Source organism: Homo sapiens, chromosome 2 (assembly GCF_000001405.40).
Source record: "Homo sapiens chromosome 2, GRCh38.p14 Primary Assembly".
Taxonomy (NCBI): Eukaryota; Metazoa; Chordata; class Mammalia; order Primates; family Hominidae; genus Homo; species Homo sapiens.
This window is the reverse complement of record NC_000002.12, coordinates 102,916,763-102,988,851: the sequence shown is the minus strand read 5'-3', so window position 1 is coordinate 102,988,851 and position 72,089 is coordinate 102,916,763. Positions and strand designations below refer to the sequence as shown.

Here is a 72,089-nt window from a genome sequence, read left to right as displayed (position 1 = left end):
GCTGTTAGCATTTTCTACGGATCTTTGAGAGGGGGCAAAAATCAACATACTCTTTTCCCAGGCTGCAATGTGCCTCCTGATGTATGGGGCACCATCAGGACCTAGTTTACAAATCTTCATCACCTGGGCATATGCTCAGAGCTTCTGCTGCTTGCCAGCCCTGGGTCTAGGGTTGGCTCCAATAAGAACCACTTTCCATTAAAAGTGCTGGCCGTCCCCTCAAACTCAGGAGACAACCTGACTTTCTTCAGGACGGATTAGAGTGTCCACAAAAGAGTTCATTTAATGCAAAATGTTTATAATTTATTGGGATCATTAGAGCATCAAAAATCAGATAAAACATTTCAGCAATGGGATAGTCCAAAATCACAGAAAGTAGTTCATTAGGAAAATAAAATATGCCATTGTGCTTAAATTAGAGAATATTTTTTCGTTAGTAAAATAGGGTAATGCAAGATATCTGAGAAGGAATGAGGGAGAGCTTGCTACCCTTGAGGACACAACAATTCATCTTGACACTATTTCTTATACAGATAAGTGATTCTCGTGCTTCAGCCTCCTGTGATGCTTGCTGATGCTTTCTTGAAGAGTGATTCTGCCCAGGGACACAAGACAGCTGCCCACGGGAGATGATATGAGGCTCCCAGAAGGCTTTGCAGCTGGCAAGGGGAGATAGAGGAATGTTCTTCCAGCCACTGATGGGAGCCTGAAATTTCACTTATAGTGAATAATGAGTTTTTTTTACTTAAAGATTTGGGCTCTGGTAAAATACGAATGTCCCCAAGAGGAAAGAGTCTTCTGACCTACCATTGTCTGCACATATGTCAGAGTGAAATATTTTTCAAAATGTTTCTTGGGAGTGGGCTTTGATAGGGCAAGGGATGTGTTAAGGAGAAAGCCTTTAGATAGCATTGGTTTAAGAAGATGGGGAAAGGTACTAACCACTGAATACACTGTGGAAAATTATGTATTCAGTTGTTCGCACCTTTCCCCTTTAGCAACTGAATGCACTGGAGGCAAAAGGAAGAATGGGAAGATAAAAAACTAGCACTTTTGTCTTGAGTCATCTCGGCCCTTGTTACTATATCCAGAGTTGAGTTCCCTGTTAGTGGAGGTGCTCCAGAATAAAATGAACAAGGGTTTGGCTGGCAAGAGGGCCATAGACAAGATCTAAATATCATATGCATGGCTGGACTCAATCCATGTAATCATTAATTTTGCAGGCACCTACTGTGTACCTTCTACCAGACACTGTGACAGGATGCATATGGCATTGTTGTAGCTTCAAGGAGCTCACTACGTCAAAGGTAAATCCCACCAGCTCTGCTTGCCAGCCTAATGCCTCTTCTTTGTGAACTCTGCAGAGGGTAATAAAATTTTTACTTGAGCAATAATATTAACCAAAGGCTTTGCCCAACTGTGGTTTTTTTCTTTTTTAAGCCAGTTAAGTGGCACACTGATTGAGCTTCTCACCCTGTGGCGGCTGCCAATAGAGCAGTTCATCATTTCTTAAGAGAACTGCCTGAGCGGAGAGCCTACAGGACTCTGTGTAAAGAGATCTGATTAGGGATTGCAGCATATGACTAATAAAGGAACGTGGAATCTTAGATGTTCAAAGCATTCCTTCTAAACAGAATTCCGAAGAGCTGTTTCTTAAGAACTATTTAAATAAATAATTTGCTGAACAGGAAAGACAAATATTCACTAGAAGTAATTGGTTTTTAAAAAGTAACTGATTCAAGGGAAAAATCAAAGTCAAACCAGCCTCTTTCATTTTTGTTTACAATATCATTGAGGGGCTCCCAAATCACCAGTGTCCGTGTTCTTGGCTGCCTCCCAGAGCCCACCCACAGGGAATAGGGGATAGCTCAACTCAAGTGCATGAGAGCAGCAGTTTGATCTGAGTACAACCAATGAATTGTACTTACTTGTCTTTTTTTTTTTCTTTTATAAGAATTTTTCTTTTTCCCATTTCAGTGTTTGAGGCCAGGAACTTGTATAAGTACTTCTCTTTCTATGCAGGATCTGAATGTGACCATATGAGTAAAACAGCCATGATCATCTTCCCAGTGGAAAGGCCACCAGTAGTTAACAGTTTTGAATCAACAATACACCTGCAAATGAGGACTGAAACAGTACACAGATCTCAGCAGTGGAATCATTTCTTCAAAACTAAATATTATGTAGTTATGATATAAGGATTGTGGTAATCATAAAAAGGTAACCAGAAATTCATCTTGACACTATTTCTTTCTTTCTTTTTTTTTTTTTTTTTTTTTTGAGACAGAGTCTTGCTTTGTCTTCCAGGCTGGAGTGCAGTGGCGTGATCTCAGGTCACTGCTACCTCCGCCTCCCAGGTCAAGCCTCAGCCTCCCAAGTATCTGGGATTACAGGCACCCGCCATGGCTAATTTTTGTATTTTTAGTAGAGATGGGGTTTCACTATATTGGCCAAGCTGGTCTTGAACTCCTGACCTCATGGTCCATCTGCCTCGGCCTCTCAAAGTGCTGGGATTACAGGCATGAGCCACTGTGTCCGGCGACATTATTTCTTATAAAGATAAAATTCCCTGTAATAACAATACTTTCCAAAGCATTTCCACATACATTATTGAATTCAGTCCTCAAGAATAAAAGTAAGTAGATATATTACCTGTATTTTTAAAATGAGCAAACTGACAATAAAAAGGTTAAATTCTACTCCAAAATTAACAGATGAGTAGGAGAAAGACCTGATATTTGAACCAAAGCCTTAATACTTTAAGGTCAGGATTCCTTTAGTTGAAATGTACATTCTCTAACATACTGTCTTTTTGACAGTCTCCACGATTTTTAGCTATGCAAAGATAGAAAGTGCTTTCTTTATTCTGTAACTCAATCAATCTATCTATTAACAGATATTGTGCATCAGGGCTGACACGTGGAAGATACAGGGAAATCTCAGAGGTGATCTCTACCTTCAAAGGAGTCAAGTCTCAAACAAAGAAAAATATAATGCATACTTAAGGAAAATAATAAGAAGCAAAATATCAATGATGATTGTAATAATTAAGGGAGGCTGGGGGAGTAGATTGGAGTTGATAAGTAGTTTGTGAAAAAGCTTCAAAGGAAGGATAGAGTGGATATGGATATGTATAGGAGGGGGTAGGTGATGTCTGCAGTCAAGTGGGCTTGTAGAATGTCATACACTTCTAGAATATCAGTCTGAAGGATAAAAGGGGTTGTGTCCTGGGTGGAGACTGTCCAGTAAGTTCCAGACCCACATAAACTGAATTTTGAGATAAGGATACAGTAACAGTAAGGATCTCAGGGACTTGAACAGGGCAAACCAAAGAAGTGACCACTGCCCACTGTGCAATGGCTTTGTAGGCACCAAGAATAACCCAAGTGTAAATGTTCAGTCTACAGCTTGGTCAATATCCTGCCAGTGGCTGCTGGCTCTGAACCCACTGAGATAGTGTGTTTTCTCAAGCTTGGCTCAAAAATGCAGATACTCCTTGACATACAATGGGGTTACAATCCAACAAACTGGTCATAAACTGAAAAATTCTAAGCTAAATCATGGAAGGTCAGGGACCATCTGTACAGGTTAGATGAGATTGTCACTCAGTGTCAAAAGTGGAACAGGGTGCAGAAGTCAGACTGTGGCTAATAGATGAAGAACTAAAAAGTTAAGGACAACAACAGTCAGTGATGGTGGAAAATGCATATAACTCCATTGAGAGGGAACTGGGAACCTACAATAAATATGGCACCATTAATTTAGAAAGCAGAATGTGTGGATAACTTCCATGTCATCAGAAGATCTCTATCTTGCAATATAGTTGATGAAAGGGCTGTAATGCGTAAGAATCAACAATAATTACTAGAATTGCAATATCAACAGTATTATTAACAACACATAACAGCTAATATATATGGAGTATTGACTCTGTGAAGGACTTGGCTAAGCACGGCACACACAGTCTTCCAGTTAACTGGCAATGATACTGAATGACATGCACACTGTCCACTCACTCTATACATGTGAAAACTGAGTCTGTGACTTTCCCAAAGACTCTTCACTAAGGAGTAGCAAACTCAGTGTTCTTACCCAACTCTGTCTGATGCAGAAACCAAGTTATAACCATTATGCACTAAAGGTGTCCTTTGCATGAAAGATTAACTTGTAGATACCAAATTATTCAGGGAGAAGAATTCCACCATGCATTTATGAAATAAGCAAATAGCCATGTATGGTCCAATGAGGAACACCAGGTCAGAAAAATCCAGAGAACAAATGAGAATATGTCCAATGCCCTTTTGCTAAAGTTTGTATTTCTCTAGGTTAAGGAGAAAGAACCCCTTCTTGAAACCCTGCCTTGTGTCCTAATGTCATGAGTCTTCTCAGCCCCCTTTGGGGATGTCCTCAAGATCATGGAGGGAATTCTTCTCCCATCTTGTGGTTGAATATGCTGAGACAGAGGATATTGTCCTACTTTCCACCTCATTCAAGAAGTAAGTCTCTTGCACTCCCCATCCCCAGCCCCAGGACCTTATCCCAACCACAAGTCCATGGGATTTTAATTAAGAATATGAAAGCCTAAACCCTTATGCAGAATTTTCTTTTAAAAATTTCTTCTCAACCTGGCATTTGTGGTAGAGAAATGAAACAATTCATTCTGACAAGTTGCACTAAACTGAGGCCTGAAGCATACTGTGAGAACCTCTCTGTGGATCCCATAAAGTACTCAGGAAATATGCACTTGACATCTGGTTTGCTGGATTCCTGCTGAGAAATGGAGGATTTGGTGTGAGGCTGTCGGTCCGGACTGGCAGATTGGCTGTGCATATAACTGTGCATGAATCCACACAAAGGGGTCATGTTCAGGCAATACTTGGGCATGTTCCAACAGAATCTCAAGAAGGCATATGAGCAGAGATTGAACAGTTGGATTCTTGTACAGAAAAGGCAGTGGTAACTTATGGATGGGAGTGTTAGGCATGCACCTCTAAGAAATAGGGAATGTGAGGTGCGTGCTGCAGAATATGATTCAAATACCAAGATACTTTAAAGTACATATACTTGGAGGAAAGGGGGAAAAATAATAAGACCTTGGTAATTGTTAGCAGAATTGTAAAACTGCACTTCTCAGTGCTTTTTGGGTAGATCACAATAAAATACTTTTAAATATTTTAAATTTTGATGTGAGTTTCAATGTATATCCACAAAATAGAAATGAAACGTGTGAAGAATAGCTTACCATACTTAAAGTACAGTGGCAAAAAGACTGTTAAATAACAAATCTAATTGAATTTTTTACAACTTTTTATGATACATGGTAGCACCTTATTGAGCAGCATAGCATAACGGTGAAACATGCAAGACTTAGGGTTAGGTTGCAGGGTTCAAGGGTGAAATCTACCACTTCCCAATAGTAGCCTTGGGTAAATTAGTTACTGAAATGCTTTGTGCCAAGTTTTCCTCATCTGTAGAATAAGGACATTAATATATTCTTCATGGCATTGTTGTGAGTTTTAAAGAAGAAGAATAATAAAAGCACCTTGAAGCTTCTCCACATAGATGTCTCTATGGACTGCTTGGGCTTCCTGACAGCATGGTGGTGGGGTTCCAAAACCCAGTTTTCCAAGACACAGGAAGAGGAAGCTACCATTCTCTTTTGGCTTTGAGCTGGAAACTGACACAACTTTATTAACACTGTGTTCAATTGGTCAAGGCAGTCACAGAATCTATTCAGGTTCAAGGGGAAGGAACCTAAACTCACTTCTCAGTGGGAGATCTGTCAATGAATTTGTGCCATCCTTAATCTGTCACATGAGGTCACAGAATCTTTTGCAAACTTGGTGAAATCGATGGGCCCTCTTTCCAAAAATGCAGGTATGCAAATATACTGGGTTCAACATTGGCTCAAGGCTTTATGAGAAACTAACATAATCATGGCTAAAACAAGATAGATGGGTTAATTATCTTTTACAGAAAAGTCTGGGATGATGGGGTACAGCTTTAGCTACAGAAGATCATTCAGGGACCCAGGTTCCCTCTGATTTAATGGTCTGTCAATTTCTGGAGTATTGCATTTCTTAAACAAAACTGTTCAACATCATCATATTCATGCTCCATTCCAAGAAAAGAGAGGAATAGGAAATGGAGGACAGGTACATGGTTATAAAAAATATGCCCACATCACTTTGGCTCACACTCCTTCAGTCACTTGCTTACTCAAAACATTGTCACTTTGCCACATCCAACTTCACAGAAGACTGGAAAATACACCTGTCTTAGTGACCATGCAATCAATTAAATCTTTAAATGTTCTATTACTAAAGTAGAAGAGACTGGATATTATTTATCAATTCATAGGCTCTTCTACGGCAAGTAACAACAACAATAAAACCTTGAACACAATTTCACATGGTTCACAGAAAATCTAAGCATACATTCTGGGATCTTAACCAAGGATCTAAAACTAAGAATCACCTTGTTTAGAATTTTAGAAGAAAGCATTTCAGGTTATAATATTTTTAGAGCTGGCAGTACCTTTTTTTATCATCTAATCCTGTTCTCTGATTTTAGAGATAAGAAAGCACAAACCTAGAGAAGCAATTTCTTGCCCAAGGTCATACACCTAATTACCAGGACCAGCCTAGTTTTCCTCAAGGTTAATCAGTGTTCTTTCCACTATGCAGTGACCCACTCTCTTTCAGTTCACCAACTAAATAAGTGCAAAACAATGGGGGCAGATAGCTATGAGGAGGTGTATAATCTCTTTGGAAATTTTAAGCTATTCATTCTTTCTTGTATTTATCAAAAACATGTGCCAAGCACCGAGTCAGGTGCTGACAATATGGTTTGCATCATAACAATAAACAAAAAAATCATGCCTTTCGGGAGCTCACAGTCTAGTTTTGGAGGGAGAAGTAAATAAGTATTTATTATGCAAAGTGATAAAAGTGTTCCACTAGAATAAGGGGAAATATGAAATCACAGAGAAAGGAATGACAACTTGAGTAAGTCATGACAGGCATCCCAAAGACAGCAATGCTTGAGTAGGAATGCAGTAGGAGGAAACAGAAGGAAGCAGAGGACACATGGTGAGAGGGAGAGAGGAATGGCAGGCTCATGGTATGGTTAATGGCGATGCGCCTAGAAAAGAGGCATTTGCCACTCCCTAAGTGAGAAGCAACCATTTAAGCAAGGGCAATCATGGAGAAGCTGAGAAGATATATTCAAGGGAGCTCAGGAAATCATAAGATTTGTCAATGAAGTTGCTCTCAGGTATCAGAAAGAGTTGGAACCTAGGATAGTTCCTCTGTATTTGGATCAGACAACTGTGTGGGTGGCAAAGAAAGGAATAGTGGAGGCATTCTGTTTGAATATACCATAATTAAGATAACTTTGTTTGTCTAGGTGAAAATATAGAGTAAGAAGTCAATGGCATGGTCTTAATGTAGGAAGAGTAATCAGGCCTGAAGATATAAACAGGAGACTTTGTTGTTTACAAGGTATAAAGCAGACGAAATGGTGTACAGAGAGAGTGTAGCATGAAAAGACATTTAAGGGGAGTATTTGTGACTCCCAATATTTAGTGGTGGTATGAGAAACTGTAGCCAATAAAGGAAATTAAGGAGTATCAGAGAGGAAAAAGGAAAACCATGGGACCTTAGTGTCTTAAAAGCAAAAAGAGGAGTTGTGAAATTCAAAAGGACAGTAGCTAGCAATGCCAAATATTGCAAAGCTATCAGGTGAGCAGGCGGATTGGAAATTGTTCCCCGGATCCTGCATCTGGAAATGATTGGCATTAGAAAGAGCAGTCCCAGAGGAGTGCAAGGATAGAAAGCAGATTTCAGCAGATTAAAGAAGTGAGATAGTAGCCACTGCTGGTGTCAACTTCTTGCTTAAGCAGGCTGGCTATGAAGGGCAGGAGAGGAATAGGGCAAAGGCTGCAAGAAGGTACAATATGAATAAGACTTTTACTGATGGGAGATATTTGAGCATGTTTCTATGCTGATAAAAATTGGGTAGCAGAAAAGAGGAAGTTAAAAAACCTTTATAAAGAGAAGAGAAAATCGATAGAGAAAAGTGTGAAAGGAGGCAAAAATTGACTCTCAAGAAGAGATGGAGTTAGGCTGGAAGTTAGATGAGGAAGAGAATAGAAAGCAGTTTTTCTCTGTTTATTTGGAGATAAAAGGAGGATGGAAAGAAAGGTAGGACAGAAGGGAAGAAAGAACAAAGGAGAGAGGGAGAGGAAACTTACTGAGGGAAGAGTTGAGGAAAACCTACATAAATACGTTGGTAGGTATGTGGGTGTGTGGTTGAGAAAACTCAAGCCTGAGCATTCTCTTCTGGAACCAGAGACAAGCTCAGAATCTGCTGGGAATAAGCATGGAGATGAGGAAAATAAGTCTAAGGAGAAACAAAGAGGCTTGGAATGGACCAGGGGCATGTGGGAATACAAATGGTACGTGCTTTTGTTCAGAGTTGCTCAGCAGCTCTAGGAGGATTTGGTCTGGCATCGGGTGGGGGGTACATTCAGTCGGAAAGGGAGAACAGCAAGGACATTAAGGCTATATGGAGATGCAGATGAAGTGGTCCAAGGGACTAGGCTGGATACAAAGGTAGAAAAGCTAAAAAGAGAAGTCAGAGAGCCTGGGATATGAGGAAAATAGCCTGGGGATTGAAGATGCCTAAAGGCATGAGATAGAAATGACTACAGATAATGAAAGGCGCAGAGTGAGAAATGCTTAAATAGTCCAAGTAAATCCCTATGTGGGTGGCAAAATAAAGGATTTTTGAGAGTTCAGTGGAAAATTGATTGATTACCCAAAGAGTAATGGTCAGAGTAGGAGTGGAGAGGGGGATGGCTGCTTCCATTCTGCTAGTCCGCAAGAAACAGTCACTATCTCCTCTAACTAGGGGAAACCTTCTATGGTGTATGCACCAGATGGCTTTACATGTTCTTGGCTGGTGCAAGGACCCGGACCTTTCAAGGGGTTTGTTTACAATGTAATCATGTTATATAGTTTACGAATTAATCATAACACATCTACTGCCTTTCTCCTCAGGCTATCAACAGCCATGTATGAGAGGAAAATGCAGACTAGATGAAAATATAATATAACTAGCTATAGAATGACCACTGGGCAAAGTTCAAGAGTCATTCTTTTCTCTGAGATTATCAGATCACAAAGGGCACAGTTATAAATTTGGCTTCGCCCATGGAAACAGGCCTGCAGGTGCAGGGTTATATAATGTCCTGCTCCATTTACCAATGCTCTGATGTCATGGATAACAGCATTCTCTGTATCTGACTGTGGAAAACAGTGGTAATACTTTAGTGTTTTCACTAAAACAAACAAACGAACAAAAACGATTCTGTGTGTGACAATGGGGTTTAAGTCCTGTTTCTGACTTTGGTACAATCCCCAGAATTGCACAACTATCATTTAGTCCTATGGCCACAGTAAGGAAGGATGGAGGAAGAGAAAGAAGGAAGGAGTGAAGGACATCAGTAGGAAACATCTAAGCAACAAGTTAACAGAATTTGTGAAGCACCGGAAATTTCTTAAATACATTTAAAAATGCATTGCAACAAAAATGGGCTAACTCCTCTATTACATTTCTTGGCTGTTTTTTGAGCCAGAGAACCATAATGAAGCCCATTTGCCTACCTTCTGTATTTCACTTTTCCCAGATTCCTCCACATGCCCGCGTGGCAAAATATGCCCTGTAATGGGTGAAGGTTAAATACATCCGAACCTCAAAACCCATTCATATGGCAAAAAAATGTACTCACTATCTATCCCCTTCATTCACCCTAGGCATTCTTGTAACAGGCTTCTCAATTGTTCTCAGATTTGCAAATTGTCTCCCATTCAATTCACTTGAGCAGATGTTTATTGAAAACTCCCTAGATGCTCGGCATAAGAGAGCATGGACTCTGGAGCCAAGATCTGTAGGTTAAAATTTACTTTGCCAGTTTAACAAGCTAGCTTTAAAAATCTCTTCTTCAATTTCCTTGCCAAAAAAAATGTAGAAAGTAGTAATACTCTAAATCATAAGATTATCATCAGTATGAAATGGCATAACAGGTGGAAAGAGCTTAGCACATTGCCTATGGGACAGTAAGTACTCAACCGATGTTTGCTATTATCATTAGATGCTATTGAGTTTATTTAAAAAAGTAGTGTATGATGTAATTCTTGCTCTCAGTCTTGTTTGTGGTAAAAAGAGAAATGATACAGGATCAGTGGAAGAGAAAAAAAAACATATCTAATGTATACCAAAATGTGTAAATACTCTAAATGAGAAACAACCAGTATTAGCAGAGGTTTCATTAAAAATGCCTACATAATATGAACTTACAAGAAGTGGAGGAGCTTTGCTAAATTAAAAGGGAAAAGGAGACATTGCAGAATAGGATTTAAAAAATAGACTAGGAAGCTATAAAGGTAGGAATGATTGTATGAGACAGAGGGTAAGAAGGAGAACCATATGCCCTCTGAGCAACGTGCTGAAATGCAGGGAAATTGGATGGAAAGATTGGCATTCCAAAGCAATACTGCAAGAACACCAAAATGTGATAACTGTGTCTTGAAGAGTGCAAGACACACACTCTGGCATATTGGGAGAGAGAAGTCTGGTGCTGTGATTCCTTCTATGAATTTGTTCCAGTTTTCCCGCCACACCAAGAACTCCTGAGATAGACCATACCGTATTCACCATCAAAACCACAGCTTCTTTCTGTGACTGACACAAAAGAAGTGTTGAATAATTTGTGCAATTAAAAGAAAAGAGGAAGATGAGAAGGAATAAAGGGAAAGAGTAAGGGAGGGAGGGAGGGAAGGAAGGAAAGGAGGGAGGGAGGGAGGGAGGGAGGGAGGGAAGGAAGGAAGGAAACAATTTGCAATGTCAGAGCAGGATGATGTAATGTCTAGCTCCAGGAATGGGGGGGTATGTATTTGACTGTGCAGACTATGCCAGTCTAATGCCCATGCTTGTTCACTAGGAGGAGACTGTTTCAACTAACTGTTTTTGCTGGTGATGGAGTTTGGGCTGCAAATTAAACTGTTTTCTCCTCTTTCATTTTTGATGACTATCCCAAGGCATTTCATCCAGGGTCAGCCCCAGTAATAAGAAGGCGGATCTGTATACCAGGCAGAATAGTAAGCATGCTAATTTAAAGGTCATCAAGCAGTCATGTGATAAAAGACAAGCTAAAATAAGGGTGCCACTGAGCACTGAGATGAAAGCTGAGTAACTTCCTGATAGAAAACAAATGTAGCAGAACAGACTTCTCTCTCTTTTCCTTTTTCTCTAAATATGAAATTTACTAACACTTTAACTTTCCTCAGAGAGCTGCATACGGCTTGAAATATATATATAGTTTGTGTGAGTTCATCAAGGATTGAGGAGACTAGGTGATACATAGTAGGGGTTAATCACAAATTCCCTCAATAGGGATCATAGGCAATCTTGACTGGTTTCACTGAGAAAGAATGGATGCATCTTGGAAAGAGAAAAACTCTGACACGACATTCCAAGAGTAACACAGAGTGTGAGGAGACAGCAGATAGCATCCCAGTGGAACCCCTTCTGCCCTTTAGTGAAGATTAACCAGCACCTTCGCCTTTGTGAAAATAAAGGATGGAGAAACATTTATGCAACTTGCAATCACCTGAGCTTTGCATGCTTCCTATTTCAGGAGATTTTCCATCCTTTTAAAAATTCCACACACAAATCACCAGGGCTCCTGAAACAACAGAGCAGAGAAATTTTTAAGGAGTCCCTCAAAGGGGGAGGGGATGGGCAACACCAAATCTTTAGCCTCATCTGTTTGGTTTTTGTTGTTGTTTCTAAAATAAAGCTGCAATTGGCCCGGTGTAATCTGATAAGTGTCTTATTATAAACTTGAACATCAACGGAGGGTAAAAAAAAAAATGATGAAACTTGCAACTTAAAAAAAAAAGAAAAAGAAAAAAGAAAGAAAGAAAGGGTCTAAATGACTGGCAGTTCCCATTTCTTTACAAGTGTTACATTTCAGTCCTCTGCCACTACCACATGTTTCCTGTTCACAGATAATTTGTACAACATATTTTATCATTCAGTTTTAGACACAGTTGAAAGGCTTTTGCCTAAGGCTTGGAACACTTTGAAAATTGTATACCATTTGCAAGGCTTTCTTCTGCTTCACTGTGCAATTAGGTGACTGTCTTTCTACAGACATCGAATTTATCATTTATGGGAGTGTGTGTGTGTATGTGTGTGTGCGTGTGTGTAAAACCAAGGTGAACTAGAATGAATGAGAGTAGCTTTCAATAACCTATAGATGAGGGATTAAGAAGCAAAACAGTGATTTCAGCTCCTTGAAGGACTACACTTCTTAAACAGCAAGTGGGTTTTCTCCATTAAAGAAGTTAGGTTCTGGAAGATTTTAGTTCCAAATACTGTTTCCATCTTTACTCCACTCTACATTCCCTACTGGTAGTTAAATCACAGTGTAATAATCCTAAAGAAACCCAGTCTCATTAGTTTCTACAAAAGCGATTTCAGGACTTTTTGTTAGCTTCCCCTGCTGCCTTCTTTGCCCTGTCTTGCCTGAATTTCGCAGTTTGCCTGTGAAGCACTGGTGTGCTCAGAGCTTCCCCTGGTGGAAGTTGCTGGCAAAAGGTGTTCTAGCCAGGAAGGGCGAATCTGAGACTTGCTCCCAGGCATGGACTCAGCGGAGTGTTCAGTTGCCCAAGAACAGAGAGTACACAATGTGACTGGAGGTTCTGATTGAATTTCCTATGCGTTTCTGTGTTTTACATAACCTGAATTTTAAAGTCAGATTTGATAAAAGATAACTTATTCCCATCATTATGCCACTTTGTATTTTTCCACTGAATAATGCAAACGAAAAGACAGAGCAAGGAAGCCTGATTCAACCCTCCCAGGAAGAGCTTGACTTTCCTCTGAGGTTGAATTCAGCATCCATCATTATGCAGGCAATGTGGTTCTTCTCCTGTATTTTAAAAATGTGCCAATAAAATGGTTGTGGAAAAGTCTAAACAGCATTGACCCTTTTGAAGAGAGAAGCTATTTAGGCCTGCATATGCCCTTTAAAGCATTGTTGTCTTTTCTTCTTCAAAGGTAAAATTCCCATGTTAATTTCACTTATATCATGTCTCTATAATATTTGTTAGCCTACAAATCCTGAATATAGCTTTGTGTATGTTTTAAGTCATAAAGCCTGTCAAGGCAGGTTTTAGGGGTGTGGGTGGGGTTGGAAACTAAAAACCATAGTCAATTAATAAATGTGAGCACTGTTAATTATAGTGACAAGGATGATAGGTTTGTAATCCATGCCAATGGTGAGGAAGAAATAACAGAATTTGAAATCTATTTAGAACAATCTTTAAAAGCTCCTAACAAAACTTAGCTTTAACTAATGGGGGAAAGAGGGAGGGAAGAGAAATGTTTCATTTGTTATTTTCTTTCAGGAGACATTATCAACCTAACAACAGCAACTTTTTGAAACAACAAATCATTAGATTTAAATAATTTTATAGTCCATATCACTCTGAATGTTAAACAGGCTAGAAACACCAGAAACATGTTATGATGTAAATCTATTTAAATAATTGCCTGAGTAATACACTTTCTATGATTATATATTTATTAGAGACAGATTTTAAAAAACCCACACAATTATATTCAAAGATGAAGTCCACCTATCGACGACCCTGTCTATTCAGAAATAGAAGCCGGACCACAGAGGGTTCGTAGGTCTCCAACTCAACACAGGCACGTTTGACTCCTTTGCTTCTTTGACAAAACACTGAGGATAATGTAAAATAAAGCCACTTAGAAATGCTATCCTCTGTAAGTACGAGGAAAGGACGATTAGAGCTGTACAGACATTTGTTAGATTTACACATGTGCACAGAGCCAAGACCAAGGGGTTTGGGTCAGGGGGAATGTCATTATAATAATAATTTATGCAGCCGGAAGCAGCAAAGACACCCACGCTGAAAGAGCCATCCTAAATAAAGTGGAACGTACTTTCTTTTTGAAATCCATCCAGACTCTTTGCAATGACATAGACTTTTGGACCCCAGAAATCAGGGCAGCTTAAGCAATCGTTTTTCAGAGGCCTGCTGCCCCTAGGCAGACCTGCAGGTGGACGTGGACGTATGAGACTCAACACAGCAGCTTTTCATCAAGGCTTGCCCACTGCCCCTTTCAGTTTCCAGAAAGCAAGGACACAATTCCTGACGATTTGCCTGAACACCTTTCACCTAATCAGCTCAGTTCTTCAGCCCTTTATGAGGAACTTTCTTGTACACTGAAGAGGCTACATAAGAGGCTATGCTATTCTTTACTGGCCAAGTGAGGATGGGAAAGTATGAGTGGGTGGGGGAAGGAGGGCTCTCTTTTTAAACTGTTGCTTCCTTAACATATGGCCCAAGTGAGAGCAAATCCTGAGAGATGAGAGAACAGCATCTGCTCTGGTTTGAATGTGTCCCCCAGAAAGCATGTGTTGGAAACTTAATCCCAAATGCAACAGTGTTGGGAGGTGGACCCTAACGGGAGGTGTTTAGGTCATGAGGGCTCCACCTTCATGAATGGATTAATGCCCATTATAATAGGGCTGGAGGCTGTGAGTATCATATCTTGCTCTCTCACACTCACTGGCCCATCAGCCTGCCACCACGGGCTGACACAGCACAGAGGTCTTCACCAGATGCCAGCACCTTGATATTGGACTTCCCAACCTCAGAACTGTGAGAAATAAATTTATTTTCTTTACAAATTACCCAGTCTGTGGTATTCTGTTATGGAGACACAAAACAGACTAAAGCAGCATCTTACAACAATCTGATCACCTTATGGATATGGACTTGGGAAAATTCTTAACTGTGCAGTTCAAAAATACCCCACATCTAAGAGGCAACTTCCTATATACTGAGTTCGTGGGTGAACACACAATGAGAATACATCTTCCAGGGCAGGGCATGCAAGCAGCCAAATTCACATGCAGGAATTGTTCAAGAAATTGAACCACTGTGGGCTGCTTTTTAAAAACTATGACTTTCAGGATTCTGAGTTGAGCCTATTCTTGCCATTGACTTTCTATATGACCTTGGGCAAATCATTTAACCTGTAGTGCCTCAGCCACAAGAGCAGTATGATTCTTGGTCTAAGATGCAATTTCAAAACAGAAACCCCATCTTATTTTCCTTCCTTTTCCACTGCTTGATCTCTTCATTGCAATGCAGAGAGCTGCTCTTAAGGTGCTTTCTGATTGACCTGCCTGCCCGTGGCATTTGAAAGCCTCATTCCTTCTCCTGGGCTGACTCACAATGTGTACCTAGCTGGAAGGGGGCTCTCTTGGTAAGGAGACACACACATCTGGCTCACCTGTACAATGTGCAGATGTGCAGACTCGAGCTCCTCTATAGACTAGACTATGCTCCACCCCCAGATCGCAATCAGAGACTCAACATGAACTGAAGGCCTTCGTGTCGCCTCCTAATCCTACTGTATTCTGTGCCTCAGCACTTCATGCACTGTAGACGCACACAGAAGCCACAGAAATTATGCCTCCCATGTGCAAGGGGGCAGTAAAGCTCAAGCGTTAAAAGGTCAGCTTTGGTGGGAACTAGGTCTGGGTTCAAGGAGTAGGGCTTTCAGTTCCCTCTCACAGATAGAAAAGTCCCTGGCTGATAGTATTGCTGCCTGTTGGAGGACCACATTTTCATTTTGAGATCCACTGGCCCAGGGCTTTAATAGGGGTGATGAAGAACAAGTCAGGCTACATAGGAGAGCACTTGTGTCTTCCAAAGGTAGGGAAGTTAGGAAGCTCATTGCTTCTTCTCTTCATATCCCCTATTCTATCAGGAACCAGATGTCTCAAGCTTTCTTCTCCCAGCTGAAGGAAAGGATGGAAATTCTCATCTAGGAATGCTGCTCCAGGGGTCAAAAGCTTGGCATGGCCTCCTTGGTATGCCATGAGGATCCTTCAGTCATTTCTTCGCTCTTGGGGGCACCACAGAATGCAGGCACTTGTTCATAAATGTTTTTTTTTTTTTTTTTTTTTTTTTTTTTTAGACAGAGTCTCGCTCTGTAGCCCAGGCTGGAGTGCAGTGGTGCGATCTCGGCTCACTGCAAGCTCCGCTTCCCGGGTTCACGCCATTCTCCTGCCTCAGCCTCCCGAGTAGCTGGGACTACAGGCGCCCGCCACCGCGCCCGGCTATTTTTTTTTTTTGTATTTTTAGTAGAGACGGGGTTTCACCTTGTTAGCCAGGATGGTCTCGATCTCCTGACCTCATGATCCACCCGCCTCGCCTCCCAAAGTGCTGGGATTACAGGTGTGAGCCACCGCGCCCGGCCGTTCATAAATCTTAATAAGGAGCACCTGAACTAACAGCACACATTTGTCTCGGCTTGTAACTGAGCAAGTGGAGATATTTCCTGATCCACTTCGGGAACTGGCAAGTTGGTGCCACTTCACACTAAGGACTGGTACACTGCCTGCTGCCAGGGAAACCACCTAACCCCTCGTCTCAAGCACTTAGTTGAATTGAACTCAAAAACATTTAAAAATCCTTCTAAGAACATTCATAAAAAACTGACTCTACTAATCTTATCACCTTCTACTTCAGACTCCCATTTAAGCTAGTTCACCTATTTCCCCTACATATCCTGCAACTAATAATTCATCTAATACTACTCAATTTGTGGGACTATTATGTTTGGAAAGGACTTCATACATTCAGTACTTGTTTACATTAAATTCTATTTTTTTCTTTTCTAAATCCAAATTTTCCTAGTTAATAGGACTTGGAGGAGCTAAGAATATTAATAGTTCTTTTAGACGTAAGTTTTAATTCCGCATCACCCTATTTGTCAATTCTCATTGGCTGCATGACAAAAGTCGTCCAAACTTTCCTTTCCTTGAATGTTTCTTTTATTATTGTGCTTCGGCTTGACAAAAAGTGATGAATACAGTGACTTTTCTCCCACGAGAAATGCAATGACTCATACTGCACTGTACAGAAAAACAAAGTAGAGAAATAAAAGCAACAAACAACCTAATGCTGTAATAAAAGTAGAACCCCGTGGCCCTTATGTTCTTTTGACTGCTTCCAAAATCTCCAAAGTTCATTGGAGGTCATGTCCAGTGGATTGTAGTTTGTAGTGCTATACCCCATGTATCTTGAAATTCAGACTTCATACATTCTACGTATTTTAGGCTAAAGGTAAATTCAAATTGCACATTTCCTCACACATTTTCTTGCTATAATCATAAATGTGATCTTGCAGGGAGTACCATTTACCTTTTGATTGAGAGATCAACATTAACTGAATAATCATAAAGAAATGCTTCCTGAGAATTCTCTTGAAAACATACAAAGCCTAGAAGGGAGGCAGAGTGCAAAAGCTTAAGTGCTCTTCTAGCTCATGAATCTCAGGCCCATGTCTTATGTTTTTCAATATTACATTTTGTCCTGGACATTCCCCCCATGTGTAGGGAAGGATTGATGCAATTTCAGGCAATAATGAGATACCTGTAGTATTAGAGGACAATGAGTGGGGTCCTGTGGGGGAGGAAAAGCACTAAGCATTAGTCCTGCCTCTAAGCGTGACATCACCGTTACCAGCTGGGTGGTTCACAGGCACCCCAAACTCTCGGAGCCAGAGTCCGGCAGCTCCAAAATGGAAATCGCATGAAAGCCAACCTCACAGAATACTATGTTGCTACGGAGAAAATGTTTTAAAAGTAAAGCAAATTATAAATGTAACAGGCAGTCAGACGTGCCCAGGGTGTTGATCCTATGTATAGATCCAACACACAGACATTGATGTTTTTGTTGTTGGGCCAGGAAGAAAATGCTAAGTATGAATTTCCAGTTTTCTCCAGTCCCTTTCCTGTTGCTAAATGAAGATCATTCCATCATTGTGTATCAAATGCAGCATTTGTGAAAATACCTCCCGATCATCTTTCACAGGAATTCTTTCCAAGTGAGAAAGTAAGTAATGGGGTCATGGGCTTTCTGGAGTAATACAACCTAGGTTTCTAGTGTGATTTTGATCAGCAGATTCTATCCCCAGTTTTATTTGTGTGTGGGTAAGCTGCAATCTATGATTTCATGTATTTTCTGAAGGAAAAGAAGGAAACTTAGCTAAAGGTATTTTATCACATTTCATAAGAAGGAATCCTGGAATTCATGAGGAGTCATTTGAGATAGCCTACTGCTAACCCAAGCCAGGCAATTAATCATAACACAACAGACAGAAGTCGTGAATTGACAGTTAATGGAGCATACATTTAGGTAACAGCTTACACCTTCACTATCACCCTCTTCATCCTCTTCCTCATCTTCATCATCCGTGGCAAAAGTAGTGAAATGGAGGTGCAGTGATTCCTTCTGTTTTGGTTCTTAAAAAATATAAGTCAGTCAAATGTCAGCCCATGCCAAGCTTTCTTGTGGAAGATTTCAATCTATATTGAGAAAGGCTTCCATTGTCCTCTCTATCCTCCCCTAGATGTTTAACGTCCCGTGCTAACAAGTCAAGTCAAAGTGAGTTCTAATGCAGGAGAACACATACCAATGTATAGATTCCTCTTATTAAATTTCGGGGGTTTTGACCTTTCCAGATTACCTGACGTTATCCCAGATGTTGGCTGTTTACAGTGGGGCCTCAGTAACTCATGTTGGCATTTAACAAAATTTAGAAATATGGGAATTTTAAAAATGTTTTCACTTTTTTCAAGGAACTTTGATTTAACCTGAAGCCACGAGTAAACTCAGATGGGTAACAATTTTAACTAACTCAAAATGAGAGATCATCTGTAAATCATTAGGGTAGATTTTGGAGCAAAAGCAGAAATTTTTGCAATACCTTCTTTGGCAAAAATCACTCTGCCTATAAGTAAATTAGGGTGATAGTGCCATCTAGTTATTTGTGGCTGGACCATAGACAGCAACAAGGGGGAAATGTTGTATTAGCTCAGTGAATAAGAAAGAAATGCTTCATTGCAATGATAGAATAACCAATTGGCTGATAATTAAACTGGTCTGAATTTACAGTGTTCACAAAGGTCTGGGAATCAGCACAGCTCAGTCTTTGTCTCATTCCTCCATGACCCCTATAAGCTTTCTCATAGGAAATTTGGGAACAGAATTTGATGAATCTGGTTACAAAAAAGTACATCCCTGGTATATAAAATATTTTTCAAATGCTAATTCCAAAATGAATATATTAGACACGTAAGAAAGAAGATTGATACAGAAAATGATGCTCTGAGTCACTCTAGAGTAAGAAGTTACATGCATAAAATCTATCATATCCACACACACGCACATATACATGCACACATACGTGTGTATACATACGTGTGCACACACACACATTCTCACACACTTGCACAGGTTGAAATCTTGCACTCCAGCCTCTGTGGATAAATTGTGAATTCCTAACACACCCAAGATCAGATTGTAGACAGAATTTTGGCCCTCCCAAAGCACTGGTGACTGGCATTGCTCAGGAACTCAGAATGGTGAGCTTCCAACTAGGTTGCTACACTTCTCTATCCCTCTCTAAATGAAAAGAGGATCAATTTGTTCCAACTGTCCCTGTATTTTGGTTTGTAACTGAAGTTCCTTGCCTCACTCCTACAATTTCATCCCTTTTCAATTCTTTATGCTGTTTTTGGCCTTGTACTTACTTCCTTTTTGCTCACTCTTCGGGTGATTTCAAATCAGTTTTCAAAATATTTAGAGGTGATTCATTTTTCTATGTTCTTTTTTGTAGGCCACCATAAAAGAAGAAGGCCACCATTGTATTTATGAACTATGCCCTGATATATTTCAGGAGGCTGGTGAACACTCATTGTAACATTTAAGACTTTGTACAATTTAATCACATTCAGGTAATTCCATTTTCTAGATGGAATGTTTGAGTCTGTTTGGTTACCTGTATTCTGTCACTTCACTGTATCTCATATGTGTAGGGGGGTGGAAGAGGAGGAAATTGTGAAAATGGAAGAAATTTTGCTGCCTAGATTTTAGCTCAATGGATTTGGAAAAAGATTTGCTCCCCAGATTTGACCAAGATTAATAAGGACCACATATATTCAAGTGCAAATTTCATTCCTAATCATTCCCTCTTTAAATACGTGAGCCATACTGGGTTGAAAAAGCGGCTCTGAGTTTGATGTATCATCTGCTACAGAGCAGAGTTCATGTTGCTTCCATGTTGGTGCCTGGTGTGTTTTATCTGGTCTACATCTGCCCCTGGTTTCAATAATTCACTTTGTTCCAAGTCTGGGGCATGTGTGTTGATCAACGTTCTTTTTTGTTCAAAGGAATGTTCTATGACCCAAATCGCGAGTTCTTCCTTTAACTGTGTCCCTCCAGCTTCACACAGGGAATGTCATACTTTTGTTTACACGGATATCCTCATCATTTGTTTTTCCTGGAAGGGAGGGCAGCAAATTATTTTATCTTGAAAAAAATCATATTTTCCCAATGTTGTAATATTATTGGGACTGATGTCCTTAGGACCATTTCTTAGAAGTGCACATTTCACTTATAATCATCTAGAATCCAATTGCATTGGGCAATTAATCCGATTTAGATGAAAGGCCTGTTTAATTACCCATTTACTTTATTTCTCACCAGAGGACTCCAGGACCCTGATTCATCTCACAGAACCATGATCCCAGGTTACTACTGCTCTTATACTTTTTAGAGGAATCCCGTGAGATTGACTCTTGGACCTCTCTGAAAGAAAATATAATTTATTTTGGAAATGACATTGTTAGAATAAATCTCCATGAAGGAGAATAACAATGTTGATAAGCATTAAAGGAAATGCTTCTTCCCCATCCCTCTACTTTCTACCAGCTCGCTCTCCTTTCTTGTAACTCCCCACAGGAAGCAGTCATTCTCCTTGGCTCTCCCTTGCCAATCGTTTTATAGGACTGACCCCCAGCAGCATCCTACGCTGCCGGGTCCTGGGTGGGTGAGACTGTCATTAGTAGAGTTCAGTAATAGAAAGCCCACTTTGCTGCACACCAAGCCACATTCTCCAGAATCAGTTTTAGCAACAAGAAAAGAAACCTAATTATAGGCCTCCTAAGAGCCCTCCCTCTCATAAAATGCTGCCCAAATCCAAAACATGCACATATAATTAGTCATCTGCTGGCATCGTTCTCCTGTCGCTTCCAGTTATTGCCTAGCTAACCAGCAAACCGCAGGTCTGGACCGAAGGACTCATCTGCAGTCATTTGAGGTTACAAATGGTCACAGCTTTTACAGTACTTTCCAACATCTAACCTATATCCCTTCCTTTATTGCAGGAGTAATGAATGAAGTTAAGACTGACATAAAGCCCAGTATTCTCAGCAGGATGGCATGTGGCAAATTCACAGCAATAAAATAACAACATACATTGAAACGTGTGTGTGTGTGTGTGTGTGTGCAGGGGTGTTACTAGCATCTAATAAGTAGAGGCCAGGGAGGCTGCCAAGTATCTTATGATGTATGGGACAGCACCCACAACAAATAGTTATCCAGCCAAAAATGTCGCTAGTGCCAAGGCAGGGAAACTCTCATCTAACCTCATATCACAAAGCATCATGGTGGTTTTCCCTACTCAGAGAGGCCCCTATTCTTTGGTACTTCAAAAGGACACCACAAGATGTATGCTATTTAGGCAACAATCATTTATAAACACAGAATGAAAAGGACACTTGTGAGTCCCCAACTGCAATTTGAACTCCATTATTCAATTCAAAATCCATAATATTAATACAACATCATACAAGTGTGATTGCAAAACAAAATTCCAAAACCATAATTCATCATGCCACAAGTATCTGATTAGCTACTTGGTATAAGCCATTCTCCATTATATATCCCCAAATTATCTAATTGTATTAAAGACATAATTCTGACATTTCCATCCTGTTGTGTAAAATCTCTAAGGATAGACTTAAAATGATTTTCCCTTCTGATTTACTCAAAATAAATAAATCACTAACCTCCACATCCAGCTCTTGTATCCTTTTTTCCACCCCACCTCCTGTCCCCCCAGTCCTGAGCTACAATCAACTTAGCACTTCATTTTCACATTTTTTTCCCATTAGATTGAAAATATCTCATGGGATGGCATCAACTTTAACTTCAAAATATGGGAAAACTTGGAGTTAGAAAACCTGAATCTACTTTTATTTTCTACTGGTTGTGATTAAGCAGGTTACTTAATCTCACTGAGTCCCATTTTGCTTGAATACAAAATGACCCAGCTCCAAGAACCACTCTGATGACCTCAAAGAGTTGCTGTGCAGATTGAATTTAAAGCATGTACCTTGAGGTCTCTGAAAATTTTGAGTTACCAGACATAAAATATACAAAAGTAACAACAGTGTCCTTGTGGTAGGTAGCACCTACAATGGCCCCAGTAATCTACCTACCTCAGTGCTACTCACACTCTTGTGCCATTTCCTCCCTTCGAGGGCCAGCTGTACATGTTAATTAATGTCTAACAAATAGAATATGACAGAGGTGGTGGGAAGTCATTTTTAAGATGAGGCTCTAGAGAAAAAGTGGCTTTTATCTTGGGTGCTGTGTTCTGCTCTCTCTTGGGTCACTTGCTCTGGAAGGAAACAGTTGCCATGCTGTGAATCAACCTTGTGGAGAGGTCCACGTAAGTGCCCTTGAGGTCTTCTAGCAGCTTTGTGAGTGGGCTTAGAAGAGCATCCTCCAAAGGTGTAGCCCCAGCCAACACCTTTGCTTGCAAACTCTTAAGAGACCCTAAACCAGAAGCACCCAGCTAATCTGCTCCCAGATTCCTAACCCACTAAGACATCACAAATGTTTAATGCTTCCAGACACTAAGTTTGGGAATTGTTGCTGGAATGAGCTCAAAGTCTTAACATCCTTCCTCAGCTTGGTGATAACTTACGATTGTTTTCACTGGGTTTCTCCACCCATGGCTTAGTTGTCTCCTGTTTTCATTTCTTCAGACTAGTCCTAGCCCACAGGCTGCTCACTTTGTCCTGGAGTGTCATCGAAGAGAAGTGTGTGTCACTGACTCTGTCAAAGCAACCAAACTTTGGGGAAGACATACCTCAGGAAAGGTTGCTGAGAACTTGAAATTTCAGACCTTCATTCAGAATTCTCTTAGTTCGTCATTATCTTCGTGCTCTGCTACTAATGAAAAAAGTGCAAAATGAAGAACTTGAGAGAAAAGTGAAGCATTCACTTAACTCTTTCATATTCAAATATTAACAAATCTCTTTAAAATAGATCCCTATGTAATTCCACGAACAATGTTAATTTAGGAAAATTACATTTAAAACAGTGGACTACCTTTGGTTTATTTTCTCTCTTTTACTATGTTTGATAATAATACTGTTTATTGATATGTTTAGCTACATACCTTTATTTCTGCACATTATATTTCAATATATTTGGCCTTTTTGTTTGTATGAAGTATATGCATGTGTGTAAGGCACAGCTTCTGCATGCCTTTACGTGAACATTACTAATAATTCTTGTGAGCCAATTCATTCTACTATGTGCTCTTCTCTCTATTCCTCAGTTGCTAAAGTCAACCCATGGGTTAGGCTTTATTTTAAGTAGATTCATGCCTGTGTCTTTGGAAATGCCATAAATTGTCAGCTCTCATAGGCTTAGTGCACTATATGAAGAATTTAAAAATTCCTGGCTGGGCGCGGTGGCTCATGCCTGTAATCCCAGCACTTTGGAAGGCCGAGGGAGGCAGATCACGAGGTCAGGAGATCAAGACCATCCTGGCTAATACGGTGAAACCCCGTCTCTACTAAAAACAATACAAAAGAAAAATTAGCTGGGCATGGTGGCAGGCGCCTGTAGTCCCAGCTACTCGGGAGGCTGAGGCAGGAGAATGGCATGAACCTGGGAGGCGGAGCTTGCAGTGAGCCGAGATCGTGCCACTGCACTCCACCCTGGGCGACAGAGCAAGACTCCGTCTCAAAAAAAAAAAAAAAAAAAAGAAAAGAAAAAAAAACTTCCTATAGTATTCCACCTCCATTCAACCTGTTCCCAAACTGTTTCATTTCTCGTCTTGCTATTTTGTACCTCTGACTACACCTTCAAAAGAAGTGAAAATATAATGGAAATATGTGTACTCCTTGGAAATATTTAGTGTAATCCTTGGGGGAAGAAAAACATAAAAATACCTTTGCAGTGTCTGCTCTGATGGGTTATCCCTTTATTAATTTATCTAATGGAACTTCTCTTTAATATGCATTTATGTTTTTTTTTCCATTCCTGAACCAAGGCTCATGGAAAAATAATGAAGAGGTTGGTTATGTAGTCTGTGTTGCCCTAAATTTAAATTTATAATTAGAACAAAGAGATGGATGTGATATTAATTTGAGCATAAGTAAAAATAAGGCAGATCTGAGGACCCAGGAGAAGAGATGCAGAAGGTACATACATTTTTTAAGTCCTGTACTAAATTCCCTGACTTAACGTCCCTGGAGATCTGATCACTATATTATAATATTGAACAGATAAAGTGAGGTGTTTGGTACCCCTGAACAGAACAGAAGGCAGCTCATTTCCTACCGGCTTGGAACTTCTGAAATGTTCAACAATAATGTATATTTGATGAAAGAGATGGTTTTCCAGGCTTTATGCTACTCTGTATTAACATAGCATTCTTGGTACCGTGCCTATATACTTCAGTGATAAATGCCATCCGTACAGCTTTCCCAAATGCAGAAGGAAGGATAATTAAAACCAACCATCTCATCTCAGAGATGTGTGAAGATTAATAAAATTATTTCTCTAAAGGTCCCTGAGCTTTTGGAAAGAAGAATTCAACATACAAAGTATTACTCTGTAGTTTAATTTGTAGTTATGTGAGGTAGTTTATAAGCACTTTACATCAAGTGAAAAACATAATTAGTGCTACATTACTATTTCAAAGGTCATTTTATATACAAGGCAACAAATGTAAAATATGAGGATTTAATCACGAATTAATTTATTGCACAGCATATGTTATGTATATTAAGATACAGGTTTTGAAATTTAACTAATAATAAAAATGAAAGAAGTAACAATACTGGTGAGTTACTCGGTTTTCTTCAAGTTTAAAATTGATGAAAAAATTTAAAGAAACTTCTTCTGCTCTATTTTTGTGTGAATTCCAAGTTAAGGGCAGGTTTCTGAAGACCATAGAGTTCAATGTGGGAGATAACTTGTTTCAACTGTTTTTGAATTTTTAATTGAAGCTCAGCAATGAACCTAGAAGGGATTGGACTGGAGGGGAGCTGGAAGGAAATAGATTAGGTAAGACGAAGCAATGATTCGTAGGGTGAGTAGTGGGACGTGAACCTTATGGGGATAGTGGAAGTGGGAAGAATGGAGGAGAAAAAGACACATTATCAAAGAAGAGTCAGGTCTTGTAACTGACAGCGTGAAAGAGACAATGGTTTTTTCTATAAGGAAAACTGCCAGTGTGGAGGTCTAGAAAAGTGCCATCCAAGAGAACTTTCTGTGATGATAGAAGCCTTCTACCTCTGCTCTGTCCAATACAGGAGCCACAAGGCACATGGGGCTATGGGGCATTTGGAATGTGGCTGGTGCAGCTTCGGAGGCTGAATTTTTTTTATTATGTTTCATTTCAATTAACTTAAATTTAAAATTCATATTTTACCATATTGGCCAGTGCTGATCTAGAAGAATAAATAGTATCAGAAGCACCATTGGTAAGAAAAAAAGGGAAGCCAGGAACAAGAGTTTGCTCGAGGACTGGCAGGGGCACAAACAGCAGATGAGTATAACACACACACACACACACACACACACATATACACAAAACTATCATCACATGGTGAAAAAGTAAGATAAGAGCTACTTTAAAAAAATCCCTTTTTAAAAAAACTCATTTGAAATCTTGATTATTCCAAAAGATATTCAGGATTTACTGTTCACAGTCTCCATCCGTGTGTGCCATTCCTTTACAGAGGTTTCATCTACATCACCTATTGGTGGCCACACATACTACCCAGCAGGTCATGTGAGGAAAGAGGAAACTGAGACCTTGCAAAGGCAAGTAGATACCAAAGTGGCAGGGGCAAAATGTCTTAGATGGAGACTATCCCATTTCTTTTAGGTCATCATATTGACATTTATTAAAGGCACATGATCTCTACAGGCCAGCCACGCGCAGTTCACAACACAGTCAGAGTTGATATATAGAATAAAATTCAGAGAGTAGTAATAAAGGCCTTTCACAATTGCCGTAATAACTCATAAAGGGACGAACGTATTTGGTGCAAGAATTGTTTTAGGTTGCAACTGCTAACTTAGCAATATATTTTGCTTCACTTTTCCTACTTCCAAATTGCCAACATTTCCCTGAGGTTACAGATAAATAAACAGTTTACTAACTACTAGGAGTTTTCATTTTTGTTCAACTTTAGCTACTTTCCCAGGAATAAATAACATGGGTATTGTATTTGAAACTGCAAATACTATATGTAAGATAATAATTAATGTGCATAATGGGAAGTTTCCAGGGTTTTTCATCTTAAGAGATTTTATGAAAGTAGAAACTATTCGATCTGTGTATAGGGTAGCAGTTTATTTACATCATAAGCATGTTTGTACACAAGTTGATTACTTCTCTATTTATTGCTTCTGATTAGCAACAACTTTCAAAAAAAATGGCATACCTTGTCAGCATGCTGTTATATGTAACCATAATAATAAAACCGTTCACCAAGTGTACCTTAGAGGTATGAGCTTTCATCTTATGTATGATTAAGGCTTCATCATACCATGATATTACAGTAGAAGGCCGTTTTCAGCTGTAGTGTTCTATGAGTCTATAATGTTCAAGGAAGTACAATGCCACAAGTGGCTTATTAGATTGTTTTTCAGTTCACAGTTTCAAAAACAAAAATGTCTGCTAGATTAGTTTGTACACTCTTCATGGTGATGATGTAAAGGTGTACCATATTCCATTCACTGCATGCTCCTGTAACAATATATCCCACTAATGCAGTAGTTTTCACACTATATTATCCAGGTTGCAGGAAGATAGGGGAACGTGCTTCAGGTAGGGCCCCAGGCTTCCCTGCCTTTGTCTCAAACGAAACAGCTTTGTTTTTGTGTTTCATCTATTGTTCTTTGTAACATTTTGTTATAAAAGTGATTCTGCTATTAAAGCCAAAGGAAAAAAACTAATATTGCATACACACACACACACACACGCACACACTCAGAACACATCTGTTATTTTTCTTTCATTTGTTGCCCCAGATGCCACTCCTCCGGTTATCACCCTGAATTTGCTCCAGGAGGTAGATCATTACAGATAAGCCATGAGCTGCATCACTCTCTGCCTTTCACACAGGTTTAAGCAAGAGGAGGCCACAGCAGGAGCTCTCAGAGCAAGATGGGTGCAAGTCACTTATGTATCCCTCTTCTCTCCCTGTGGAGATCCAGAGATGGCTGTGCCCCTCAAGGAAGGCCACCACACTCGTCAGGTAGTCCACTCTATAGAATTACTCTCTCTAAATTCACAAAGTGCCCCCTTTCCTGGTCCTTTAAGCCTCCTTCCAGGGTATTGTGCTATCCTGCTTAATCTCCTAAACCCCATCCATGACTCTGTAAACAGTAGTTCATTTAACTCTCCTCAAATGACCCAAGTCAAGAGTGCCATTTGCTTTTGCTGGGCTCCCACCTAAGAAACACATGTATATGTGTGCCGACACAAGTTATAAACATACCACACACACATACACCACACACCACATATCAAATATCAACATCACAGTAAATGATTCATTTACTATAAAGGAAAAAGAAGATACTCATCCAGCCTACTCGTAGTTTTTCGAAGTGGTTATAATTCTTGGAATTACATAGAAAATTCACTTTTAAAGAGAGGCAGTAATTTTAAAATATTAGGAAAGGACACATTTAATGTTTTATTTTATTTATTTAATTATTTAATTATTTATTTATTTATTTTTGAGACAGAGTCTTACTCTTATCCAGGCTGGAGTGCAGACTGCAATGGCACAATCTTGCCTCACTGCAACCTCCGCCCCCCAAGTTCAAGCAATTCTCTTGCCTCAGCCTCCCACCATGACTGGCTAATTTTTGTGTTTTTAGTGAACACGGGGTTTCATCATGTTGGCCAGGCTGGTTTCAAACTCATGATCTCAAGTGATCCACCCACCTCAGCCTCCCAAAGTGCTTGGACTACATGTGTTAGCCACCACGCCTGGCCGTTTTAGTTTATTTTCAATGACTCTTCGCCACCATTTGAACTGGGCATAAACTTCAAATCAGTAATAACACTTCTAGGAAAACAATCTTTGAAAATGCACGTGCACAAAAAATGTATGTTGAAGAACATTCTTTGCTGCAATGATGTAATAGAGGAAACAGGAACACTGTAAAATAGGAAAGCTGGGAAAATTCTTAATGGCAGTCATTAGGTGCTGTGGTCTGAATGTGCCTCCCAAAATCCATGTGTTGAAACTTAACCATTCATGTAATTGTATTAAGAGCTGGGGCTTTTAGAAGGTGATTAAGTCATGAGGGAAGAAGCCTTGAAGATGACATTAGGGACCTTATAAAGGGCTTGAGAGAGTGGGTTTTCTCCCTTCCATCCCTTCTGCCATGTGAAGACATAGTGTTGCTCTCTTCTGGAGGACGAAGCAACAAGGGACCATCTTGGAAGCAGAAAGCAGCCCTCAGCAGACACCAAACCTGCGGCCATCTTGATCTGGACTTCCCAGCCTCCAGAACTGTGAGAAATACACTTCTGATTTTTATAATTTAGACCCACAAACAGACAAAGACATTACAGAAACATAAAATGTGATACATTTATACTATGTAATACTATGGAAAAAATAAAAAGAATATTAATATGCTCTGAAACAGAAAGAGGTTAAAAACAAGCTGAACTGATAATAATGCATATACTATTATCCCATTTATATAAAGGAAGTTCACATATCTGTGTACATGTACATATGTCAAGTCACATAGGTGGTTATGAAAGGTGTTTTGAGTGGCTGTCTCTGAAAAGTCAAACATTAGAGGCAATATGGAGGGGCAAGTGTATACAGTTTTAGATGGGTGATGAGAGCTTAAATTATGTGATGACAAATAAATCCAACATATCAATCCAACCTAAAGATTTTTAGACACTCTTCGTCACTTGATCATATAGTGTGACAAATATTAATTTCACAAAGTATGTGAACATGTAATTATTCATATCTGTTTTTAGAATTGCCTATGTAGGCAGTTCTGTTTATTTTCCTCTACTTTTTTGTAGTTTCACATTGTTACCAACATCTTCTGCATATGATCTTACTAAATTTTTTTGGGGGGGTGTTAATTTTCTAAGTTATTTTGCCATTTTTATATACATTAACTTTATATTCTACCCAGTTATAACTATTTTCCATTTACAAAAAATATTTAGCCAAACATAGGGATTTCAGAATAAAAAATAAGTTTTATTTCAGAATTAAAACTTATTTTTTATTCTGAAATAAACTTAAATAAAAAGTGTTTTATTTCAGAATAAATCCTAGTGATAATTTTTCCACTTTGTTTAATTTTCTAATATTTTTTGAAATTTTAAAATATTTTCTCAAATACTAACAAATAGAAAATATTAACTATTCTTTTATCCGGGTTGTAAGTATTCCTATATATTCTTCATGTAAAGTGTTATATCAATGCTATGGTATTTTTTGAAGTAAAAATATGACCAAGTAGAAAAATTAGGTATTATTTATTATGAGGAATTTAAAAATAAATGCAAACTAATTAAATCTGTAAAAAAAAAAAAAAAACGACAACAACCTATAATGCATAGTCGTTATCAATATGTGAATTAAGAGTTTGAAATATTTATTTTAGGGCTTATTTGTTTTCAGAGAGTTTATGTAAAGTTAGAGACAACATTCAAAATATAATTGAATCACTTGAAATTAAAATTGGCACGATTGTTTTAATATGGACTAAAGAAGTATTTGCAGAAAACTGAAAATATAAAATTAAGTATAAATATTGTAAACTGACCAGGTACATGCATAGAAAACATTAAAAAAAAAAACCTGATGAAAAGTTTTACAGATAAAAGCTTGAAAGTGCTTAAAAGTTGTTAAAAAACTGCCCGTATGCAAAATTTTCAAATTGCTTGTAACATGTTTCTTTTTCATTTATTTAGCAGTACATTTTCTGGTAAGTCATCTACTTCTAATCTCTAAATAATTATATAACATTCGGAAGACATAAGAATAGAAAATCGGGGCGGGCCAGGTGCCGTATAATCCTGTAATCCCACGCCTGTAATCCCAGCACTTTGGGAGGCCCAGGCGGGTGGATCACCTGAGGTCAGGAGTTTGAGACCAGCCTGGCCAACATGGTGAAATCCCGTCTCTACTAAAACTACAAAAATTAGCCGGGCATGGTGGCATATAACCTGTAATCCCAACTACTTGGGAGGCTGAGGCAGGAGAATAGCTTGAACTCAGGAGATGGAGGTCAACAGTGAGCCAAGATCACACCATTGCACTCCAGCCTGGATGACAGAGAGAGACTCTATCTCAAAAAAAAAAAAAAGAAAAAAAAAGAAAATCAGGGTGGAACCATGTAATGATAGACGATAGACCTTGTATACCCTTCTCAGCCGTTTGGTATGGGGAAGGGGGGTTATTGAAGAATGTTATAAGAGAATATATAAATGCTTTAGATTATCCAAATAATCTAAAATTTTTAGAGTTATTTCCTTTGCACTAAGTGGAAGAAAGGTGGAGAGAGAACCAATATCAAACAACAAGCCAAGTTAATTAGGACGCTATTTTTTTTTCTTTTTTTTTTGAGACGGAGTCTCGCTCTGTCGCCCAGGCTGGAGTGCGGTGGCGCGATCTCGGCTCACTGCAAGCTCCGCCTCCCGGGTTCACGCCATTCTCCTGCCTCAGCCTCCCGAGTAGCTGGGACTACAGGCGCCCGCCACCACGTCCAGCTAATTTTTTGTATTTTTTTAGTAGAGACGGAGTTTCACCGTATTAGCCAGGATGGTCTCCATCTCCTGACGTGATCCGCCCGCCTCTGCCTCCCAAAGTGCTGGGATTACAGGCTTGAGCCACCACGCCTGGCCAGGACGCTATTAAGATAGCCCAGCAAAAGAAACAGAAATGAACAAAGATGAACGACCTAGAATCAAGATTTGAAAAATGGATGTGTGGGATGAAAAGAGTCTGATAAAACTTCCAGTCTTGCGTGGCTTGTTGGTTCCACCAGAAAAGCCTCCCTTGTCCTCCTCAAGGCCACTTTCTCCTGTCTTTCTGGTATCAGTCTCTCCTTACAGTGCTGGGGATTCATTTGTGATTGAAGGCCAAGAGTTTATGTTGGTGCCAGATATCAAAGTTATGGGGATCCTAACACAGACAGGTGTTGCTTCCCGGTCCTTTCTGAGGAGGACAGAATTCAGATTTTCTGTTCCCTCCTGACCATTTGTCTAGGTCCATTCAGAGAAATCGAGTCCCAGGAAATAACTGCAAAAGCAAAAAGCCCTGACTGCCAGGGCAGTCATGTGACCTTGTGTTTTCTCTTAGGACATATGGTTCCTGGAGGTCAGCACTGTAGGCAAGAGGCAGAAAGCACAGAATCCCCTAAAGTCGTTCAGGCTTTTTGTTCTCTGACAACGCAGATTTCTTAAGAACCCACATAGCAGGTAGGAGGTGGCACCTTGAGAGCCGCACAGGGCTGTCAGAGGAACGGCAGCTGAAAGTGGACTTGAAGTAGGAGCATCGTGTTTCCACCAGCCTTCCACTGTGGGCCTCAGAAGGAGCTGATTATCAAAAAGGGGCTGACTGAAGCCAGGAAAAGTCTACATGGTGAGCAAGCACGTCTGGGTGGATTACTCCATCTTTCAGCATGATTACATAAGAAATGGAGAAATAGCATCAGTAAAACAGAAAAATACAAAACAAATACAAACCTAAAGTACAAGGGAGAAGAGCATCCAGAGGAAGAACACTGGCTGAAAATGACATGTGACAGCAACTGGAAGAAAATGTCAAGACACATCCTTAAGAGAATGCAGGAAAATAGGCCTCTGTCAACCAGGAGCACTGGACGGTCAGGAGAGGACAGGTTAAGATAAATAAACAACATGATTCCATAACATAGAGTGAAAGAGAGAGAGAGAGAGATGATATAAAAAGACTAACAAGGAAACTAAAAACACACGCCAAAATCGAAACCAGATTAATGCAATAAAGAAGAGAACTGACAAGGTAGGTATCAAATTGGTGATAGATCACGTTAGAGAAGCTATTCCAGGGTGCAAAGAAAGTTGAAAGAAAGTCAGATTAGTATAGAGATTTTTTCTATTCTTGAAGAAGAGATGGAAGCAAATAGATAAGTCATAATCAAAGAGATGAAAGAGGGCTAGCTAGGCGGACTTACAGCTGATCACCTTTTTACAGACACAATTCGTTGAAAGTATTTACAGGTGTAGTCCTGAACAGAGAAAATTCAAAATATACCACTTTGCCTTTACTCTAAAAATTAGAATAAAACAATAAGGCTTGTTTTGTTTTGTTTTTTGTTTGAGATGGAGTCTCACTCTGTTGCCCAGGCTGGAGTGCAGTGATGCAATCTTGGCTCACTGCAACCTCCGCCTCCCGGGTTCAAGCAATTCTCTCACCTCAGCCTCCTGAGTAGCTGGGATTACAGGCATGCACCACCACACCCAGCTAATTTTTGTATTTTTACTAGAGACAGGGTTTCATCATCTTGACCTGCCTGGTCTTGAACTCCTTACCTCAGGCGATCCATCCACCCACCTCTGCCTCCCAAAGTGGTGGGATTAAAAGCGTGAGCCACTGCTGTCAGCCAATAAGGGTAATATTAATAATGGAAAAAATGTACACCTATTGAGCTCTAACTATGTGCTAGTCCTAGTAATTCTTTTTTTTTTTTTTTTTTTTGAGACAGGTTCTCTCTCTGTCACCCAAGCTGGAGTACAGTGGCATCTTGGATCTCTGTACCTGGGACCACAGTTGCGTGCCACCAAGCCTAGCTAAGTTTTGTATTTTTAGTAGAAACAAGATTTTGCCATGTTGCCCAGGCTGGTCTCAAACTCCTGGACTCAAGTGATCCATTTACCTTGGCCTCCCAAAGTGTTGGGATTACAGGTGTGAGCCACCATGCCCAGCCTGTATGCTAGTAATTCTTCTAAGCACTTTACGTGTATTAATTCATTTAATAATCTCTTTTTATTACTCATCGTCTACAGCTAAGGAAACAGACACAGAAAGGGCAAGGAACTGGACAAAGATCACACAGCTAGCAAATGTCAGAACTGGAATTCAAAGCCAGGTACTATAACTGCAGCTTTACACAGTAAATAATATTTTTAAAAATTAAAAATAGAAAATCTAGTAGAATATAAAACAATAAATGCCTTCAGAATAGTGACAAAAATAAAAATGACAAAAACAATATGCAATATTGCAAAATAAGCAGAAGGATTTATCAAGCAAGCACACATCTGCACATACACAAAACAGCACAAGGTGACTTAAGTAAAACTGAACATCACAATAATCAATATAAATCAATTTACTTGTCTATTAAAGATAAAAAGTCTTTACTAGGCAAAAACCAAATTCAAACAATATATCTTCAGGAAAAAATGCATCAAATACAGAGTTTTTACTGCGGGTAAGCAACAGGATAGAAAAAGATAGACGTAACAGGTGCAATAACGGGAAATCAGGAATTGCAATATTTATATCAAAGAAAGCTGAATTATAAAAAATTTACAAGAGGCAAATAATTTTTTATAAATGTTAGTTATCAAAGGAGACATCATTCCCTTAAGCCTGTAAGCATCACATACATTTTTATTAAGACATATTAATCACTACCTACCACTTATGTAACATAAAGAGAAAAGGACAAATAAAGGTATTCCATGACATGAATGCACTGTCATTGCCTGATGTGGTAAATGAAAAATAATCTGGAAGATGTAATTAGTAACACTGAATTAAATATATAAAAATTAAATTTTGTACTAAACAGGCAGAATTCATTCTCTTTCATATCATCCTTGAACATTTATAAAATTTAATCATTTATGGACCACAAAACAAAATTCACTAAATTTCCAACAGAATGAAGCAAAAAGTCACACTCTTTCAGCTGAGGCTGCAGTCAGCAGAAAATAAAAATAAAGAAAAAATAAAGTCACATTCTCTGTTGTCGTTGTAATAAAACTAGCAAAGAAACAAATTTTTAAATAGAAATATTTTAAAATATTTAAATTTCATATCAAAGAAAAATATAAACTGCAGTTATTAAATATGTGTGAAATCATGACAGTAATACAACTGCATACAAGTGGTTTTCATTTTCTTCTTTTCGTCAGCTTGTATTTTAAAAATTTCCAGCAAAAGGCATGTTATATCCTTTGAGATATTCTAAAATATAATTTTTAAAAAGGTAAAAATAGCAACATCAAAAATATTACATATCAAAACTTTTGAGATAAGGCCAAAGCAATATTGAGAAAAAGCAAAACCATGAATACTTTTAAAGGAAAAAGAACTAGTAAATATAAATGTATGAAATTTTAGGTACAGAATTCATAGCATAACAAAAATTCTAGAAAAGTATGATGAAATAATAAGAAATATAAAAGTAAATTAGAAAACAATAGACAAATAAATCCAATAATTGATTATTCAAAAATGCTAACAAACTTAATAAAATTATAATGCGTCTGGCAAAAACAAGTTAAAAAATAAAAGCACACATATTCCTAAACAGGTACAAAAATAGAAGTTTAATTATAAATTCTGATGGCTTTTTTATCAACTATCAGGATATACTACAGACAAACTTATGCTTATAAATTTTCAAATATGACAAAAGTAAAGTCTCTAGGAAATAAATAATAACTAAAATTGACACATGTATATGTATCCAAACTGATCAAATATTTAATTTTCATAAAATACAAATAATTTAAAATTTATGTCCACAATGGACATAAATGCCCAATCCAGAGAGTTTATATAAGTTGGTACTTTTAATATAGTACTTCCAAGTTGGTGCTTTTAACACTCCAAAGTAAAGAGAAATCTTATTTTTTTCAAATATGATCAACACTAAAACATAATAGCTATTTTCATGAGTAATCTTGATACCAATATGAGACAAAAATAGTGATCCAAAATAAAAAATGCAGATAAATTTCACTCACGATAAAGATCCAAAAATCCTAAATAAAATACCAGCAAATCAAATTCACTAATATATTGCAAGAAAATGTGCAGTAACAAAGCTAGTTCAGGAACACAAAAGATTTTCACATTAGAAAAATCAAAATATGGAAAATATTGCATTAATAGTAAGAAAAACTGTCCAATTGAAGCAGTATGACATTGTGGAAGAGAGAGATCTTGTTGAAAACGTCAACTATAATTTCTCTTCCCTGAGAAATGTCCACACACGTACAAAATGGGGTGCACAATGCCAAGGCTTTCTTTCAAGACCCATGAAAGTTAATCAAATTCATTATTATTAATTTTTAAAACAATAATAATCTTCCTGCAATACTAATAAAGGATATTTCCTTAACATTGTATCTAATAGCAATAAGCTGCAAGGATTTGGTATGGTATCAGAAATACAAATATACACCTATGTATACATAGGGACACACACAGTATATATGCACTATCATTGGGAAATATCTTCCAATTGTTCTAGCCAGTTTAATAAAACTATAGGAAAAAGTGAGGTATAAATAGTGGAAATAAGATAAAAATTATGATTAGTTATTAATGATAAGATTGCCAACCTAGGAAATTATAGAGTCAACTCAAAAACAAATAAAATAAACAAGAAAATTTAGTAAGGTGGCTAACTTCAAAACACACCTCCCCTATACATACATGAGAGCTTTTTTATATACTAGAAATAACTAATTAGAGAGTATGATTGGAAATGTCTCCATTCACAAATACACAAAAAATTGCTCAGACCAAGTTTTTAAAAATGGAAGACCTATATTAAGAAAACGATAATGTTTTACAGTGGAGAATGATACAAGATTTTAATAAAAGGTTGATATATCATTCTTCTTTATCAAAAAGTTTAATTTTTTACCTGTTAATATTCCCATATAATTGTTTATAATGTATAACTATAATTATAATTTTTGCAATAGTATACTTTATTATTATAATTCAAAATTGTAATATAAAATTAATACACAACTGATATACCAATGTAGCCTTGAGGTAAGCCCTAATATCTCTAAACGTTTAGCATATGACAACAATGGCACCTCAGATAAACAGAGAAATAATAGAAAATATTTTAAATGATGTTATAACAATTGACTAACTGGATATTGTCTCTCACGAAAATATTTCCACTTACAAAAGTAATGCAAAAATACTGAGTGCCAAATACTAAAAGCAGGAAAACTACCAATGACTTCATGAAGTGTAAAATGAATTCAATATAGTCCAAAAGTCAATGCATCAGAATGAAGAATGCCTTTTTCAAGTGAATGGCAACGCCAAATTTACAAAGCAAATGTTGTGCTACTCCGTAAAACTTCAAATCTTTGTGCATCAAAATATGTATGTGTGTTATTTTAAAAGATAGGACAAAAGAAGGTAAAATGTTTGCAATATTACATTTCAAGTGATCAATCACTTCAACAATAAACTGGCATAAACTATGGGACCATAATTACACAGAAGCATCAAAAGTCTTAAAAATCTTCACTAGATTTCATCATCAATTCCTCCTCTGGAATTTTTTCCCTAATTGATTAATCATATATATGCTCAAAGTTTTATCCACTAGGATGTTTGTGGCAGCATTGTTTAAGATGGGTTTTTAAAGATGGAATTGATGTGGTATGCTAGACCAGCGCTCAGAAAATGTTCTGTGCAATTGTTTGCTTTTTATTTGGATGTGTGTGAGGACAGGATGATTTCATCTCCTACTCTTATCCTCTCAAAGTTGTCCCAAGAGAGTCTCCAACACAGACCCTCCCAAGAGCCTTGGGGAACTAGTCAAGGTGTTTTATGTCATATGTATTATGTAGAAAATTACTTGGGAGTCCCATGAAGCACTTCTCTTCTTCCCACACTCATCAGTATCGCGCTGCCACCGAGATCCCTTTTCCTCCCTTATCTTCACACAGGACCCCACTGCTGGCCCCTGATGCTGCCTCCTGAATTTTCAAACTGACCCTTCATAGTCCTCTTCCCTTTATATACACACAGCAATTCAGCTGTGTCCAGCCTCTCCCTCCAAAAATGCCTACTCATACCTGCAGCCCAACAAACCACAAGCCCTGGAATGATAAGACCCACCCTCATCAGAAGGCAGCAGGGGCTTAGAAATAAAATTTTTCTTTATACTTAAGCAAAATAAACTTCCTAATAAATATTTATTTATGTATAAATAAAAATGCATATATACACATATGCATCCATGTCTGTATACATTAAATGACTAGACTATATAGCAATTCCATAAAAATTTAACTTTCTTCTATGACAGAGAGTTAGCTATCCAGTGATGTATTCTCTACTTTCATAGTTGTCTTAAATTAGGCTCCTTGGAAAAAGAGTCAGAGCGAGAGTTGGATGCAGAAATTTGACCTACACCTATAAAGAAGTGGTGGCAGAATTCAGTAGAGGGAGAAGTCCACACACTGTGCAGTTGCAACTGAGTTTTCTGTCAATCCTTCAGATAGTTCTGGAGCTGTGATGGCCCTTCAGAATTTTCCTAAATTGAAGCAAAGGGTCTGGGTCTGTGAATCAGCCAGTCATTAGCCACAGGCAATGCCCAGTGAGCCAACCAGCTGTGGGCCTTCAACAGCTGATATTCCCATAGCCAAGGACCACCATATCCTATCTAACAGTGTAGAGAAGCTGTGCAGAAGAGGCTGGCCTGACAAAAACAACCTCTAGAAGGGCCCCAGGACTAGTTCCTACCAATAAAATGTGTGTGAACATGATACTTGCCACTGCTTGGCAAGGTGGTTAAGAAGTAGGCCTGTCTTCCTGCATGAGTCAGAAGAGGTTAGGCTATGCTGTGGCAACAAACGACTCCAAAATTCTAATAATTCTCAACACAAAAAAATCTTATTTCTTTCCAATGCAGTGTCCACTGTGCTTCCAGACATTTCCCCAGGGCAGCTGTCCTCCATCTGGTAACTCAGGGATTCAATCTGCTTCAATCATGTGGCTCTGTGTTCTCAACGTGAGGCGTTTATATTCACCATGCAAAATGGAGACTAGGGAATTGAAACACTTGTGGACTTTTCACTGCCTCTGTCTAAAAGTGACACACATTATTCTGCTCACATCTCAGTGGCCAGAACTGATCCTAGTAACACCACATAAAGGACAGAGAAGTATCATTTTCCAGGAATAAGGAATAAGATATGGGATCTGGTGAATACAGCTTTGTCTCTCCCACACTCCTTCCCTGTTTCCTCTCTGCCAGAGAGAAGGAAATAACTCTGAGGCCCTGGGGGATAACAGTGCCACCAGACAGGAGACTGGGTCCTTGAATTTCCACATGGAGGGCACTTGGCCAAACACTCACATTGGACTAAGCAAGAAATAAACTTCTATTAAGACATTACACGTATTAGATTTATCTATGACAGTATTAGACATCAATTACAGCATCTAGTGTTATCTTAACCACAATATTTTCTTTGGGCTTTGCTGAATTTTTAAAATTTTCTACACTTAACAGGCATTATTTTATAACTAGACAAAAATTATTTTTAGGAACCCATGATATGTATTTGCTTATTTAGAAATCAGAGTGGAAGAATGCTGGAGGATATTGCAGCAGTTTTTTGAGGATGAGGATTGTGTCTGATGTCTGTGGGCTCACAGAACCCGGCATCGTTCAAAGTCTACAAGGTGCTCAATAATACATCCAGAATTTACTGCATAATCACAATGACTATTAATTATTGCCTAGACAGTATTAGGTATTTAGTGTTTATTGTTAAATATATAGCTGACTGACTACCTGAAGAGATGGATAAACTATCAAAACTAAGAGCAGCCAAAATATCCAGCCAGGCTCAGTGCTTTAGAGCATTCTCTGTTGGTTGCCCTTGTTCTTAGAAAAACTGCTTTTTAGCTGGATCTCTGGGAATTTTTATGATGTGACAGAACCCTCCTTTCTAGGGTCATCTCCTATCATATGTGCACATGCAGTTTGCAATATAATTATAAAAAACTATGTATGATTCCTTAAGCAATCGCTGTGTCCTTTCTCACACTCCGGAGTTTTTGCCCAGGCTGTGCCCTCTGCCTGAAATGCCATTTCTCTCCCTACGCTCCTAGCCAACACCAGTTCATTTTTCAGGATGGAGAATCAACGTCTTCTCTTATAGAAGGATTTCCAGGAAACGAACTATTTTTTCATCCCTCTTTTTTCGTGGTGCTCAATTGGGCCTCTGTGCTGGCATCACAATTTTGACCTTGCCTCTGGGTGCTGCTGTTTGCACATCTGTCTTCCTCACCAGACACAAGTCTGTCCAGGACAGCTCCTGTTTGCCCTGGGATCACATTTAATGTCTCATACACAGAATTATTTCCCCTAACCTACCGCAGTGCCTGAACAGACATTGCAGTGTATGTCCATTAAATAGTCGCCTAGACTTAAGTGGGGAGACTATTTTTTTCCTTTAAATGTTTAAACTTTTGGGGTCCCTGCGCATCTGCTTACTTGGGATTAGCACACATCAAAATCCACCACCCCTGGAGGACTCAGTAATTCAGGGTCCACCAAGTGCTTTATCTCAAAATGAGGTCTGGACTCACCGAATGAATCTGGGAAGCTGCTAACTCAGGACCTGCAGAGTAGGTGTTCTTGCTTGAATTTAACCTAGTGTTTGGGGAGGAGGGTTGCAACATATATGGTAATGTTTAGATTGCTCTCCATTTAAATATCTTAAAATTCCCAGAAAATGTAATTTGAAGCCCTTGTCTTGCCACAATCAAGCCATTACAAAAAAAACTGAACAAAAGTTATGCCAAAATTTAATTGTAATTTTTAGGGTCGTGCCATTACAACCTAGTCATTGGGGTACTTTTAAAGATACTTTATAGAATGCAGTAAATCAAAAGTTTAACTTCTTAATGTAACTGATTTTTAAGACAGAATAGATTTTAGTGGGCTCAGTAAAAAACAACCCTAAGCCATCACATTTCTCTTACTGTTAAATATCTTTCAATGAGAATGTTGTCACGTGCTGGTAATTATGACGAATACATTTTTCAATATTAGGTACAATGAAGAATTTTGAAGCGAAAGAATTTAAAGCAACTTCTTATTAAGAATTTTAAATTAAATGGTGTATTGCCCGTTACTACGTGATTACTATTAAAACATTTATATGCACTCATGTGTGTATCACCCTCAAAGAGACAGACTACATAATATACACATATATTTTGCTCACCTCGGTGTAAAATATTTAGATAGGATGTTTTATCATGGTTCTTAGTCATGTAATCCACATATGTCTTTAAGATATTTGAAGATACTTTCTGTACTATTATTTAAACTCAAACCTTAATGCAAATGTTTTCTACATATGGTACTATAGTCAATGGCATAGTTTACATATATTGCATGTATATAGCATGTTTATTTCTAAATAGATTGGTGAATATAAATACACTTAATGGATATAGTCTTTCTATGCTACGTTCTACAGATCTAAGATATAATAGAGAACTTTAAATTCAACCAATTTACACTTGAGATATAATTTCTGTAGGTCTTTTGAAATAATCAGAGCAAGAAAACCAACAACTAAAAATATTTATTCTGTAATTTAATCCAGTCATAGTAGTAGATGCCTATGCACAGGTACGGTTAGGAAATATATGGTCATATAAAGGGGAGTCCTACTAAATCTCTTGGTTTGAATAATATTTTATGTTTACATACACAGAAATGTAATTATCTATTTGTAAATTTTTTACTCTTATTCTTACATTCTAAATTGTATAATTGCTGAGTAGTAAGTTAAGGGATGTTAAATTGAAATGTTTATAAAACCAAAAAATGTTGAAACATAAATTATCATCCTTAACACATTATATGAAGAGTAAAATATATATAGACATCTCCTTATAATTGTTATCATATTGAATCCGGCATCACTAAATTTAAAATATTTCTGGATTATAATATATTTTATAGTATTTGGCCAGAGATTCAATAAATAACATTTACTTCAGACATTAAATATTTTTTATCATACATTTATAAAAATGTGTACTCGTTTGGGATCTATGAGCTGAGATTGTATTTTATGCGATTTTATGGGCAAATTCTGACTTTTCTATTTTTTACCACTTTGTGGAGAGTAAAAAAAATGACATCAATGTCAAAATCCTCTGAAATAGAAATATCTAGAGAGCTGGCAAAATAGGCAGTCGTGGGACCAAGTTCAATAAATTATGTGAGGAGAATTGCTAACTATGTATAATTATTTTAATATGTATCATTAGGCCATATTTTTTGTAGTGTGCTGTTCCACTTTTACATTGTTTCCTTGTTTCCAGCCCAAGGACATATTTCAGCATTATAATTTGTTCCTCTTAATGTGACTGTTATTTGTGTTTTAGGAATGATTTGTAGATTTTTTTGACAAGGGACAGGGGCCTCCTTATATCATAAATATATTATAGAAAATTGGAACCAAACTATTGTTACTCATTGTTATGCTGGTAATTTAGAGAATTCACAGTTCATGAGCTTTGCTAACTTACATTTCCAGGACTTCGTTCCTCTCTCTGTTAAGAATTTCTGTTTCTCCATCATTTTGACAAGGCTTTTTCTTCTAAGTGATTTGCCTTGTATATTTGACCTGCCCTGCCTGCATCTAAAGAAGAATGAAGCTTTGAGGGGCACCCATCCTCTGGTCTAAGACCATCCCCCATGCTTGAGCTAGCTGGAACAAAGAGTACCCGCATGCATCGTGCAGACTTTAACTTATTTGATCCACATGAAGGTCTCTTGCCATCAGACTTTCACAGGTGGTAAAATGGGGGCCAGAGACAATAATTGTCTGCCCAAGAGGTTCCAGTTAGTGAGGGGGCCAGCCAGGATCTGAATCCAGGCTTCTCCTTCTCAAATCCTCTCACCTTACCTCTACCATGTTGCAGGCGTCGGTGCATTTGTAGTTGGTAGAATGATATTAGGATTTTTTTCCCCTGAAGTTACCACTTTGGTTTGTAAGCAGTAAAAACAAGAAGTTTGGGAAGCAAGATGCCCTGCAGTGGCACCAGACATTACACACTACAGTGTGTCCATCTTAGCCTGTGAGATATGCAGTCGCCTAGCTGCATCTGGGGAAAGACTACGCATCTTTCTTGTGTGTCTAAAATAATGCAGAGTCCATCTCACCTCCTTCTATTTTTTCTCTCATATTAAGCACTGAGAGCAGTTCTGACCCTTGAAAGCTGTGACAGCATAAGGCTGTCAGCCCCAACAGAAGGCTTCCTCATAAAGAATGAGTATTATGTCTTTTTTATAAGAATTAAAGATCTAATCTGACCAAAGCTCCATCGATGCTGATCGGGGATAGAGGCTTCTTCAGAAATGGAAGACACATGATTACCTTTTATGGGTGAGATATTCTAATTATTCAGTAGGGATTCGTTTCAGGTTACAGGATTTTTATTGGAAACCATTTGAATTTCAGTACCTGTCATTCGAAGTGGACAACGTAGAAGCACATATAAGAATTACTGGAGCACAAGGCCAGGCCCTCTGTAATTTGCATACACCCATATAATATAATTTTTATCTTCTTTTCACATAGGAAGGTAGTGAATTGCAGATATCATCCACAGACTGCTGCATAGCATATTGGTCGTAGCAAACTGTTAATAATAATAATGCAGGAAATTCAATTTTAGGAACTAGCTATATTTATCCACACAAGAACTTTCTCAGATGCTAACTCGAGCAAATGAAGGGGAGAATGTATATTTTCTCCTGCTCTTTACTGTTCACCAAGTTCAAAATTAAGCCTGGTGCATAATTTCCGGCAGCAACTTGACCATTTTAATAATGAAGATTAAACAAAAAGCGGACAGATGAGTAAGGAAAAAACTGTAAGCAAATAAGTAAGAGTTGAAATCTGTAAGTTGTTTCACTAATGTATGCTCCTGGTTGATCTTAGGTCTATTAAAGCAATTTTTGAAGCTATTACGTTTGGTTTATACAGCTGAGGAGTATCACCAAAGTCAGACAGCAAATACGTACACCATGCACTTACACTCATGCCTGCTAATATCCTTAGAGATGCTGTTTGTCACCATTCAAATAAAGCTTCCAGATGATACCTTGTCTTCAGAAAATATCACCTTGTCAATAAATTTGCATTTCATATGTTGCAGAATATTCTATGAAATGTCTTTTAGAATAGTGTACTTAAGGCAATGCTTTTTCCTAACTGTTTAAGATTCATACAGCACTGACTCAAAGCTTCCTCCCAAGCTCCTCACACATTTCTACCCACTCACGTTATCCTCCAAATGCTACCACCAGCACAGCCATGAGGACACAGGATCAGATCCCATGGTCTTAGAAAGAGGTGAGTGAAGACACTGTTTTCCCTCTGGGAGAGAAGCTTTGATCCTGCCCATATAGGACCAAAACATTCAATAAAATGATTCATGGCTAAAAGACTATCAGAATCCAAGGACAATGAAAAACCAAACTGGAGATGTCAAAGGGGACTTAAGGACTACCAGAGTGATAGGAAAGCAGGTAAATGCGTGGTTATGTGGGTGTGGTAGGGCTCCTGCCTGAGGATCTGCCAGTATCTCCAAGTGTCTCTCAATCCAAGAAATACTGATTAAATAGGTGGTCATGAGAACTAATCGGTTCTTCTATGGGCTCTATAATATAAGGTTCAACATATCCTATAAATAAGGGCTCTGAGGAGCCTGTCAGGATTTAGAGCGTGACCATGGGAAGAAAGCAATAAACTTTAGCCATGGATCAAAGGAAGCCAATGCCTTTCCTATGAATTCAGGTTTGTGGTAACTGAAGGCCTCAAAGCTGCTAAGCTTTCTCTGTTGCCTCCTGTAAAGGTAATTCTGATGTAAACACCCTGAACCAGTGGCTTACAGGCCTCCATGAAGTTTCAGTAAACAGGGCCATCCCCTATCATGATATGCCCCTTCCCAGAACACTTGGTAATCCCAGCCAGTCTTCCAGCTTCAAGTCTTCAGTGCCCACCACCTGTGAGCAGAGACTTAAGAAAAGTGATCTGAAGAGAGCCCAGTGTCGAAAAATTCATATTGACACTTTGATCACAAGCAGTGTGGAACCCAAAGTTTTTGAACAAACCATTTGAGAGTGTGTAACATGCTTGTGAAAATATTCGAGGTATAATTAGATAAATAACAGATCCAGTGTCTATTTTTACTTTGCCTTGATGAGAAGCTTTGCAGGAGAGACTGCTGGTAGTTAATTCTCCTTAACAACAATCTGTGTAATCACAAACCCCAATTAGCCATGCCTGTTCTATGCTATACAAACTATTTCCTTAGCGCTTCACATCACTACTTTGTAATTAGCTTTCATCTACACGAGCTTTGACTAAAAAAATATAAAAGAGTGTAAGTGATTGTACTGCCACTCAGTATTCTGGGAAATAATCGCCAGCGATTTCAATCAGATTAATTTTATCACCCGTATTAAGGAAAATTACCTCCCTCTTCACTCTCTACAGCTGAGGGCTATTTCATTTCCTGAGATGTTCATAAAAGCATAATATAAAGCAATCTGTAATTGTAAATATCCTTCCCTAATAACTTTGAGATATTTCCTTAATACATCTTTACATTTGGAGTTTCCGTTCCATAAAATACAGTAACAAGTGCTCTATTATGTTTTAAGTGTATGCTGTTAAGCTGGACAACTTAGTGCTGTCCTTCCTGTTTTTACATAGGGTTATATTTAACTTGCAGATAATGGGAACAAGGTTTAAAAGTGATGGAGCGGAATAATGGCGTTACAGCAATAATATATCTTGCCTTTGTGAGGAATAGAACTTTACAGCCCTATTTCAGGTCAGCCAACACTGATGCCATTTTTCACAGCCTGACAACTTTCACCTTCACCCAAACTCCAAATGGGTTTTAAACACCCTTTCCAGCCAGGACACAGGCCTCTCGCTGCCTGTGTCCTTCCTCATGGACCCTTTCAGAGATTAACAAAAAAAGAGCAAAATAAATAAAATAAAATAAAATAAAATAAAATAAAAAAGTAAAATAAATAAAATAAAATAAAGTAAAATAAAATAAAATAAAGTAAAATAAAATAAAGGGTGGGAGAAAGACTATTATACTCTTGCAGTTGCAGATTCTTCTCTGGGCATCCAGAGATCCCCAAATGTTGCAATTCAAAGAATTGAGATCTTCCACGAAGAGTGAGTGATCACAGGAAAGGTTTCAATCCTAGCTGTGCAGGGGACTGGGACTTTTCTATTGGATTGTATTGCTTCTATCAGGCCTGGAGTGGAGTGGTTTTTCTGACATGGTTGCAGGCAGCCCTCTATGCCACGCTGAACACTGCACTGCAGCCCGTTGCCTCCCTGACAAGACGATTTATTAGATGGATCATTCCATCAGAGTTGTAACTGCAAGGTGGATTTTAGAAGTCCTCTGGATTCTGAGCTCAAAAGCATGTCAAAGCTGGGGACCCTGGGGAGTTTACTTGAAACCTCACTGATAATATTAAAATATAATTTGTATCCTGAGCTAACTATCCATAGTTTCATGCATAAAAAGTCTACCAGCATCTAATACCTGACATACCTAGACAATATGCAACTGCATGTATCTGTCCTGGTGAGCATAGGTCATTCAAATTTGATAAAGACCACGGCGGGTAGGCTGGTGAGGAGGGGAAGTTCCATCACTCAAGGCAGTGGACCTTGAATTGTTCTCATATAGTCAGGCCCCATAGGGAAATGAAGTGTTTAGGAGACTTTAATCTGCTCCCCTGCAGCAAACACAGTGGCTTTTGCCAGCTCGACTCAAAAGTGTTCTTCCTTGCTTAATATTCTTCCCGCCCTTCTGTCTCCTGGCAGGTTTGCACAGGTTTTGTTTTTGTTCTGTTTTGTTTTCCTGCAAAATAATGCAGTGTGGACCAAAACTTTGGGGTTCCAAATGGGAAAGGGTAAGAAAATAAAGTAAAATCATTTGTTCTTTTCTTGGCTTATCAATGCAAGAGTGGACACAATGGAGGTCTGTATTCCTATGTGAAACAACACCCAAACCAAAAGGTTAGAGTATCCATTTCCTGTATTGCTATTTTTCTGGAAAAGTGTTATGCTCCCATCAGTGACTGCTGATGTAGTCAATGCTTTGTAGTGCCAACTCAGATCTGGGACACCCAGTGACATCATGCTACCTCTGGGGACAGGCTGTCCAGGATGTCAGCAATGAGACAAAACAGACCCTGCAAATGAATAAGCCTCCTTCGTTGTATTTCCCTATTGTCTGGGTAGTCAAAAAATTTGGTTTAATGCATGTTCTTGCCCTTTATAGTGCGATGTTCGCATCATGATAGAATTGGTTTTAGAAAGTGAAGATGTCATTGGCAATTATGAAAGAGACTCCTGCTTGTGCATTTTCTAAGAAATCTAGCCCAGACTACTGGAAGGCTCACCATGATGCAGCATTCATTTGGAGCTATCAACAAGGCTACATCAAGTTAAGGTCTAGCATAAAATCTTAACCCTGAGCTGGGAAACCCCGGTTGGTAATATCCAAATTTACAAATTCTACCTTAATGCATATCTCCCAACATGTCAAATGTTAATGGATTATTACAGGTGAAGGAACTTAAGGCTAACAAATTAGAGACACAGAATGCATACGTAGAGAGGGGGAGGTGTGTGGAGGAAGATAGTAGCCTCACATTCTACAAATAGCTGCTTCAAAAAGAGTATTTCTCTTTTGAATAGCTCTCATCAGGCATTAGTGATTAAAGGAGTCTTCTGGAGGAATCTAAGTCCTCTGCTATTTTCTTTAAAGTTCTAGGGTGTAAGGAAAAGCCAGCAGGCATATAAATGGTGGTGACCGAGACATACATTCACACCAGTGAACCCACCTAATAAGCCGGTGTTCAAGATAGCCAAAGAAATGGAGCTCTGCTAGTACAACTTCCCATACTGTTCTGTTAAATGGGCTCACGTAGGAACCAAAGATCAACTGCTCTTTGAGATACACAATTAATATAAAGATTTTTCTTTCCCATTGTAAAAAAATTACCTTGAGAGAAAAAGTTTAATATCAAAATACTTCTAACCTATGAATTTTAAAATCTTACAAAGACAGTTTTGTTTAGAATTGTTACTTTTAAATAGCTTTGAAGAGTTATAGCAATTCATTTCATAATTTATTCCTCAAGCAGTGATTTTTATTGAACATTTACTATATGTCAAATGCTATTCTTTCTTTCACACTTAGCCACTATTACACAGGTAAGTAACCTGAGGAAGAGATGCAAGGCTGAAAACTATAAAATTCTTTGAAAAGTTTTTGCTTCACATTACTGGAAAATACTCCTTAGAGAGGATAGAGGTGAGGAAACTCAAATAAACCTGGCATATTTAAAATTTTCATGTTTTAAGAATGAATGTAACTAAAAAATACCTATGCTGATTTATTAATTTACATGAAAAAAGTCAAAAGTGTTTAATTCTCTTTTTATAGTAATACAGTACAGCAAAAGAGATCCAGCTTCATTAGCAGAGGTGTCCATACCCATGCGTCTGACCCTGAGTCACACTGCTGGCTCCCGTAGCTAGGAACCGAGCAGATTGCACTGGTCTGATGCCTTCTGTCTGAATTTAGCAAACAAAAGCAGGTCTGGCCAGAATGACAGCAAGACCTCATTTGGTTTATAGGCAAGAAACACTGACATCACTCTCTTCAGCCAGGAGCACTGTTAACATGCAGTAAAAGCAGAATGATGGCATTGAGACAATATTCACCTAAGCTGAAAAAGTCACAAATGAATGAAAGGACAAAGAGGACTATAAGGCAGCTGTAACTTCATGTTCCCTAGGTTGGATGGGTTCCCACAAACCCTCCCTTTATGCCCAGTGTCTCTGTGGAGAGATGCCAACCAAAACCCCAATATACTTGGTGGAGCCACAGGGATTCTCAGGATTAAGGAATACACACAGTTCCAATCTTGAGTGATGGGAAAATCACCAAACATTACCCTAACTTCAATTGGGATCAAGGTACAAACTACATCAAAATGAATGGTTTCAGAATCCTCTGCTTCTGTGGCTCAGGGATGCATGAATCGGCTCAGGCTGCTATAACAAAATACCCCTAACTGGGGAGCTCAAACAACAGAAATGTATATTCTCATAGTTCCGGGGGCCGCAAGCCCATGATCAAGATGCCAGCAGGGTTGGTGTCTGATGAGGGCTCTCCCCTTAGGTTGCAGACAGCAGCCTTCTCACTGGGTTTTGTTATGGCCTTTCTTCAATGTGTGTGCAGGAAGAATGGTCTCCCTGGTGTTTCTTCTTTAAAGGACACAGTCCTATGAGATCAGAGCCCCACCCCATCACCTCATTTAACCTTAATTATTTTCTTAGAGGCACTATCTCCAAATACAGCCATACTGGGAGTAAGAGCTTCAATGTAAGAATTTTTGGGGAAAATAAACATTCATTCCCCAATAAGAGAGTCTAAATGCCTCAAGTAAGATCACCACACAATGAGTGTCCTGATTCGCTTAGATGTCATCACAAAACATAAATGAAGACAATGAAATAGGCCTTGGTGAGTAAGTTTAACTGCATCACACAGTTGAAGAATTGCAGCTGCTTACGCCAACATTTGTTAGCATTTACTATGTGCCAGACGCTAGGAAAACAAAGATGAGTACAGCAGGATTCATGTCCTCAAAGAGTTTCCAATCTCTCTCTCTTATTCACTGCATGAATTCATTGTTCAGAAAAGAATTCGAGAGGACCCGCTGCAACCTGAAGTACAACCGTGTTTTGCTTTGTTTTGTTCTGTTTTTTGAAGACGGCTCCTCCTTTCCCCCAAGCTTTATCTGAACAAAACTCATTAAACTTTGACTGTTTTCTGGGAAGCCAATGTGAGCTGCCCAAGATCAACAACATTACTACCCTTTAGTCCTTTACCTACTACAGCAATCAGTAGGCTGCAATCAATCAGTCAATCTAGTAGTATTCACTGCTAGAGATAATTTTAGTCTATATGCAAATATCACAAATATATCAGGATACTATTATACCCAGCAAAACATCTCCCTGCTGAAAATTTTCCTGGTAGAACAATTATTGGTGATTTCGTCTTATGGGGATTTTGTTTGTTTATTTTATTGCTTGTTTGTTATTTGTTTTTGAGTATATCTTTTTGTTTCCCCTTTAATGGTTGCTCTAGCATTTAAAATATACATCTTTATGCTATCACAGTCTAACTTAAATCATATCAGTACTCATGTACTATAAGAACCTTATAACAGTATACTGCACTTCACACTTCACAACTTCAGTGCTATTATTGTCACATATTTACATATGTTAGACATCTCATAATACATTGTTATTACTTTTGTTTTAGGCAGTGAATTGTCTTTTAAATAACCACACAAATGAAAATATATATTTCCTATTTACCCCTGTATTTACCAACTTTGGCACTCTTCATTCCTTTGTGAAAATCCAAGTTTCCATCTGTTATTATTTTTCTTTAGCCTAAAGAACTTTCCTTAATATTACTGGTAGCACAGGTCTGCTGATGATGAATTATTTCAGCTTTTGATTATTTTTTAATTTCTATTTTATCTTTATTTTAAAGGCGATTTCACAGGATACTTTTAATAGGAAAAGTTAATGTTGACTTTTTTTCCTTCCAACATTAAAAAAAATTAATTGACATTTGCCTTGCAGTCTCTAAACAGAATAGGCAACAATTCTTATTTTTGTTTCCCTTTACATAATGTGAAGTTTTTTTTCTAGCAGACTTCAAGATTATGACTTTGTTATTGATTTTTAGCTACTTGATTATCATGAACTGCAGTGCTTATTCTACTTGGATGTGTTAAGTTTCTTGAATCAATGGATTTATAATTTTAATTCTATTTGGACATTTTTGTTATTATTTCTTCAATTATTTCATATCCCCTCCTCTCTCCTTTCCTCCTGAGACTTGAAGTATACATATTATAGGCCACTTATTATTATCCCACAGGTCTGCTCATTTTTTTTTCATTTGATTCTCTGCATTTTTGTTCAGATATTTTCTGTTGTCTTGCCCTCAAGTTTACTGACCTTTTCTTCTGTACTATCTAATCTGCTACTAATCCCATCCAGTTAATTTCTCATTCCAGATACTGTATTTTTTTTAGTTCTATGGTTTTATTTGCTTCCTTTTTATGGTTTCCATTTCTATCTCCATTATGTTCATGTTTTTCTTTTAAATAATTGAATATATTTATAACAACATTTTAAATTCCTTATCTACTAATTACATCATCTCTCTCATTCATGTATCTGTTTCTATTGACTTATTTTTCTCCAGGTTTCTTCTGTCTTCAAATGTCTGGTAATTTTTTCATGGATGCTGCATATTATGATTGTAACATTGTTGAATGCCTAGATTTTGTGCCCTTTGTATAAAGTGGTAGATTTTGTTCTGGCAGATAGTTAAGTTACTTGAAAATTATTTTTATCCTTTGGAAGCTTGTTTTTAAGCTATATTAGGATGAACCCACAGTAGCCTTTTGGGGTGCTAGTTTAGCCATGGTAATAAGGCCTTATCCTGCTGGTGTCTTCAGTGAATGTCCTACGTATGCAACAAAATTTCATCACTCCAGCTGAGTGGAATATAGGAAACTCCTCCTTTAATATCTCTCTCTCTCTCTCTCTCTCTCTCAATATCTCTGGATGTCTCTCCTCTGCTTTGTAAATTCCAGCCACATGAAACTACCTGAGCTACAATCATTTCCCAATGGCAAAAGCTTCTCCCCAAAAAACAAATTCTCCCAATTCCAAATCTTCCCAAGGAAGCACATTCTAATCCTTAGCAAGCCTCAAATACGATCTAATAATATAAAAAATAGTTTTAGGGCTCATTTGAACAAAATCAGAAAGAGATTATCTAAAGAATATTTGAATCCTGACATTTGAGTCCTGCTGAAAGATGAGGAATTAAACCATTGATCCAGGCTTACCCCTAAACTGGCTCTAGTAAATAAAAGAAAAGGAAAAATCAACAGAAAACCTGAAACCTTTTGACCTAAAGAAGAGTTAATAGCAGCTGGGGATGATGTTGTGCACCTGTAGTCCCAGCAACTCCAGAGGCTAAGGTGGAAAGATTGCTTGAGCCCAGGAGTCTTGGCCTGCAGGTAGCTATGATCGCACCACTGCACTCCAGCCTGGGTGACAGAGTGAGACTTTGTTTCTTAAAATAAATAAATAAGTCAATATGATGAAAAGCTTTTGTGATGAATACACATTAAAAGTTCTTGTTATAAAGGAAACAACAGTTCATTAGAGTGTTGAGCACAATTTCTTCTGATGTGTAGTAGTAAAAAAAAAAATACAAAAGCCCAGTACTGGGGGCTGATAACTCAAAATTCACAGAATGATTTTTTTGACCAAAACTCATTAATTTGTAGGGGTTAAATAAGACCAAATCCTTTTAAAATACAAGCACCCAATTTACTAATGATTTGTACCTATGCACAAATCAAATTAATTGCACTATTTCTGGAAAAATTACAAGTAGAGAGGGAAATTTCACATTCATCAAATCCATTTAAATCCATTTGGAACCCTTTTTGAGAGGCATTAAAAAGATTTAGCTGTTTAAGGAGTGAGCAAGGCTATTTGAACACAATTATTTAAAAGTATTAAAGCACGCTCTGGTTTCCCCTAAATTTAGTAGCATGATGCCTAGGACCTCTTATAACACTCTCTTATGCAGTGAAACTGTCCTATGTTTGACATTGGCCTCAGTTGTTTTATTTTAGCAAAGCTTCTGGCATTCGTAAGAGCCCAGACCACTTTTGTCTTCAAGAAATATATATTATTAAGTCTCTAATTAGAAAGGAATCAAGAAATAAGCTGTCAGCTGAAATTTATGATTACTTATAAAATGTTAAGGGCCACAATGGTTCATTTTTAAATGCTGGCTGCCACTAATATTTCCTTTCCTTTTGCTGCAATCACTTAACAAGAAAAAAAAAAGCATTTCTGAGCCACCAAAATTACATCTAAAAAAACTCACAGTAGTGATGCTCAATGAAGTACTTTGCAGGATGGAATCTAATCATTGAGATGGGATTAGGTTTTAGTCTTGCTTACAGAGACTGTTTTAAAGGCCCCTAATGACCCTATTTGGGGGAAAAATGCAACCATTTCCCCAAAGTTCACATGTCCTAGTTTAGTAGCATTAATAGACTTATATGGGTGAGGCTAGGAGTGGGCACAGTGGATGGGTGAAAGAGGTAAGAGATGCATTCTGTGCAGAGCAGGAGAGTTTAACAGCACTCCTGCCATTTTTTTTTTTTTTTTTTTTTGTTAATAGAAATCATGTGGTTATAGCCCCATTCACTCAGTGGACAAGTACAATACCCCGAATTGTCCTATTACAGCCTTCCATTAGGGAACAACTGCATCTCTCTTCTTTCTACATTAAACATGGGCTGCACTTTGTGAACAAAAACACTCAAGTATTGGACCAGTAACTTGGCTCCAGCTTCGACTTTGTTTACCCCTTGGTTCAGTGCATTTCTGCTCCATCACGAGGCTGACATGTGCAGGCAGCAGGCGGCAAGTCTGTGCATGCAGATCACCGCCCTTTCAGAAGGGGAGCTTCAAGATTCCCAATGGAATTCACCTTGCCAATTGTGGAGTCCCACCTGCTCGAAGCCATAGCCACTAACAGAAAGGTTTCCTGAGATGTGCAAATAAAGGGCCCGGGAAATTTTCTTTTTCAGATGTGTGCTGCGAAATGTATATCAATCTGAACGATTCATGTAAGCACGCCTAAGGCGAATTACAAAGCTGACTTTAGTGCTTTCTACTTTCTGCATCTATAGTCTTATTTTCAAGAACATTTTTCACTGACTATTAAAATATTGGCAGGACACAGTGGCTCACACCTGCAGTCCCAGCACTTTGGGAGACTGAGATAGGATTGCTTGAGCCCAGGAGCTCAAGACCAGCCTGGACAACATAGCAAGATCCTATCTCTACAAAAAAATAGAACAAATTTACCAGGTATGGTGGTGAACACTTGTCTCAGCTACTGAGGAGGCTGAGGTGGGAAGATTGCTTGAGCCCAGCAGGTCCAGGCTATAGTAAGGCAGTAAGCCATGATAGTGCCACTGCACCCCAACCTGGGTAACAGAGTCAGACCCTGTCTCTCGAAATACACACACAGACACACACAGACACACACACATATATATATACACACACACACCTTTCTGCTTAGCACTACATGGTCCCATGAAAAGACTGGGGAATTTTTTGTAATGCCAGAATGTCAGCATTCCCACGTCTAACAGATGCTTTACTCCCTCAACCACCCCACCTTTTAATGTGAAAAATGGTCCCAGTTTATCTTCTAGACTGTGTTCTGATCCCACTTCATCTATAGAGTAACAATTTCTAATAATATAACAACCTTAGTGACAACCTTGTTCTGTAGGCAACCAGACCACCTTCTAGTCATACTCACTTACTCTCTGCAGTGCTTCAAGCTGTTACCAATGTTTTCACATACCAAGCCTCCCTCATCTCACTGAATTTGTTGATCTTTGAAAGAAGTGTTTCCACTATCTGGATTGGGTCAGACATCATCTTGCTAGCAGGATCAGCCAAATGATATTAGCCTGCTCTTGCTTCCAGCATCTTCTATGCCATTGAACAGCTCACACCATGCCCCAGGCAGCAATGGCTCTCCGTCCCACTTTGGGATCTTGCATTCTTCACTGCCCCCTGAGCCTTTAAAGTTTCCACCTTCACCATCCCTAGTTCTACTTCTACTAAACTTAAAGGTTCATTCTTACATTTAAAGAATCATGGACTTTAAAGAATAGAAATAAATGTGAGGTAACCTCACCCAAATGAGGAAACTGAATAACATGTTGATGAACTGAGTTGCCCAAGGCCATGGCACTAGTCAGCGGCACAGCTGATGTCGGGAATTCTGTCCAAGGGTGATGCTTTCCCTATTTCAAGTCTGAGTATTGCCCGATGACTAGCTATTTGTGTTGATATGATAACCTAAGTGTTTCAAGACCATGCCAACCTGCTTTCCAAAACAAGCTTAAGGTTAATTTGCACAGCTCCTTTGTGATCTAACTGAAGGAGAGACAAGTAAAGAAGTTATAGACACCATGCCATTTCCCCTTCTTCTTGGCTGGCAGCCACTTCCATCAGGGCTACTACCACCTGCTAAAAGGAAACAAAAATGCACCACCAATTCTGTTGTTGAGCTGGGGAGGTTTTCTCCTTTAGAGACAATGCCATCATGAATTATTTATGTCTCCTACCCTCCAATTGGACCTTCAAGCCTTGTCTTCAACTCCCTTAACAAAGGGAACAATAATAAAAACAAGTTTCTTCATGAGGAATTTGGAAGAGCTAAGAGACCAAGACATGCAAGGATGGCTGGCAGAAAGAATTCACTCAGGGGAAACCCTTGACTCTGAGGAGTCCTGATCCACTGGGGCAGAGACTGTGGGAGTGGTGGCTGCAATATCAGAGGCATTTGAGAGACAGCCTTGGGTCACACTCAACTCATTTCTGCTCATCAACAGGTGGTTGTCTTGAAGGAGCACCCGTACATACATCTATGCCCCAAGGCAATGATCTACCTCCCTGTCCTTGGAGGTGTTCAGGCTTGGATATGTGAGAGAAAAGGCTTCTTGGACAGAGGCGGCACTCCATGAGTACAAATGCTCTGTGGTTTTGTGATGGGTTTTTCACAGTAATGATTTCGAGTATTGTTACTGACATTGAAAGCTGCCATATCAGTAACCATCCCCCATCACAACATCTGTACACACTTCGGATGTGTGTAATTTCTCATGCCAATTAAGGGGCTATTGTTTTTCCAATCTCTAGTTTGGAATCCATTTTTAACCTTATTTTTGTTTTTCTTCAGAAGTCAATGGCAGTCTTCTTTTGTAAGGATCAGCTGAGCACGTTATAGACCAAAAGAAAAAAAAAGAAAAACCATCAAAATATATGGTATTATCATTGTAGTTGTTTATTAACTTGGGAGAAAAGTGGGGAAACAATATACATATTGACAGGAAGTGATCCCTTTGAAAATTTAAGTATATTTGCTTTAAAAATACAAGTAATAAAACCACCCAAGATATCATGCCAAATGCCACCAACAACAAATTAAAAGCTTTATACCTTCACACTACAAATTTTAAAAGCCTCAATATTTAGGTGCAGGGAAACCATAGCTATGTAAATTTAAGACACAGACACCTGATCAGTACATACAAACATATATTTTTGTATCCACAGAAACTTATATGTGAAAAAGAAAATCACACATGCAAACGCATTGGCTGCTTCCAAAAACTTGGCCCTGAAAGTTGACTATATTTTGCCATCGGCAGATGTTGTTGTTGTTTTTATCATTGGAGACGATGGTATTTTTACACATTTCAGAAAGGATCGCTGAAATCACGAATGCTTTTTAAAACACGCTGAAAGTGATCTTTTACATTCAGGGTCCAAAACAAGGTGCACGTAGGAGCCGGCATTGTATCTTGGCACTTTAATGAGATGTCCTTTTTTCTTCTTCCCTAAACAAATGCAGAATGATGTGTGATTCCCTTTTCAAGCCAGGTCACCTTTAAGAGCCCAGGGATGGCCGTCACCACTGAATTGCTAGCCGGCCCTTGCCAGAGATGTCTGCCCGTGCAAAACCTGTGACAAAGGACTGAAATGACAGCTCTCTGACTCACTCCTACATTGTGTTTGTTTAGGAAGGCCCTAGAAATTGTATTTCACCAACCACATTCGCTATCAACACACAATTATCTGGCTTAATCATGTGGAACAGTGGCAAATTCACCTGGGGCTTAAGAACTAATGACATTCTCGTCTGAGCTGCTTTAGTGAAATGGCCTAGCACCTGAAGCAGGAACAGCGAGATTGCTCAAGAAAATTTGGTTTTCTGTTTTCATTTCACAGCATAGGGCCTCTGCTCAAATCAACAAACACTCCTGATTAAATAGCTGTGGTAGTCGACTTCTTCGCACTCGCGTGCGTGGCTCTGAATGTACATCGAGCACCCCAACCTTTACAGGAAAAGAATTGTCTGTGACTTGTTGGCGATGCATTGTCTTTTTGATGGGGGGAAGTAAGTAAATAAATTGGCATTGAATAATTTTGGTATGATCACAGTTATTAGTGTGGACGACCCCTCTTTGGCTGAAGACAAGTCTGAGACAGGAGCCCCCTCGATGCACTAATATGCTCAGGTATATATTTTCATTTCCTCTCTCCATCTGCGGTGAGGGCATTAAGATTCCGCTTACTCCTGAAAAATCCAGCCCCTTCCTCGGCCTTAAACCCCCAATGTGCAAGGGCTTTGTGGAGTCACTGCTGACTCTGCGGCTAAATCCCAAGGAGGGGAGAGGCCAATTTTCAAAAGCTGGCAGTGGCAAGAAATTGAGTGTTCAGACTTCCAAATGCTTCAAAGAGAGTGTCAGGTGCAGTGTTCTCCCTGAAAGGCTGCAGGAGAAATGGCCTTCATTTATCAGAATAATGATTTATTTTCATTAGTATGCAAAGGCCGAGCAGAATAGTGTACCAAATTTCTGGTATCTTTCTTGGTGTGCACACTACACCAAATGTCCTTGTATTTATTATTTTAAAAAATTTTTGTTTTATCCCTCTTGTTAGCAAGGACCATGGGGCTCAAAGCTGATAAGCAGAACTGCAGAATGTTTTAACTTTTCGCTAAGTTATTTGGTATTACTGCTAGCACTGATGCTGAGCTTCTCGTATCAGAGCTCCAAAGCCTGCTGTTTAGAGAACATTGGGAAGTCCTTAGGTTTCTTCTGTCAGCCCTGCCTCTAGCTCATCTGCCTCTCATCTCTTTCTGCCTCTCATCTCACCACTTCTGACTGTCCCTATCACTACCACTACCCTCCGCCCCCAATAAGTTTGCAGAAATACACAGACTGAGTTAAAAAGTACTCAGGGCAGAAGCAGTAATAAACCCAAAGCAGTAAGATTCAAAAAAATGAAACAATAAGAGAAACTCAGTAAAGGTTAAGAATTGGTAAAACTCTAAAAATCCATCATCAAACAGGCTTAAATATTACTCTTTTTTCTTTTTTAAAAAAAGAAGGGGCATTTTATGGGAAAGTGTTTTTGATACTCGACAAGCTAAAGGTGTGTGTGTGTGTGTGTGTGTTTTAGGTTGAGCTCCAAAATTAAACTACTTTATAATAAAATGCCTAATGGCACAAACAGTGGCACAGAAGGATCCAGAGTGGATACATTTGCTGCACTATTTCTCACCAGCCAAGTGAAATTCATGTGGCTCCTTGGTATAGAGACTCATGATATCACTGTTTCAATTGCTCTGAGACAAAGTGTAATCAGCCTTCATTGTGCAGTTTACATAAAGTTACCACGCACTAATCACAAACAGGGCATGGATACTGATCATTGATTGTAACAGGCAGCTCCCAACTTCGTCAGAAAAGGGGTCATGATATAGTCCGAATACAATAAATTATGAAAGATTTATCATAAGAAGTAGGCATTTACAGAAGAGATAAGAAGTAGTTTACATGTGAAGAATTGGAGCTCAGATAGGAAATATCATTAATTCAAAATCAGTTAGCTATGAGAAGCTTGTCTTCAACCTGCATCAGTACCTTTTCAAGTAATTATATGAAGTTTCCAAAGTGCAGAGCACCTACAAAAATCTAAAACCATATTCTTCCAAAATATTACATATCCGGAAGTCTCTCGTCTTGCTAGACAGTTCGATACTTTGTTGTATCTGCATCTGTTTTAGATCCAGTCTGCTCCCCAGAGTTTTTTCCCAATTGTCCTTTTACCCATCGATTCAAAATGTTGATGTATCTTTATTCATCACCCACTAAAGGAAAATATGGATTAACAAAACACATTCAGCCATTAAGTAGACCACAGTGTGGAGGTTGCAGGGGAACAGAAAAATAAAACTCCTAAGTTTTATAGTATGTACTGTTGCCTTATGATTATAGAGAGATATGCAAAGGCTTAATGAGCAGAAATGAAAAAGATTACTTTTTTCTATTCCAGAAGAAAATGCAGAAAATTTCCACAAGAACAAAAATAATATGATATCTAAACAGAGTCCTCAAAGAGTACTAAGAGTTTTGTTTTCATTTCTCTGAGAGAAAGGACAGGAAAAGTGCATTTCAAATGGAGAGTGAATAGCATTTCAGTGAAAAGCATTCATTCACTTATTCATTCATTTATTCACTCAATCATAATTGCTGTTGCTCTAGACACTGAAAATACAATACTGGAGGGAAATGATACGATCCATATTCTTGTGGACTGGAAGTCTACCAGGAAAGACATAAAATTATCAAATAATTACTTAGCTACAAATAGGGCTGAGTGGCACAAAGAGAAAGAGCAGGGGGTTATAAGGCCCAGGAACAGGGACACAGTTGCAAGCACAGCCAGGACTCTCAGAGCAAGTGAGCGTAAGCTCAGACCTGAGGGAGGAAAATGAGGAGGCACACACACACAGTGGTGAGCGTTCTAGGCAGAAGGGGGGAGGAACCTCCTGCTAAGAGCTGTTACTCTGATGCCTAAACAAGTTAAATCCTGACTGTGGCTGATGAGTTCAAACCTCTGCCCCAAAAAGGATAAAACCAAGTCAACAGCCCACTTTACAGAATTCTGCTTGACTCTTCTCTCACACCTCTTGCATGCATCCACTTCTAGCTGGGTGGAAAAAAAAGGAAAAAACCCAAATCTTATGATAAAATAATAAAAGCAATTCAGTGGAAAAAAAATCTCTTGAAAGGTCTGGTTTTCTTTGGCATTACCACACTATCTCTTTCCCTCTCCTACAAGGTCCTGCAGCCACAGTGATCTTCCCTACTGCCTCAGAGTGAAAAGTTTCCATCATCTCCCACAGCAAGCTGAATTATACATCCCATCTGACCATTCAGACCTACATGAAGTATTTATCTAAGAAAAACAAAATAAACACTTCATCTCTTTCTTCCCTAGATGTAAACCTTCTACTTTGCTCTATAATCCACAAATTTCCAAAATAATCTCATGATTTCTAATTAAGTATGATAAAGTAATACCCACATTAATTTATTATTAAAAAGGACACCATTACCATCTAACCTTAGCAGCCTATTTTAAGTTTTAAGAGGAAAATAGCATTCATGAGCTGTACACCAAGTAAAGACCATCAGGTAAATAGTGGGAATCATTTATAAATGGTACAAAGGGAGAGAATCAATTCTCAACGAGGTAGAAAAACTAGGGAATGAGAATGTACAGAAATCTAGACTCTACTCAGCTGCTGGCCAGCTGTGCAACCTGGTATAATCCTCTTAAGTTCTCTGGGTTTTGTTGGCCTCAGATTCTCCATTAAATGATGATGGGCCCTTGTTTTCCAATCTACTTGGGTAATGGAAAAACAAATGAGCTTCCATGGTTTAAAAAAATACTTTTCAAATTATGAAACTAAATACATCTAAACTTAGTATTCTGTCATTACAAACGAGGTCCCTTAGATCATCAAAAGATGATAAGAAAAAGCTTCAGCAGCCTAGTGGGAGCAAAGCTCCTCATGAGTAAAAAGAGATAGGCACAAAATATTGCACAGTGCTATGAACAAACCCACTGTTGGCTGATAAACCATTCTCTTCATGAATTCTCTGTGAGAGACCCAGTATGTATTCCAAAATAGCCTCTTCCCTTTTACCAAAAAATCCCTCTGCCACTTGCTACAAATTGTAAACACCGAACTGACAAAGTGTTTTTGGCAAAAGTTTCTAACCAGGAGATTATAAGAGTGCATTGCAATCTGTAAATAGTAATCAGTCTGGCATAGCTTAAAGGATGACATTTGAAGCTGGATTCATAGGCCTTGAATGCCATGGAAGGAATTCAGGCAATAATTTTGAGAAGGCTGTTAAAATTTGCCAGATGTTATCAACCAGGTTGCTTGTTAAGAAGAGCTGAGATGACCCACTGACTCTGTTCCTGGAGACTCTGATTTAGTAGATAGGGAAGAGATTCTAAAGATCTGGACATTTAACAAGCACCCCAGGTGATTTTTGCTATCAGGCAGGGTTGAGAAACACCACCATGGGCCTTGATGAGCCACTGGAGAGCTGTAAGCAGGAGATTGGCACCATCCATCTACACTAAAAGCCAATTTACAAATGCCGTCATCTGGAGAGCTTCAGACTTTAGGAGTCTGACTTCTTGGAATTGGCAAAGGAGCTGTTAAAAATCCCACTGCTCAGGCCAGAACACCCGAGGCCAATCACAACAGAACCTCTGGAGACAGGATCCAGGCACAGCATTTTTATTATTTTATTTTATTGGATTGTATTTTGGATTCAGCGGTACATGCGCAAGTTTGCTACATGGGTATAGTGGCTGATGCTAGAGTTTGGGCTTCAGGGAACACATCATCCAAATAGTGAACATAGTACCCATTGTTTTTCAACACTAGCCCCTCCCTTCCTCCTCCCTTTTGGAGTGCCCAACGTTTACTGTGTCCATCTTTCTGTCTATGCAAGCACAGTGTTTTTAAAGCCCTCCATGTGTTTTCAGTGTGCAGCCAGGTTTGAGAACTGAGAGCATACTGAGTATAGCTGCCTCTGACTCCTTACCAAACAGGATGGCTGTCCATCCTGGGGACCTGGGGTCAGATAAGGAATAGTCAAACCTCACTGGATTAGCTGTGTCGCTTGCTTTATTTTTCTTCATTGAATTTATCATTACCTAACACTTTAATACACTTTAGCAATACTCAAAACCCACACATATATACTCACAAAGGAAAATACACACACACAATCTCCCCTTCTAGAATGTGTGTTTCATTAGACCGGGGACTTTGGAATAGTAGTTCTTAGTAGATTGATCATGCATGTATATTACATATATAGTTTCAATTATCAGGAAAGGGGAGCAAATATCATTAGCCAGTGCAATCTTAACAAAGCTTATAGATTTTTCAAGACAAAAATAAAGAAGAAAGTAAGTATTAAGATTTTGTGGGCAATGGTAATGAAGAGAGAGATGTTATATGCAAAGGCAGAAACTGTCCAAAATACGAGCCTAATATTAGCAATAAAATGGGCATGTTGGTAATGAATTCACAATTCCTTAAAGGGAAAAATTCTCATGGATAGCCAATCATTATTATTTTTTATTACAAAGTCATTTAAATAATACAAAGATTTAACTACATCTAAACTCTATACTCACAACCTCCTGTACCTTTATTCAACTTGACTCAGGCACGAACAAAACCACCAATCGATAAACTTGCATTTAACAAATTAGTGTGACACAAGATATCTTGCAGAAACAAAAGTGCTAATTTCGCATTTATTTCTACACTTAGTTGTATTTGTGTTTTTATTTTTGAGTTGTCTCCTTTTTTAACTTTTTAAGCATAATGGAACATTATCTGAATCACTGTTGTTGAAATATTGGTATTTTCTGTTTGAACAATAAATTTGTATTTTCCTTAACTTTAACTATCAAATATATTTAATACTGCACCTCAAAATAAGATATTGACAAAATGTAAAATGGCAGTTTAGTCAAGCTCTTCAATGTGTAACAACTATGATATTAACAATAAATATAAATTGTTTTCTGCAGAGATTGGATGTCCTTCCACAGTGAGTGCTGCTAACCACAGCTTTCTTTGAGAGCAACATAAGAACCCAGGTTACCAAGGGCATGATAGTAGATAACATTTGTGTTTAGGTGTTTGTATTTATAGACAGATAAACATGAAAAAAGAGATGAAAGTACTATAAAAGGCCAATAGTAGTTATGTCCAAGTAGTGAGGTTATAGATCAATTGGATTTTGCTTTTGTTTTCAAAATAAATATGCATTAGTTGATTTATGAAAAGCTTTTTGTTTTACTGTATAGCCCATTATTAAGTGAGGGGTTTCAGAAAGTTGCATATGGTATGAACTAATTCTTTGAGGAAAATGATACAAATGGATTTCAATGTATTGATAAATATCTGTATGTGCATGTACTAAAAATTTAACTATAACTCTCCTTGGGTGATAAGATTACAGATGGGTTTTCTAAGTGCTCGTCTTTGTGCCTTTATGCATAGGGTAGGTACCTATGAATGTGGCTGCCAATGATTCCCACCAGCCAGGTGTCAGGCCTTGTGATCTGCCACCCTTGACAATGAGAAAGACACTGATTTGCTTCTAACAGAATACAGCAAATATGATGGAATGTCACTTTCAAGATTAGGTTTTAAAAAGACTTGCTTCCTTCTCAAGCTCTGTCATGCTCTTTCTTGGAACACTTGTCTTGGGGAAGCCAACTGCCATGTTGTGAGTCTGTGTGGTGAGGGACCAGGGGCGAGAGAACTTATAAACAAATTCACACTCTCCTTCCCATACCCCTCTCCAGTAGAGTCTTCAGATGAGACCACTGTCCCAGCTGTCAGCTTGGCTACAGCTTCAGGAGAGACCTTGAATAAGACATACCTAGCTAAGCTGTACCCAGATTCCTGACCTAAGAAACATTCAGGTAATAAATGTTATTCTTTGTAGACACTAAATTTGGGGGTAATTTGTTATGTGGCAATAGATAACTAGTTTTCTATATTAAAAAATTAACATAACTTTATAATCAGAGTTTTGGTTGATCAGTTGGTTTCCTCTTTCCTTGTTTTCTTCCTTCCTTTCTCCTTTTTTTTCCCCAGAATGATATGGCTGAGTAAGATTACTCAGTGGCTTTTGATAACACTGCATTCAAATGACTTGTCCTATTGTTCTGATTTCTATTGGACCCACGTTTTTCATTTTCTATGCTAAGCCATTGTTAGAATATACACTATTGCACTTATTAAATAGATGGACTATATAAAGAAGTCCCTTGTGCTCTGAAAACACTTCCTATGGACTGACATTGCCCCACTTTCCTCTTAAAGCTATCATTCAAATGGCTCTGATTTTTGCCTTGAGATACCTTGTCATAAAGATAGAGCAGCAATTTCTTACCAAGTAACACAATTAATGGATTAGGTTCACCTCAAAACACTAAATAATATGTCTGTTCCTTACTCTAGTCAGAGACACAAAAATTGGAATCTTAAAGATGAAGAGGAAATGATGGAAAACGAGAGGAGAACCATGTGATTAGACATCTAAATGGAGGTATGAAAGCATGTCCCATCATGAACAGCAGCAAGCGCCACTTCCCGCACAGAAGCTACTGTATACACAGCACTTATCACTGATCCCAGATTCCATATGACATGTCTGAATCAGGAATAATATGGTAATTTTCACAGTTACAGAGTGGAAAATCTTTATGGCGTAGCAGCAGAATGTGTCTTTATTTCACATTTTAAGAATCGTGCCACAGGATGGAAGTAAAAACATTTTGAATAGATGTAGGCGAGCTTCCGAATTCAGGCCTCAGAAGCTACACAGCTTTTTGATAGAAAATACTCTTCCTGTTCATCAGGGTTGCTAGCCTATGGTGAGCTTAATTAAAATCAATGGAGAAAAAAATTGAATACTGAGAAGCACTATTGGGGCTCATGAGATGTAAATGAGTCAAAATATGAAATACTCAAATAACCTTGGGTCATGGACTTAGTTTAGTGATCACCTTATTGATCTATTGAAAACCATCTCTCTTCTTTTGCTCTCTTGTGCTATCTCAGATGGAACTGGAAGTTGATAAAGCTTCCATTTTGGAGTGAGAATTCCTGCTTTTTTTAGCCCGTACTGTCCCCACCCTCCATCCACCTCCTGTGCTGTTTCTCTATTAGCAGTTTTTACACCATCTCTGTTGCTCTTTTATTCACACCTACATAGCAAAAAGAATATCAGCTGTCTAGAGGAAAAGCTTGTGTCTGCTAGTGGCCTGGAACAGAACATGCCTCTTGATTTCAAATATGAGAGAAACATACATTTCTTCCTTTTATCTCATTTGAGCACAACAATATTATATTTTATGCACGTGTAACTAGAGGTCAGAAAGGAGTAAACTGAACCCCAAGTGCACTCAATTCAATGTGATCAATATTCCTTTATTTTAAAGGCATTCATAAAATAGCAAATGCGCAATTTATGAAAACAGCCAAATTATTCACCCCTCCCTCTAACCATGCCTTTTGGCATGTCACTTTGAATTTTGTCCTACAAAAGCAGAGTATATTCTTCTACCCCGTCTATTTTGTTTGGACCAATAGAGTAGAGAGGAAGTGGCAGTTCCAGGCCAAGACCTTAGAAGCCTACAGGTTTCTCACTCTTACAACTCTGCCATCAATGGGGACACACTCAGACTGGGCTGCTGGAGAAACACAGACACGTGGAGCACAGCTAACCTGCCCTATTTGTCTAAGTGGAAGCCATCGTCGATCATGCAACAGCTGATCCCCAGACCCCAAGCCCAACCAAGAACTGCAGAACCATTTACCCAACCCCCAGCTGACCCCAGATGGAACTGTGGGAGTTGATAAAGCTTCCAGTTTTATATATGTCTAATCACATGGTTCTCCTCCTGTTTTCCATCATTTCCTGTTCATCTTTAAGGTTCCAGTTTTTGTGTCTCTGCCTGGAGTAAGGAACAGATATATTATTTAGTGTTTTGAGGTGAACCTAATTCATTAATTGTGTTACTTGGTAAGAAATTGCATATATTGCATATAAACAATAAATGTTTTTTGTTGAATGCCATTGAAGGTATTGTGGTTTGTTACACAGTATTATAACGGCACTAGATAACTGATAAAGCAGTTTCAGTGTCTATCCTCGTTAAAAATAAGACCTATTGTGGAGTGTAATTTGGGATGTAAATTAGAGTATAAGCATTGCAAGGGCATGTGTGCGTGTGTATGAAATAGAGAGAAAGTGCACAGTCAATGTTTTTGCATGTGAATGACTAAAACCACATTTATTTCTTCAGTCTCAAAATGACACTGGATAACTCACCCAAAGAACACTCATTCATTCACTCACTCACTTCATTATCCATTACCTAGCTAACAACATACTAGATATCAGGGATATAAAGGCAAATAGGCTGTGATCACTGCTCTTGAAGAATCTTTTGTATACTTGACGATACATTAGAAAATACACTATGATGGAATGACGGCTCTACCTTCTCTCTCTTACAAATTATAAACATGAGCCAATGTTTCACTACAGCTAATAGTTACTAGAGGTTGTAAGTACTACCTTCTTTTTAATTGTCTATTAAAAATTTGTCTAAGCTTTTCTTTTAAAAAGTCAATTTGTTTATTCCTCAGTCCATAATGTTACACCTCAAGGTAAGACTCCCTTTCAAATCTGAAACTCTTGACATTGGCAGTATAGAAAAATAAAGTACATGTCGCACAGTGGGTGCCAGAGACCTATATTATGTCCTACTGTTGGTTACAGAATTTTCAATATTTCTTTATCCTTTTCACTCATATGAACTGCAGCTTATAGCAGTGGTAATCATTTCCTGTGTTTGAAAAAGAGATGAAAGCATTCATGGATGAAAGCAAGTTGGATTTAATCTCCTTCTCTCTCATCCAGTGCACTGTACTGATCATTTTCCAAAAAAACACGACTTAAGCTCATTTTTGTCATGACAAAACTAGTTTCATAATAATCAGATGGCAATTCCTAGTGTACACAATTCTAATATAATTACCAGGAGGAAATGTAGAGGGAGTTGCAGGTTTGAGATAAAGAAAAGCCTGTGAATTTTGTATTAATGTCTCAGACTCTCTTATTTGTGGAAGTAATCAATCTTTCAGGGAGTAGAATAGTAATTCTTTGTGAAAAAAAATGACAAGAGTCAGAGGAAGAAAGAAGATAATCTAAGTTCCATTCGGTACACAGCAGGTCAGCTGTGATTGACAAAGCTCATCACAAAACTATAGCTCACGGAGTAATCCCAGTAGCAGAGTCTCATTTGCAGCCGAAGCAGTGTTAATGACATGTTTAACAGCTGCTTCTTGAAGTTTGGAATCTGCATTAACCCGCAGAGCAGTGAACAGAGAAATGAGGGAAAGTATTGAAATCAAGCCTTCATTATTCTGACAGCCCAGGTGAAAGGGTGCCCAGAGGTTGTGGAGAGGTGGATAGGAGGGTCTGGAAGGTGGAGGGTTCAATTGCATGTAAGGACCATCTTGGAGATGACAGGGTCTGATCAATAAACAGAGGACTACAAAACAAACTGACGTGTTCAACTCAGAGACAATGAGACAAGGAAGTCAGGCAACCAGAATGGAACCATAACTTGGACACCAAATGTTATGCAGGCATTACAGTCGCTAAAGATCAACTCAATATTAATGCAGCAGTGGAGTTTGTTCCATGGAGAAGACCAAGTGATGCCATGGCTTTAGGCTTCTTTACCCCCAGAAATCTTATTTTTTCATCCCAGCTCAAAAAGCAAAGGGGCATATGTAACACAGTGTATTTTCTAGACTACTTATAATAGTCTATGTTGAATTCACTTAAATTAACTACCCAACAGAGTTTCTTTAAATGCAACTCTTTATAATGGTCCCTTTTTTTTTCCATGGAAGTATATCTCTGGCTTTTCCATTGGCTGAGGGCATCGGTTGCTGAGGGAGAAGAATGAGAACACAAAGGAGTTGTCAGGGGATTTGGGGCAAATCCTAACTTCTTCACACTTTTTAAAAGTAGCCTTAGGCAGCTTGTGCAAATGCCTTGAGCTTCAGTGTCCTTATCTGTAAAAAGAGTAATAACACCCACTTTATAGGGTTGTCGTAAAGAATAAAGTAAAATATGTAAATCCCCCAGCACAAGTACACGCTTCATAAAACATCGGCATTATTTACTAGAGATGGCCACCATCAGTGGGTAAGTGTAGCGGATCTGCCAAAAGTACTTCATTGATATAAATTGGTATAAAAATCTCACAAAAACCTGACTTTGGGTAGAATTTTAGCTGCATGTTACCAATGCATTTTTTTTTCTACTTTGTTCACGGAGCTGTGTCAGATACCTAAAAACCATGGCTGGCACAGGATAGGCATTCAGAAAATATTGTGGGTGAGTATACCTGCTGTAGGAATCTGAAGAGTCTTTTTCTGTACTGTATTTTGCTTCTATGGAGGCCTTTCTTCATTAAGAAGAAGAATGCTGGAACTCCTGAATTATAGGATCTTGGAGCTCATTTCATCAACCCTTTCATTCTGCACATGAAGAACTAAGGCCAAGGGAGAGTTTGACTTGCTTTAGGCAAAGCAAACCATGAATGAAGGTTTCACAATCTTATGGTATTTCATAAGTCATAATGTGTTCCAGCCCTTCTCTTCCCTTAACACAGACACTAGGCAATGAATTTCCATGGCAGTTTCAGTCATTGAACGGGCCTGCTCACAAGGTATTCTTTCTTTAGCTTCAAGTTATTTTACCCTTCAGATCCTCTAGGTTCTCCTATGTCAAATGAGAAGGTTGGAGAAGAAACTTTTGTTTTGCGCTGTTTTCTGTAAAACTTGGTGGTTTGGGGGAAGTCCTACACAGGAACGCTGTAAACTCACTTTCCATCCTTGGATTCCCATTTAAAATAGAGCACTTCTTTTAAAAACATTATATATACCAGATTCTACATAAGATTTATTTAGGATTAGAAACAGTTTCTTCAGTTAAATGACAACTGACTAGATGATCTCTGGGATACCTTCCCTCCTGTCTATTATGAGGGTGGAAAAAGTGAGGCCAACCCACTGGGAACTCATTTATTTTTATTACAACATTCACCAACTTTTCCTTCCCAAAGGATAAGGGGCCCAACAAAGCAAGAAGGAGGGAGAAGGGAGAGGGGGAGAAAGAGGACAAGAAGGAAGAACAAGAAAGCCGCCACTAGTAAGAGGAAGAAAGCAAAAAATTCACTAACAACCTTCAAATTCTTTTGGTCTGTGTATTTCTGTACCCATCATCTTAATCTTCCCAAAAGTTCTATAATACAAGTAGCAAAGGCATTATTTCCATTTGCCTGGGAGAAACCGAAATACTCGAGGCTAAATTAATGTCCAGGGCTCTGTGTGCCATCAGTGCTGGAAGTATGGGAATAGAATGCCCATCTTGAATTCTTTCTACATTGTACACTGATTAAAGCAAGATAACATCATGTCATTTGGGCTGCTTCCTTAAGGCCAATGTGTCTTATGTTTGGAAAACAAGAGTGGTCCAATGGCTTACACCTTTGAGGTCTCAGAATACAGACAAACATCTCTCTTTCCACACAGATCATGCCATGTGTCTGAAATAGCCAAACCCTTCACAGAACTCTGTCATTGCCACAAACACTGCACGCATTTTTCTACTTTGCAGCTAGGTAGCAAGTTATCTGTTTCAGATCAATTACCTGGCCATGAGGCCAATAAACAGTTAATGTGAGGTCAGGCACAGTGGCTCACGCCTGTAATCCCAGCACTTTGGGAGGCCGAGGCAGGAGGATCACCTGAGATCACGAGTTCAAATCAGCCTGGCCAACATGGTGAAATCTTGTCTGTACTAAAAATACAAAAATCAGCCAGGCATGGTGGCAGCCACCTGTAATCCCAGCTACTTGGGAGGCTGAGGCAGGAGAATCACTTGAACCCAGGAGATGGAGGTTGCAGTGAGCTGAGTCGTGCCATTGTACTCCAGCCTGGGCAAAAAGAGCAAAACTCCATTTCAAAACAAACAGAAAAACAAACAACATTTAACATAGCAGAGGTATTATACTCAATTTCATTTCCTTCATCTGGTGCAAATGAAGATAATTGGATATTATTGAAATTCTGAGGTGTGTCAGGTGTTTAGAGCATGGACCCCATATCTCTGGTTTTGTGACATTCTGGGATTTCCCCCCTCACACCTACCCCCACAACTCTCGGCCCACCCACAGAACCTCAAAGCCTTTGTGAAATTCTTCAAATGTTTTCAAATGCAAATGGTTTTAATTTACTTTTTGCATACATCTACATATATGTTGGTGTAAAAATAAATATTCATTTTATAAATATACCTACCTATGTGTTTTTAAATATACATATGGAGGTCACATGCCTTAGTTCTTTCTAAAATCCTAATTCAGACAGCCACTTTGGAGACATAGTGGGGAAGTTTTGGGGTCTCTCTTGCTTCCTTCTGCTCTAATACAGTGCTTCCCCATTAATTATGGTTTGCCCCAGCACCTCCCATGCTCAGACTTAAAGTGTGATGCCTTCCTTCTCCCCCACTTGGTATTAATAATAATGATAATACCTACAGGTTATTCAGCACTTGCTATATGTGAGGTACCACATTGGTTGTTTTATAAACATTATCTCTTATGATCTTCCCAATAGTGAGAATTTCTCCTATTATCTGTCTTTTATAAAAAGAAACTAGTTTAGGGGTTAAATAAAAGTCTAAGGACACATAAATACTAAGAGAAATGATTTGTATTCAAATCTAGGACTAGTTTTCCCTAAAATCTACAATATTAACCATTAAATTGTGTGCCCTGGGTCCCACTTTCTAAGGTGTTCCTATGTATGAATGTGATCTTCATTCCACGAATCTTTGCTGAATGTCTCCTCTGTGCCAGGCATCCTTCTAACATGTCAGATACCACAGTGGGTGAAACTGACAAAAGTGCCTGTGTTCAGGGAGCTCACACTCTAGTGATGAACACAATAACCACAAAAGAAGAAGAGGAGTAATCTGACACCGTTCTTATTTCACAAATGATTGTGGTCGAGACGATTACAAAGCAGGGGAGACTTGCCTTTTATTGTAGCCCCCCTGGAAGCCTCATGCTTGGTTAAAGAGAATGGCTTATAAAGAAGAGCAGGGTCGAAGTGGATGGTAGGGACATGGGGGTGTGTAAGGCACATTGGCAGTTAGGCTCTGGGTTTCCAAGGGAGCTCACCAAATCATACTTGCCAGCAATCAGCTTCTTACACAATTCTTGCCAAAAATAATGGCCCTACTTCAAAACTATGAAAATCACTCTTTTTAAGGGATAATTCACCATCAGATGAGAATTTGATAGCATATTAGAGTGCATAGGCTGGTTTAGGATACAGATTACATAAATGGGGTATTTGATGGGCACTGTGAAAGCGTATGTGAATGATGTGATTTGGCTCCGTGTCCCCACCCAAATCTCAACTTGAGTTGTAATCCCCATGTGTCAAGGAAGAGACTTGGTCGGAGGTGGCTGGATCATGGGGGTGGTTTCCCCCATGCTGTTCTCATGATAGGGAGTTCTCATGAGATCTGATATTTTTATAAGCGTTTGGCAGTTCTTCCTTCCTCTCTCTCCCTCCTGCCATCTTGTGAAGAAGGTGTTTGCTTCCCTTTTGCCTTCCACCATAATTGTAAGTTTTCTGAGGCCTCCCCAGTCAAGTGGAACTGTGAGTCAATTAAATGTCTTTCCTTTATAAATTACCCAGTCTCTGGTATTCTTTATAGTGGTGAAAATGGACTAATACAGTAAATTGGTACCAGTAGAGTGGGGTGGTGCTATAAAGAGAACCTGAAAATGTGGAAGCCACATTGGAACTGGGTAATGGACAGAGACTGGAAAAGTTTGGAGGGCTCAGAAGAAGACAGAAAGATGCAGAAAAATTTGGATCTTCCTAGAGACTTGTTGAATGGTTTTGACCAAAATGCTGATAGTAATATGGACAATGAAGTCCAGGATGAGATGGTCTCAGATGGAGATGAGGAAATTTTTGGGAACTGGAGCAAAGTTCACTCTTGCTATGTTTTAGCAAAGAAGCTGGCAGCATTTTCCCCCTGCCCTAGAGATCTTTGGAACTTTGAACTTGAAAGAGATTATCTAAAATTTGAACTTATATTTAAAAGGGAAGCAAAATATAAAAGTTTGTAAAATTTGCAGCCTAACGATGTGACAGAAAAGAAAGATCCATTTTCTGAAAAGAAATTCAAGCTGGCTGAAGAAATTTGCATAAGTAATGAGGAGTCAAATGTTAATCACCAAGACAATGGGGAACATGTCCTCAGAGCATGTCAGAGGTCTTCACAGCCCCTCTCATGACAGGCCCAGAGCCCTAGGAGGGAAAAATGATTTTGTGGACCGGTCCCAGAGCCCCACTGTTTTGTGCAGCCTCAGGACTTGGTGCCCTGCATCCCAGCCTTTCCAGCTCCAGCCATGGCTAAAAGAGGCCAAGGCATAGCTCGGGCCATGGCTTCAGAGAGTGCAAACCCCAAATCTTGACAGTTTCCATATGGTTTTGGGCCTGTGGGTGCACAGAAGACAAGAGTTGAGTTTTGGGAAGATCCAGCTAGGTTTCAGAGGATGCAAGGAAACACCTAGATGTCTGGGCAGAAGTCTGCTGCAGGGGTGGAGCCCCCATGGAGAACCTCTGCTAGGGCAGTGCAGAAGGGAAATGTGGGGTTGGAGCTGTCACACAGAGTCCCCACTGGATTACTGCCTAGTGGAGCTATAAGAAGAGGGTCACCATCCTCCAAACTCCAGAATGATAGATCCACCAACAGCTGGCACTGTGTGCCTGGAAATGCCACAGGCACTCAATGCCAGCCAGGGAAAACAGCTGTGGGGGCTATACCCTTCAGAGCCACAGGGGCAGAACTGCCCAAGGCCTTAGGAGCCCATCTCTTGTATCAGTGTGACCTACATGTGAGACATGGCATCAAAGGAGATCATTTCAGAGCTTTAAGATT

General features: G+C 38.8%; 1 long non-coding RNA gene across 1 annotated transcript, besides 1 other annotated feature; it reads left to right on the top strand.

The window, feature by feature from the left end:
- The first annotated feature begins 4,422 nt into the window (after positions 1-4,422).
- LINC01935 (long intergenic non-protein coding RNA 1935) lies at positions 4,423-21,444 on the top strand. Its single transcript, NR_135530.1, has 4 exons — positions 4,423-4,496; positions 17,865-18,011; positions 19,798-19,915; positions 21,347-21,444. It is a non-coding gene; the product is annotated as a long intergenic non-protein coding RNA 1935 (long non-coding RNA).
- Positions 65,442-66,949: an enhancer, noted in NCBI's record as "VISTA enhancer hs1212". NCBI's record gives its function as "enhancer in: heart[4/6]" and the evidence as "EXISTENCE:transgenic organism evidence [ECO:0001131][PMID:17130149]".